This window comes from Rhinopithecus roxellana, chromosome 16, assembly GCF_007565055.1.
Source record: "Rhinopithecus roxellana isolate Shanxi Qingling chromosome 16, ASM756505v1, whole genome shotgun sequence".
NCBI classification, from domain to species: domain Eukaryota; kingdom Metazoa; phylum Chordata; class Mammalia; order Primates; family Cercopithecidae; genus Rhinopithecus; species Rhinopithecus roxellana.
In genome coordinates, this window is record NC_044564.1 from 112,755,856 (window position 1) to 112,819,256 (window position 63,401).

The 63,401-nt window shown below is 39.4% G+C and overlaps 1 protein-coding gene across 1 annotated transcript; it reads right to left on the bottom strand.

Annotated features, from left to right (window-relative positions):
* Positions 1-33,352: 33,352 nt before the first annotated feature.
* On the bottom strand, positions 33,353-37,314 carry LOC104671203 (olfactory receptor 2K2). Its single transcript, XM_010374639.2, has 2 exons — positions 37,185-37,314; positions 33,353-34,606 (listed from the first exon to the last, which is right to left on the bottom strand). The coding sequence occupies exon 2, from the start codon at positions 34,555-34,557 to the stop codon at positions 33,607-33,609; it is 951 nt and encodes a 316-aa protein (XP_010372941.1). The 5' UTR covers positions 34,558-34,606; positions 37,185-37,314; the 3' UTR covers positions 33,353-33,606.
* Positions 37,315-63,401: the final 26,087 nt, after the last annotated feature.

Below are 63,401 nucleotides of genomic sequence, written 5' to 3' on the forward strand. Positions count from 1 at the left end.
AAGTAGTTGAAAGAGGATTCAAGAAGTCAAAAGTCAAAATATGAAAGCACTAGTGTCAGTATAGACAAGATAACATGACAATAGAACACATAAAATAACTACAAAACCTGTTGCAAATAAAATTTTAAAATTTCACTCAAAGCAAACATAAGACTGCCATTTATGGTATCACAATGGACTAAAGACCATGATTGACCCTGCTGGTGAAAATGACTGAAAATGCTAGATTTAATATATGTATTTTTTCATTAACTCTTTTTCTTGAGACGAGGTGTCACTCTGTTGCCCAGGCTGGATTGCAGTGTGACTCAATCATGGCTCACTACAACCTCAGCCTGCCAGGCTCAAGTTACGTTCCCACCTCAGCCTCTGGGGTAGCTGGGACCAGGGATGCACCACCACACCCAGCTAATTTTTGTATTTTTTGTAGAGATGAGCTTTCGCTCATGTTACCCAGGATGGTCTTGAACTCTTGGACTCAAGTGATCCATCTGCCTTGGCCTCCTAAAGTGTTAGGATCAGAGGCATGAGCCACCATGCCTGGCCCTAAATAAATAAATATATATACATATAGTTTTTAAACTTCTTTTTAAATACTCAATAAGCTGATAAGAAAATAGACAACCTTTGGACAATAAAAACGGAAAAGAACCAAAAAATACCTAAAGGAATAAGTGGAGAACTAAACCTGGCTTTGTTTTGAGGCATTTTTTGAATCCAAGTGACCTTAGGCTTCTGTTTTCACAGGCTCATGGGTTGCAGAGGACAGAAGACAAAGCTCACCTATGATGTACAGTCTCATGGAAAACTGGCCAAATAACAAGTGGATTCCCAAAGAACTACTTGTACATCAGTGTAAGATGAATAGAATCAAACACCTCACACACCAAGGGCATAAGAGAGAAAATTGCCTGTTTGAAACCTTGGATGGGGTAAAGAAGGTATGCAAATTCATTCCACAGGCTAACCCCCTCGGGAATCTGAAATTTTCTCTATCTAGATGATCCAACAAACCTGAGAACTTAATTTAAAGTTATCCCCCTGGGTTTTCAGTGTCCCTAGGCTCATGGAAGAAGCAAATGTTAATATTTTTTCAATGAACCAACCCTCAACGAAAGCCTCAAAGAATTCCCACCAAAGATATTCCAAGGACCATGAGCAGCTTACAGTCAAAAATTACAAAACACACAAGGAAAGAAGCTACCATCTGAGAAAGCCTGCAATAATAATAGACAATAAAATCAGTCCTGCAAAGAGTTCAGATATTGGAATTACTGGTAATAGAATATTTTAAAAATATGTTGATTTAAAATATATTCAAAGAAATGAAGTGTTTTAAATATGATTAAAGAGCAAGGGATTGTAAGAGCAAGCAGATTTGAAAAAGAATCAAATTGTGCTGCCAGTATCAAAACATAAAATAAAATCATTGATATGAAACAAATTCCATGAAGGAGCTGAACCAGAAGATTAGACACAGATAAAAGTATTAGCAAAAGGTTAGACAGAATTAACTTAGTATGCTCCTTAGAGAGACAAAAAGATGGAAAACAATAAAAAGGAGGTTAAGAGCTAGCAGTTAAAGTGTAATATACATGTAAATGGAGTTTCATAAAAAGGGAGAAATGGAATGGGGAAGAGGTAACACCTAAAGAGATAATGATGAATAATTTCCTAGAATTTATAGAAGAAATCAATAGTGAATCCAAGCAGGATACATAATAATAAACATATAGCTAAATTCATCATAATAAAATATCAGGATATTACAAACCAGGAGAAGATTTTTCGAACGGGAACTAGAGTGGAAAGAAAAACTAATGCCAAAAGAGTAACAACATTAACTGACATCTTAACAGCAAAAATGGAAGGCAGACAGTAAAATAATATTCTCAATATAATAAGAGGAAATAACTCAACCTAGCACAGTAGATCCAGTGGAAAAAAATTTCAAGAGCAAGTACAAAATAGACATTTTCAGACAAAACAAAACTTCATAATTTGCCATCATTAAAGAACATTCTATAACAGAGTTGTCCAATAGAAATATAATGTGAGCAATATGTAAATTAAATGTTCTAGTAGCCACATTTTTAAAGCAAAAAAAAGGTAAATTTAATTTTAATGAGTCTGTTTAATCCAATATATCCAAAATATTATCATTTCAAAATGTAATTGATATAAGAATCATTAGTGAAATATTTTGGGTTTGGCACTTCCTCTGAAACACAGTGTGTAATTTACACTTATGGCAAATCTCAATTCAGACTAGTAATATCTCAAGTGCTCAGTATTCACATGACTAGTGATCACTATATCGGTCAGCACCATGTTAAAAGGTACACTTAAGATAGAAGGAAAGTGATTCCAGATGGAAGGGCTGATGTGCAAGAAGGGAGGTTGAGGAAAGCAAGTGGTAAATATGTGGGTAAATCCAATGTTCTAAAACAACATTGACTATATAAAACAATAATATATGGGCCAGGAGTGGTGGCTCACACCTGTAATCTCAGCACTTTGGAAAGCTGAAGCTGGCAGATCACTTGAGGTCAAGACCAGCCTGGCCAACATGGTGAAACCCCATTTCTACTAAAAATACAAAAATTAGCTGGGCATGTTGGTGCATGCCTGTAGTTTTGGCTACTTGGGAGGCTGAGGCACGAGAATCACTTGAACCCAGGAGGTGGAGGTGGCAGTGAGCCGAGATCATGCCACTGCACTCCAGGACGGGCTACAGAGACAGACTCTGTCCAATAAAACAAAATAAAATAAAACAATAATATTTGTATTCTGAACCAGAAGTTAGGGAAAGATCTGATCAGGTTCTGTTTTGGGCAAGAACGCTTCATGAACATGTATATTTCATATTGCCAGACATTAAGAGGTATACAACATCTAGTCAATGACAGCAGGACCGGATCAAGGTGAAACAGACCAATCACAAAGTTGTGTTTTTCCTGCTTTTTATCAAAAATCAATTTGTGGGGTGAAACCTTGGCAAAAGATACAAATAAGAAGTCCCTGAGACAGAGGCATGTGTGGTGTATTTGAGAAATAGTGAGGAGTAAGATTTTCTGTAGTGTAGTCCTTGACTAAATGAATATCTGATCAGAATCATTTATCTAACATTTTAAAAATATATTATGTATTATAATCACTAAATAAATTATTTTTAATTATTGAAAAGAATTTCTTCAGAATTATTACCCAAATACCTTTGCAGCAAACAACTATTGGTACTAGACCCAGATCCCCCTGAAGTCCTTCTGCCATTTGTTTGTATCCACTTCGACACACCCTGAGCTATTCTGTGCTTCTACTTCCATGGGCCTGCACCTATGACCATCTTCAGAAGACTGCCCTCAGCCACGGATGCCACTTGGCCTGCCTGTGCTGTGAGTTGGAAAGATCTGAGAGTTTAAGACTCCTAAGTGTACTTCAACAATGTCTGACTTATGAAGGTCCAGCCCCCTTGCCTGAAACTGGAACAAATTCTGAGCTATAACTTAATCTCCACTGTTCATCTGTACAGTATAACTGAGGCTACAACTTTGCCTGAAATTTTACGCTTGGCTGGATTCCTTCCATTCCCTGATCTGCTTCTCTTACTTCTGTACGAGTTTTTCCCAGGGAGCAATTTCCTAATATAATTTGCACATAAATCCTCGATTCAGTGTCTGCCCCTGGAGTAACTCCTACAAGACAATCCCTGATGTTGAGTACCACATTACATCCAGAATGTGTACGACAGTTATAATCAAATTCTATATGCTTATGTGCAAAACTAAATATCCACAAGAATTCGTTCTACTCTCATTTGAAGTCACTAGGTGAATTACTAGTAATTCACTGTGAAAAGTCCAAGGCTGATCCATGAGTGGCAGTTATATAACAGTCAGGATACAATACTGTACACTTCGCAGCATTAAATCATATTCCTACATGCAGTATTAGCATTATTGAAAACTCAGCTGTGAATCACTTTTCTAGATGTGTAAAATTTCTATGGTTCTTGAATACAAGCAAATTGGTCACCATTTCTAAAGACTGAATGTGGCACTTATTGTTTCAGAGACAATGGGTCCAGTGTTTGTTGCTCAGACTACATGTTTCAAAGGGAATCTTTGTCTGGTTAACATGAAAAAAATTAGAGTCTATATTTATTGGAAAAAGAGCAATTCAGCAGCCTTCACTCAAAGAAACAAGCCCTGACAGTCTTAAGTTACAGCTGTTGAGTAAAACCATGGGTAGCCATTTAGTAGGACAAACCAGAAACTTCTGAAAGGGGCTGAGGAGACCCAGTAAAGAGAACCAGCTTCTCACCTTTCTGTAACCATTTTTAATCACTGAGAAACTCTCCTCACAATTACACAAATGCTTTTTAAGCACATTTCTACAATAACTTTTCATAAGCCAAAATTTCTCCCAGTGACACTGTTTAAATATTTACAAATATAATACACGATGACTTGAAGTGCTACAAGTAGTGTTGAGAAATCTCATCAGATTGCACTCCACTGTTTTTTAAAAATATCTTGGAAATTATCTGCTGATATTCAGCATTATCCTTTATAGGAAAATTGTGTGTGTGTGTGTGTGTGTGTGTACACATACATACATATATCAAGAATGTAAACAAGGTCATTAATTAAACATTTCTCCAACCTTATGTTATGAGTGTAATGTTGTGCTGTTGGGCAGGGCAAAATGCACCTGTCATATACAACAGATATTCCCAGGAATGCTAAAAAGTAATTGGCCATACTAATGGGATATTTCTAAAGCCAGTGCCAGAATACCTCACAAATGTTCTTCTTAAACTAAAGTTGTCTTAAAAGAGCCAATCAAGAGAAGGACTAGTTTCAGGCTCATCAGAAGCATTCATTTACAGACATACAATCAACGTGCCAATTAAAATCACTTATCTCTATTCATCAGGCCTTACTCTACTCTTTGATATTGTGTGTTCTTTAATACAATCCATTTCTATAATTCAATTTGGTCTCTCCCAACCGTTTTAGAAATTTTTTATTATATTTTTAGAGTAAAAGATAGTAATTCCAGTAGAAAGGAAAAAAAAATTCTCTTAAAATGCAATGTCGTAAACACTAAACACATCAAAATACACATAGGGATTCAGCATGTGGCAAATTCTGTGTTTTTATAACCTTTGAATGGTTTGGTTACAAAACAATTGTATATGTCTGCATATTAAAACTTAAATAAATGGCCAAAAGATAAATAGAAAGCTGGAAAAATTGTAATTGAGATTACAAAGGTCTTATTTTCCTAACATATTTAAATATTAATAAGAAAAAGATGAAGTCCAATTAAGAATGGGTAAAGGATATGAAAAGACAATTCACAGAAAAAAAGTGAAAATGACTCTTAAAAGGTGTTTACAAGGCCAGGCACAGTGGCTCTTTCCTGTAATCCCAGCATTTTGGGAGGCTGAGGTGGAAGAATCGCTTGAGTCCAGGAGCACAAGACCAGCCTGGGCAACATGGCAAAATCCTGCCTCTACTGAAAATACAAAAACTAGCCGGGCATTGCGCCATGTGCCTGTAGTCCCACCACTCAGGAGGCTGAGGTGAAAGGATCACCTGAGCCCAGGAGATTGAGGCTGCAGTGAGCCATGATTGCACCATCGCACTCCAGCCTGGGTGACAGAGTGAGATCCTGTCTTAAAAAAAATAAAAGAGTGCTTTCTGTCACAAAACTACACTAAAATATTTTAACCTATAAAATAACAAATGACCAAAAAAATCAATGCTGCTGAAGAATATAGGTATTGCTGATAAGAACATATTCATGTGCATATGTGTGTATGGAATTATAGAGAGAAAGATATATATTTATATTTATAATAGTTATAATAGCTACATTGCCCTCTTATCCTCTACAGAGGGCAATGTAGCCATATAATCATTAAAAATGCACAAAGACTTTGATCAGCAATTTCTTCTAGTAATTTATCCTAAAGATATATCCCAAATGTGTGAAAAGATTATATTTACATCTATATCTATATCCATATTCATATCCATTGGTCTCGCTCCATAGAAAGACACCCAAAAATCTATCAGAGGCTGCCTCTGGGAAGGACAATGGATAGTGGAACACAAAGAAAAAAGAAAAACTATTTTCTCTACATCCATTTACTACATTCATCTGTACCCTTTGGATCTCAAGCCCTACTACCTTTTCAAAATTTATTTTTTATATTTTTTCATATTTTTTAAATTAAGAAAATGCATTTTTATTACAATGCCTTTCTTTAACTTTTCCTTCACATTAATCAATGTAATTAGAAATTTAAACTATCTTTTTTCCTGTCTTTATTGTATCTATTTATAGGGTATGATGTGATGTTTCAATACATGTATATATTGTTACACTGAACAGGCTATTTATCATATCCATCACTTCAAATATTTACCATTTTTGTGGCCAGAACATTTAAAGTCCTAAAGTATGCAGTGCATTATTATTAACTATAGTTATCATGCTGTGCAACAGATCACCAGAACGTATTCTTCCTGTCTAATCGAAATTTTGTATATTTTGACAATATCTCCTCTTTCCCTATCTACCTCCCCAGTTCCCAGCCTCTGGTAACTCTCATTCTACTCATTTCTGCAAGTTCAACTTTTTCAAAACTCCACATATAAGTGAGATCATGCGGTATTTGCCACCCTGGGCCTGGCTTATTTTACTTAGCATAATTCCCTCCAGTTTCATCCATGTTGTTGCAAATGACAGAATTTTCTGCTTTTTAAAGGCTAAATAGTATTCCATTGTATACACATACCACAGTTTTTTAATCCCTTCATCCACTGGTGGGCACTTTGGTTGTTTCCATACCTTAGCCATTGTGAATGATGCTGCAATGAACATGGGAAGGCAGCTATGTCTACAACAGGCTGATTTCATTCCCTTTGGATATATACTCAGAAGTGGAATTGCTGGATCACATGGCAATTCTATTTTTAGTTTTTTGAGGAACCTCCATAATGTTTTCCAAAAGGGCTGTACTTCATGTAAGTATGAAGTACTTAAATGTTCTAAATATGAATATGAAGCATTAAAGAAATACAGGCTGTACTTCTGTTGGTTATTTGATTCATTTCTTTGATCTAAAGTTATTCATAAAACTTTGATTAAAATATTCTGGAGTATAAATAGCTCAAATTTATTCTAGGTTTTAAACAGCATATATGTTTTTTCTTTGACATCATAATGCAAGAAATAAGCATTCCCCCTTTCTAATTTTTTTTTTTTTTTTTTTTTTGCCTTTGTGATATTTTTCTAGGATCATGTGGGAACACACAACAATGCAGCAGATTGGACTCATTGTTTCTGTATATTACATCATTGCTGCTCTTAAGTGAATGCAAAGAGGAGCACACTAGACCCCATTGAATACTCTGCCAACTTGGCTACTCTACATTAATGCATCATTTAATTCTTACAAAGCCACTATGATGAAGGTATTATTATCCTCATTAATGTGAGACTCAGAGAATCAAATACACCCGCTGGGCTGGGATGCAAACCCGAGTATATTTGATGCCTTAGTGGAGAGTGGGCATCGGGTCAACAAGAATCACAAAAAACGGGTTGTGCACAGCAACTACATAAACAGATGTGTGTTTTTAATAAATGGTTTTTAATGGAAGTCAATGAGGGCATATCATTTCTAAAATATTTGTAAAATGATAATAATTATATTAAGTGTAGATAATAAAACAGACTTAGATCTGACTCTATTAATACAAAAGGTCAAAAAATAATGTAAGAATCTTTTGAAGTACAGCTTAAATAATATTGCAAACAGTTTAGATGTTACGTCAGCTTTACTACTGAGAAAGCTCAATCATCCTGGCCAATTTTTGTAAATTTTTGCACTGGTATATCATGATAGTGGTCAAATATTTGTGGTTTATTTTATCCCAAATCTGCACATTTAATTCTCTGTTGAATGGATTTGGGTTTTTAGGTTTACTTTTCAGTATCTGGTTTAAAGGAAAAAGAACTCTTCATCACAGCAGGCACCAAACTTGAGAGAAATAGCAGGAAGGACTTAGAACGTAAATTCTTTCTCAGTCCCAAAAGAGACACTGTTCCAGCAAGACTCAGGTCAGAGGGCTGGGCACTGCTGGGGCAAGTCACGTGGCTGATCTGAGATGAACTTGTTTTGTAAAGAAACAGATGATTTCTAGCTATGAGGCTGTTGTTCCTGTAACTTTTTAGCAACAGCTAAATCCATTCCAAAATGACAAGCAACAGAAAAGAACATTCTGAATAAACTACAGATGAATGGAGTTTTCTCCTGCCTCCTTGGGAATATTATGAGCATCTTACAAAAGGGGTCACATCCTGTTTCTTTCTCTGGTTGCTACAACTGTGGTTTGTATATTGGCTGTATCACTAATGTGAATTTATAATCCAAAAATGCCAAAAGAAAAAAATTAGCACTCCTTCACAAATATGCATTTTTTCTTTCCCCACCTTCCAACAAGCACTGTTTTAAGTCATCATTATTTTTTTCTGTGCTGGAAGCAAATCCACACGTCTTTTTCATATCCTACTGTTAGCACAGAAGGTGAAATACTGACATAAATGAAAGGAGTTGCAAGTTCAACATTAATACAAAACAGGCAAACAGTGTTGAGAGCGTTTATAACTCAACAGTGCCCCCTAGTGTGGATCCAAAAGATATCAGACTGGAGAAAAGTACATTCGAAGACATTGACGAATTTCTCCTTTTAAACTATCAAGGAATTTGTCTGTTGGGGTAAACCTGTTTACTTTATCAAGATACATATATTATTTTCAACTAATAATAGGGCATTAAAAAATTCACATTCTGAAGCCATAAAAAAGAATGAGTTCATGTCCTTTGCAGTGACACGGATGAAGCTAGAAGCCATAATTCTCAGCAAACTAACACAGGAACAGACAACCAAACACAGCATGTCCTCACTCATAAGGGGGAGTTGAACAATGAGAACACATGGACACAGGGAGGGGAACATCACACACTGGGGCCTGTCAGGGGGTGTGGGGCGAGGGGAGGGAGACCATTAGGACAAATACCTAATGCATGTGGGGCTTAAAATCTAGATGACAGGTTGATAGGTGCAGCAAATCACCATGGCACATGTACACCTATGTAACAAACCTGCATGTTCTGCACATGTATCCCAGAACTTAAAGTAAAATTTTTAAAAATGAAAATAAACAAAAAAATCACATTCAAGTGGGAGGCAATGGCATCAAGGTGTATGGAGACAATGAAAAGTACCAATGCATGTTTTGAAAGAAAGAGAGACAGAAGGAGGAAGAGAATGGATTGCCACCAGAGCATACCAGCTAGAGGGAATAGCAAGAGCTTGGGTAATAGTAATATGGTATTATTCTCTGAGCCAATACCCAGGGCTGTTTGTTTCCTTGTAAGAGAGCTCATATCATCAAAGTTCTTCTTGACCACCTGCTAGCTCTGATGACCTCTGGCCACCAGTGCTCCTTGGTTTTCTATGCAATAATTTACGCTTTTGTTCCGCCAAAGCTTGGGAAGTTGGAAATTAGTCTTCTTTGCTTAAATAATCATAGCTCTTTCCAGAAGTTTCTGATCCCTGAGAATTACAATACTTTGGAATCATAAAAAGGAATACTATGAAGCCAGACAAGAAGGGACTCAGCCAAGCCAAAGACTCCGCCTAACAACCCTGGAGTGTGTCATGCTTTAAAGAATTTCTCCTTCCTGGACCCAATTGATGTCCCAAGATGGAACATCTATCGTGCATGTTGGCTCTCATAACTTCATTCTTCTCTTGTTTCACCAAGAATTTATGTAGACTACTTATCCCCTCATTGTTTGGATCCTCATGTTCTCAACACTCCCTTCACTATTTTAAAGAGGACTTTTTTCTCGGTACTCTGTTGCATTAAGTTTTATCACAACTCCTGTATGGAAGATCAGCAGAATCTACATTATGTGAAAAGAGAAATCTATGCCTGAGAGAATAAGGCAAACTCTCATAGTTACACACTAGTTGTAAATTAATATCAAAATCCCACTGGATATGATTTATAGTTTATTGCATATGATTCTGCTTATGTTGACTACTTAACAGATTGTGTATAGACCTCTTCTCATTTTTGTATCTTCAAAAAGATTAAAGACTCCTTCCATGTACTGCTTTGGAAATATATTTAGATGAAGTCAATCATGCTTGGGATATTGATTCAATATCCCATTTTCAAAACAGGAGGGGTGTACAGGTAGGCAGACTCATTCTGTCTTAATAGAATTAATTCTTACTTATGTGTGTGTATGTTCTACATCATAAAACCAGAAGACACAATAGTGAAAGACCTTCAGCAGTTTATAAGCCAGTATGAAAGTCATATAAAAGAGTGCATGTTTTAAGTAAATAAAGTGTATTAAAGCTGTTGAATTAAAGGCTTGTCTTTAGTAAAAGCAACATCACAAAGAATTAAGAATTTCTTTTTGTTCTAGCACAGTAAACAGATATGTGGCAATTCTAAACAGAAAAGACAAAGCTGATGAAGAACAGCAAATATCATCCAGACTGAATCCAGCCAATGTGGAAATAATGAGTAAGAGAACACTGGGACAAAATTTGCTCCTTGACCATTGGGCAAATTGAAATTACTCAAGAAAAGAAACAATGAGTATTCAGAGACAGACAAAGCAATATTAAAATTATGACCTACTCTCAGAATACCTTGCAGTAATTAAAAATGATATATATCTGTATTTATTTAACTGAGGAAAAGTCATGTGACATGAAAAGGCAAAAATATTTATATATGAAACATTTTTATATTATTTTGAGATACCATGTCCTGAACCCTGTCAAGGCAAACAAACTGGAAAAAGAGCCAAATCTGAGAAATTAGAAATTATACAGGGTGCTTTCACTTATTTGTGGGAGCTAAAAATTAAAACAATTGAACTCATGGAAATAGAGTAGAATGATGGTTACCAGAGGTTGGGAAGGGTAGCGTGGGGTGGGAGAGTAGAGATAGTTAACGGGTACAAAAAAATAGTTAGAAAAAGTGAATGAGATCTAGTATTTGATAGCACAACAGAGTGACAATACTTAATAATAATTTAATTGTACGTTTAAAAATAACTAAAAAGGTATGACTGAATTGTGTGTAACAAGAAGAAAGGATAAATGCTTGAGGTGACAGATACCCCATTTACCCCGATGTGGTCATTACACATTGTATGCCTGTAGCAAAATATCTCACATATGCCCCATAAATATATACACCTAATATGTACCCACAAAAATTTAAAATAATTTTTAAAATTATGCAGGGAAACAAGGTATTTTAAGAGAAGTAAAAGAAGATCTTGCATTCCTGAAACATGAAGTCCCATCTGGGACATTGTTAGAAATACATATTCCCACCTTCCACTCCAAACCTACTGAATAGGATTTCTAGGGTGGGCTGGGGGATCATGCTTTCCCAACATGATTATTAGTGTACTAGTTTGCTAGGGCTGCCAGAACAAAATTCCATAAACTGGGTGGTTTAAACAACAGAAATTTGTTTTCTCACAGTTTTGAGACTAGAAGCCCAGGATCAAGGTGTCAGCAGGCTCGGTTTCTTTTGTTTGTTTGTTTGTTTGTTTGTTTTGTTTTGTTTTGTTTTGAGATGGAGTCTCATTCTGTTGCTTAGACTGGAGTGCACTGGCATGGTCTCAGCTCACTGCAACCTCCACCCACTGCGTTCAAGCGATGCTCCTGCCTCAGACTCCCGAGTAACTGGGATTACAGGCACCTGCCAGAGTGCCCAGCTAATTTTTTTGTATTTTTAGTAGAGATGGGGATTCACCATCTTGGCCAGGCTGCTCTTGAACTCCTGACCTCATGATCCACCTGCCTTGGCTTCCCAAAGTGCTGGTATTACAGGCATGAGCCACGGCACCCTGCCAGGCTTGGTTTCTTATGAGGCCTCTTTCCTGAGCTTGCAGATGTCCACCTTCTCGCTGTGTCCTCACATGGCATTTTCTCTCTGTGTTTGAGCATCTCTGGTGTTTCTTTGTATGCCTAAATTTCTCCTTCCTATAAGGACCCTCAGCCTCCCAAAGTGCTGGGATTACAGGCATGAGCCACTGCGCCCGGCCCATTGCTTGTGCGAAATGGTTTTTTTCAAGGATGATGTACTCTGGAAATATTTGCATAAAACATGGTATAGCCCCCATTTTTTGTCATCGTGTCTTGTAAATTGGAATGCTAGTCTCTAGATGTAAATTTCATCCATTGCTAACTTTGGATGCTAGCTTTTTTCCAGTTTGTTTGCCTTGACAGGTTTCAGGACCCGCTATCTCTAAGTAATGTAAAAATGTTTCATATATAAATATTTTTGTCTTTTCATGTCACATGACTTTTCCCCAGTTGAATAAATGCAGATATACATCATTTTTAATTACAGCATGGTATTCTATTATGAGAGTACATCATAATTTTTAAATTGCTTTGTATGAATCAGAACCTCATTTTAACTCAATCACCCCTTTAAAAGCCCTATTTCCATATAGTTACATTCTGAGGTACTAAGGACAAGGGCTTCAACAGATAAATTCTGGGAAGACAAGATTTAGCCCATAACACCAGGTGATGCTCAAACACAGTAAAGTTTGAGAACTATTATAAGATGACTTAAGAAAGGTCCAGAGAGATACATGCCAAACTAATTAGAGAAATTAACTCTAGGAGTAGGGCTGGGATGGGGTGGCAATGGGGTCAAAGGAGAACTCTGGTAAAGCATATCGCTATAGTGGTTTTTACAAGAATATATTGGTTCATTGCTTATGCTAGCTATTTATTTACTTACTTACTTATTTATTTAGAGACACGGTCTTACTGGGTCGCCCAGGCTAAAGCGCAGTGGTGGTATCATGACTCACTGCAGCCTTGACCTCCTGTGCTCAGGCAATCTTCCCACCTCAGCCTCCCAAGCAGCTGGGACCACAGGTGCACATCACTATGCCCAGCTAACTTTGTAATTATTTGTAGAGACAGGGTCTCCCTATGTCACCCAGGCTGGTCTCAAACTCCTGGGCTCAAACGAACCTCCCCTCTCAGCCTCCCAAAGTGCTGGGATTACAGGTACGAGCCACTGCACCCGGCCCATCACTTGTGCTATTTAAAAATATACCCAAAGGATTATAAATCATGCTGCTAAAAAGACACATGCACACGTATGTTTATTGTGGCACTATTAACAACAGCAAAGACTTGGAACCAACCCAAATGTCCATCAATGATAGACTGGATTAAGAAAATGTGGCACATATACACCATGGAATACTATGCAGCCATAAAAAAGGATGAGTTCATGTCCTTTGTAGGGACATGGGTGAAGCTGGAAACCATTATTCTGAGCAAACTGTTGCAAGGACAGAAAACCAAACACTGCATGTTCTCACTCATAGATGGGAATTGAACAATGAGAACACTTGGACACAGGGTGGGGAACATCACACACCAGGGACTGTCGTGGGGTGGGGGCGGGGGGGATAGCGTTAGGAGATATACCTAATGTAAATGACGAGTTAATGGGTGCAGCACACCAACATGGCACATGTATACATATGTAACAAAACTGCACGTTGTGCACATATACCCTAGAACTTAAAGTATAATTTAGAAAATACAACAAAACCTGAAATAATTTTTTTCAAGGATAATGTACTCAGGAAATATTTGCATAAAATATGGCATAGTCCCCATTTTTTATCAATATGTCTCGTAAATAGGAATGCTAGTCTCTAGATATAAATTTCATCCACTGCTAACTTTGCCCTATGGCTGAAAGACAACCAATACTAGAAGGGAAGTTAAAATGGATTTTGATGCCATGCCTAAATTCGTTTCCTCTAAGCACAGCTGGCAGGCAATCTGGTACTAGGAGTAGCCTCCTATGGACCAGGACTGCTCAGAATAATTACTAAAGTAGGTACATTCCATCTCAACTTAGCAGACACAGTGGAAATAGTTCTGACCCATGCAGGGTGGAATGGAAGTAGCCCTTGACTTGTCCTGGGCACTGTGCTAATATTAATACAATGTTTAGGGATCATTCTTCCCTAACAATTGAACAATAGAGCATGAAGATAAAAGAAAATATTTTGGTTAATCTGCAGGTGCATTAGAGGCAGAGGAATGGAAGATGGGGAAAGGAGCTGGAGCCCTACTGGGAAGGGCTTCTTTGCTCGGGGAGCAGTAAAATGCACGCAGCGCACTCCACCTAGCCCTGTCTCTCACTCTCGGAAGACCTTCCTGTGGCCTTCTGGGAGAAGCAGCCACTTGGCTTCGCTCCGCAAATAGCCCAAGGGTATGCCTTTGTTGACAAAATATACCAAACCAACACAGTCATAATGCTTTTCTTTTTCTTTGGCACTTCAGTTCATTATGACAGTATTCCCACTACACCAAGTACGAGTCACAGACTACTCCTCACTGTACTGGAGGGACCTGAGTTTCAAGAGACTTCATTATGGGTTAGAACCAAGAGGCACTGCTGCCCTGGAATTGTGCACAGGTTAAATAAGATACCATGAGACTCAGACCCGGGGGTAGGCAATAGCGTAGGAGTGTGTACAAATACAATTGGGACTTATTAGTAAGAGAACTTTTCTTCTCAGAAAGTTTCCTAAGGGGAATTTGAAGTGGATTCAAGGTGAAATTGATTTCTTCTTTTGAGTAACAGTGAGATATTGAGACGTGAGAGCAGTTGAAAGCATTCATAAAAGGGCCCATAAAGAGTGGCATAAAAGTGTCACTCTCGGCTGGGCGTGGTGGCTCATGCCTGTAATCCCAGCACTTTGGGAGGCCAAGGCCGGCAGATCACTTGAGGTCAGGAGTTCGAGACCAGCCTGACCAACATGGAGGTTTCTCTACTAAACGTTTCTCTACTAAAAATACAAAATTAGCCAGGCGTAGTGGCACATGCCTGTAATCCCAGCTAATCGGGAGGCTGAGGCAGGAGAATCACTTGAATCCAGGAGGTGGAGGTTGCAGTGAACCGAGATCGCACCATTGCACGCCAGCCTCAGCAACAAGAATGAAACTCAGTCTCAAAAAAAAAAAAAAGTCACTCTCAAGTTTAAGAAATTTACTTCACTCTCAAAATGTCACTCTCAAGTTTACAAAATTGCAAATACTATGAAGTTTCATGGGGGATGAGAGTGAGTACAATAATATTTCTACTGGAAATGGTGGACTTTGCTCTAGAACTATGGTCCCTCGAAATGCGGCCTTTGAACTACATGCATGGTGTAATCACCTGGTGTGCTCATAAAGTGCAGTTTCCTAGGTTTCACCCCAGGTCTATTGAATCAGAATTACTGAGAATGAGGCCCAGAAGTCTTCATGTATAACAAGCTCCACAGGTGAATGTTATCCACGCTGAAGCAGAGAAAGGCAAGAAATAAATGTCTGGGCTTCCACCATCCACAAAGCAATCTATGCAATCCCTTCTACTTAGTGCTGATTTCTGCCAATCTCAAAGCAGAACTCTTATGCATTTGGAAGAAATTCACCTCCTTCCCACAGGCAGGGCTATATTTTCCTTCATTACTGACCTAGTCCCTAAATCAGCCCACTGTGCTCTGCTCCGCAGCTCCCCACGCCTTTCCTGGGGCAGGAGCAATTAATATAGGATAATGTAATTCAGGTTATTTGGGGCACATCCTTCAGGGTAAGCTCTGGCTGTTCCTCTTAGCAGAAGTGACCATTTTATTATCTCAGTTGGCATAATATCCATGTCCTGGATTGGAGCCTTCTCTAGGTAACAGAAACTGCCTCTATTTCTTAGCACCCAACAAAATAGAATACTACAATTACAGTAAACTAAAGCAGCCAGAAAGCATTAGGCTGTAGCATTCAGTTTAGCTCATGTCAGAACAGAGAGGATCATTACTAGGTCAAGTCATTTGAATGACTACTCCATATGCATATTGAATGTATCATGTGTAGTTCAGTTTATGGCTCGGTTATTAGCTCACCATCAGATCTGCTTTCACGCTGTTGTCTTCCCCAGAGTCATCCTTGTATCATCCCTATGCCCTTCCAGCTAACATAAGTGTCTAGAGCAAAGAGATGTGAGAGTCTAAAAAAGTTAATATCTCAATGGTGATTGACCATTCTCATGTATTATGAATGACAGCTCATAGGCATGTCCCATATTTCTGCAAACTGATCCATGCTCTTCCTTCTAGGTTTTATATCCACTATCTGGCTGTATAGCGCAAAGTCTGTCCTCATATCCTTGGGTGAGTTAGAAATGCACATTAATTTTTTATTAAATGCTAATAGCATTTGAACCAAGAATAAAATGGCTTTATTTCTCTAGGACTAGTGAGATTAAGCTGGCATTTTGTCTACATTTGTACTCACCCATATCTGGAACAAAGATGACATAAATATTTCAATAAACTGCAATAGAATTTATATTCGTCCAGTGACAATTTCAACACATTCTGCTTAAGAAGATAAACTCTTTAATAAGTAGTTTCCTATGAACCTACAAAGCTCTTCCAGGCATAGCTATAGTGCCCAAATACATTAGCGGTTCCCTATAATTAATTTCCCAGCACCATCTCCATGAACCACGCAAAGACATTATGGCTCCAGAGATGTCCATACCAAAATTGGAAAAACCTTAATGGGCAAATGAAAGCTATTTGCTTCTAGTTTTATTTCCCACAAGTATCTGATAACACCCACACCACTCCTTAAATCAAGCACTAAGAACCACCAGCTCCCAGAAAGCCAAAGCAAAACATCCTCAATTTGTTTTGTTGATAAATCTCAGATTATTTGTTCAGTGTGCTTTTTTTTTTTTTTTTTTTTTTTGAGGCGGAGTCTCGCTCTGTCGCCCGGTCTGGAGTGCAGTGGCCAGATTTCAGCTCACTGCAAGCTCCGCCTCCCGGGTTTACGCCATTCTCCTGCCTCCGCCTCCCGAGTAGCTGGGACTACAGGCGCCCGCCACCTCGCCCGGCTAGTTTTTTTGTATTTTTAGTAGAGACGGGGTTTCACCGTGTTAGCCAGGATGGTCTGGATCTCCTGACCTCGTGATCCGCCCGTCTCGGCCTCCCAAAGTGCTGGAACCTTAGTAAGATTCTTGAACCTTCCGTCTCTGATAAAGTCATAGTTCTACGAGGATTTCTAAGAGGTGGTGGGGTTCTTAACTCTATCTGGGGCTGCCTCTCTGTCACACAGCCCTCATTATAGTCCTAGGTAATACCTTTCACCTTCTTTACATTTCTTGGGCATCAGAGAATCACCAAAGTCGAAATGTTTCTATTTAACCTTCCTACCATATTCCTGCGGCCAATCTTCTGACCTAGCTGTGCTGGAATTCTATCATCTGATGATGCTACGGTTTCAACATTTTTCTCCCCATTCAAATGCATTTGTTGGAAGCTTAATCCCCAGTGCAAGTGTTGGAAGGTAGAACCTAATAGGAAGTGTTTCGGGTGGGGTCCTCGAGAATGGATTAATGCTGCTATAAAAATAACTTGCAAGAGAGGATTCACTCTCTTCTGTTCTTCCACCATGTGAGGAACACCATTCATCTCCTCCGGAGGATGCGGCATTGAAGGCACTATCTTGGAAGCAGACATCATGCCCTTACTAGACACCAAACACGTGAGTACCTTGATCTCAGACTTCCTAGTCTCCAGAATTGTGTGACATAAATTTCGGTGTTTACAAGTCTCAGGTATTGTGTTACAGCAGCACAACAGACTAAGATAGATAGTCTCCATCGGCACAGAGGACACATACAGGAAATGTGGTAAGATATTCTCTTATGTATCCTCATAACAGTGAGCTAATACCACAAGCAGAGAAATGCAATCAAGACCACAATATCAATTTATATTTATTCATATTGGCAAATATTTAAAAGTCTGACATACCAAGTATACATAGCATGTGTATTAACAGAATCTATAGATAGCATGTGTGTTAACAGAATCTATAGATAACATGTGTATTAACAGAAACATTAGTGGTTGGACTATAAACTGTTAATGGCCACTCTTGAAACCAGTTTGGGATTATCCTTTAAAACTGAACATTCACATTTCATACAAGCTAGTAATTCCATTCAGTAAAAACCAACAGGCACTCTTTCACATTTATACCAGGAGAAATGTTCAAGATTGTTTATAACGACACTGTTTGTGACAGCAAAAAACAAACAAACTGAAAAAATAGCCCCAATGCTCAAAACTGGAAAATGTATAAATTTTGGTATGTTCACACAGTGGAATATTATGCAGAAGTCAGAATGAATACCTACTCGCACAAAACATAATAGAGATGCCTCTTAGACAAAGAAGATCCTAAATACACCTCATTATATATGACAAACCATATAAAAATAAAGCAAAAGAATGATAAACACAAAATTCAGAACAGTGTTTACCTCAATAGGAAGGTCGAGGAATAGGCTGGAAATGAGCCTATAGGTAGACACAAGTTATTTTGTCAATATTCTAATTTATATGCAAATGAATGAGCTCATGACTCTTCATGCTGTTATCCAAAATAAATGAGATTTGAATAATGAAATTATTTAATGAACCAATTACTACAATTCTATTCACCCATGATCCATAAAGAAAAAGAAGAAAAAGAAAAACTCCAGTGAGTTCTACCAAATACTTGAGGAAATATAATTCCAATTTTTATACATACTCTTTCAGAGAATAGAGAAAAGGAAACACTTCCGAACTCATTTTATAGTGCTAGCATTCTTTTATATCCAGACCCAATAAATCTAGCCTGAGAAAGAAAAATTACAGACAAATATTGCATGTTCTCACCTATATGTAGTAGCTTAAAAAGTTAATCTCATGAGGGTAGAGAGTAGAATAATAGTTACCAGAAGCTTGGAAGTGGGGGGAGTCAGGGGATGAGACAGGTTGGTTAATGGGTACAAACATACAGGAACAGATAGGAGGAATAAGTTCTGCTGTTCGATAGCAGAGTAGGGTGACCATAGTTAACAATGTATTGTATATTTCAAAATAGCTAAAAGAGAGGCCTTGAAATGGCAGTGGCTCACACCTGTAATCCCAGCACTTTGGGAAGCCGAGGCAGGTGGATCACCTGAGGTTAGGAGTTCAAGACCAGCCTGACTAACATGGAGAAACCCCATCTCTACTAAAAATACAAAATTAGTCAGGCGTGGTGGCACTTGCCTGTAATCCGAGCTACTCAGGAGGCTGAGGCAGGATAATCGCTTGAACCCAAGAGGCAAAAGTTGTGGTGAGCCGAGATCGCGCCATTGCATTCCAGCCTGGGCAACAAGAGCGAAACTTCATCTCAAAAAAATGTTCCCAACACATAGCAATGATAAATGCTCGAGGCAATGTGTATCCTAAATACCCTGACTTGATCATTACACAGTCTATGCATGGAACAAAATATCACATGTACCCCATAAAATATACAAATATTATCTCAATTAAACAATTAAATTATTGTTTCATTTAATTTAATTTAATTAATCACAAAACTAAAAAAAAATGCTTTCAAAATTCACAATAAGTATATGGGGTTTTTTCCAAGTTAAGGAAGTTTGTGTCTATTTTAAGTTTGCTAGCAGTTTTGTAAAATCATGAAAGGATGTTAATTTTATCAAATGGGATTTTTTTCATCTATTGAGATGCCAGTATAACTTTTATCCTTTAATCTACTAATGTGGTAGTTGATGTTTTTATTAAAACAACTTTGCAGGACTGGGTGCAGTGGCACACACCTGTAATCCCAGCATTTTGGGAGGCTGAGGCAGGTGGATTGCTTGAGCCCATGAGTTCAAGACCAGCCTGGGAAAGAGGGTGAACCCTGTCTCTACAAGAAATACAAAAATCAACTGGGCATGGTGGCACCCACAAGTAGTCCCAGCTACTCGGAAGGCAGAGGTGGGAGGATCTCTTGAGCCTAAGAGGTCAAGGCTGCAGTGAGCTGAGATTGCACCACTGCACTCCAGCCTGAGCACCAGAGTGAGACCCCGTCTCAAAAACAAAACAAAACAAACAAACAAAAAATGCATATCTGGGATATGTTTTACATGTAACACAAGTTTTACATGCATTACCTTTTTTTATACATGATTAGATTTTGTTACTTGTTTAATTCTGATTTTAAAACTTTTTTTGTTGAGGTAAAATATACATATATAAGTTTTCACTTTTACCATTTTCAAATGTACAGTTCTGTGGTAATAGTAAATAAATACACGTATATTCTTTTTGTTTCCCTTCATTCCTCCCTCCTCCCCCTCTCAGCCTCTGGTAACCACCAGTCTATTGTCTATCTTCCCGAAATACTGAGAACATGCGATATTTGTCTTTCCATGCTTGGATTATATCACTTAATATTATGACCTCCAATTCCATCCATATTGTTGCAAATCATAGGATTTCCTTCATTTTTATGGCTGAATAATATTCCGTTGAATATAGGTACCACATTTTCTTTATCATTCATCCACTGACGGACACTTAGATTGATTCCATAGCTTGGCTATTGTGATTAGTGCTGCAATAAACATGGGAGTGCAGATATCTCTTTGATATACTGATTTCCTTTCTTTTGGATATATACCCAGCAGTGGGACTGCTGGATCACATGATAATTCTATTTGTGGTTTTTTGAGGAACCTCTATACTGTTCTCCATAGTGGCTGTACTCATTGACATTCCCACCAACAGTGTATGAGGGTTCTCCTCTCTCCACATTCTCACCAACATCTGTTACTGTCTTTTGTATATAAACCATTTTATCTGCCTGTTTATCACATTGTGGTTTTGATTTGCATTTCTCTGCTGATTAGTAATGTTGAACATCTTTTCATACACGTGTTGGACATTTCTACATCTTCTTTTGAGACATGTCTGTTTAGTTCCTTGGGCTATTTGTTAATCAGATTACTTGTTTTTTTGCTATTGAGTTTTTTGAGCTCCTTATATATTCTGGTTATTGATCCCTTGTGAGATGGGTAGTTTGTAAATATTTTCTCCCATTCTGTGGGTTGTCTCTTCACTTTGCTGATTGTTTCTTTTACTGTGCAGAACTTTCAAACTTGATATAATCAAGCTAACTTGTCTATTTTTGCTTTGGTTGCCTATGGTTTTGAGGTCTTACACACAAAAAATTTGCCCAGACCAATGTCCTGGAGAATTTCCCCAACATTTTCTTCTACTAGTTTCACAGTTTTAGGTCTTAGATTTACATCTTTAATCCATTGTTATTTCATCTTTGTGTATGGTGAGAGATAGGAGTCTACTTTAATTTATCTGCATATGGATATCCCGTTTTCCCATCCCCATTTATTGAAGAGACTATCCTTTCCCCATTGTATGTTCTTGGCCCCTTTGTCAAAAATAAGTGAACTGTAAATGTGTATGTTTGTTTCTGGGTTCTCAGTTCTGTTCCATTAGTCTGTATGTCTGTTTTCATGCTATTTTGGTTACTATAGCTTTATAGTAAATTTTGAAATCAGGTAGTGTGATACCTCCAGCCATGTTCTTTTTGCTCAGGATTGCTTTGGCTACTCGAGGTCTTTTGTGGTTCCACATAAATTTTAGGATTTTTTTTTTCGGTGAAGAATGTCATTGGTATTTTGATAGGGATTGCGTTGCATCCGTAAGTTGCTTTGGATAGTATTGTCATTTTAACAATATTCTTCCAATCCATGGACTTGGAATATCTTTCCTTTTTTGTGCATCCTCTTCAATTTCTTTCACCAGAGTTTTATCATTTTCCTTGCGTTCCTTTCACTTATTTGGTTAGATTGATTCCTAGATATTTTCTGGTTTTGTAGCTATTGTAAATGGGTTATCTCTGACACTTGCATTTATGTTCTTGAATAAAAGTGGCCTATGATTTTCATTTTTTATATTCTCTTCCTTATATTTTGGTATCAAGATTTTGATAGCTTCACAAAATGAGTTTGGAAGCATTCTCGCTTCTTCTATATCCTGGAATTATTTTTTCTAAGATTAGAGTTACTTATTCCCAAAATTTCTGGTAAAATTTACAAATATTTTAGTTAGAAAAGTTTTTAATTGCGACGTAAGAAACTCTCAAGTATTCTCTTTCATACTGAATTATGACAAGTTATATTTTTTTAACAACATGGTCTATTTCATCTAATTTTTCAAAACTTTTGACATTAGTGTTCATAGTATTTTCTTATTTTTTTATTGTAGTAAAATTCATATAGTCATTCTAAACACCTTAAAATGTACAATTTAGTGGCATTTACCACATACACAGTGTTGTACAACCATTACCACAATCTATTTCCAGAATATTTTTATCACCCTAAAAGAAAACCCCATAAGCAGGCAATCCCCACTTCTCACTCTTCCCAGCCCATTGCAACCACTAACCCGCTTTCTGTCTCTATGAATGTGCCTAACCTGCATATTTTGTAGAAATGGAATCACACAATATATGGCATTTTGTGTCTGGCTTATTTCATTTAACAGTGTTTTCAAGGTTCATACATGTTGTAGCATATCAGTACTTCATCCCTTCTATGGTTGAATAATATTTTCATTGTATGGATATACTACATTTGTTTATCCATTAATCCATTGATGGATGTTTGAGTTTTCTTCACATTTTTATGATTGTGAAGAGTGCTATGAGTTTTCAGGTACAAGTATTTTCTTAAACACATATTTTCAGTTCTATTAGGTATATATCTAGGTATGAAATTTCTGGGGCATATTATAACTCTAAGTTTAACTTTTTAAGAAACCACTAAATTGTTTTCCACAGCAGCTGCCCCCTTTTATGTTCTCATCAGCAATGTATGAAAGTTTCAATTTCTCCACATTCTCACTAGCACTTGTTATTTTCCATTTTTTAATTATAACCATACCAGTGGGAATCTTATTATGGTTTGCAACTGCATTCCTCTCATGACTAATAACTTGAGTACCTTTTCATGTGTTTATTGACCATATGTATATCTTCTTTAAAAATAGCTATACAAGTCCTTTACCTGCTTTTTTTTTTTTTTTTTTTTAATTTTTAATTTTTTCTTTGAGACAGAGTCTCACTCTGTTGCCTAGGCTGGAGTGCAGTGGCTCAATCTCAGCTCACTGCAACTTCTGCCTTCCAGGTTCAAGTGATTCTCTCACCTCAGCTTCGTGAGTAGCTGGGATTACAGGTGCATGGCACCATGCCCAGCTAATTTTTGTATTTTTAGTAGAGGTCTGCCTGATGGACAGCTGGTCTCGAACTCCCGACCTCCAGTGATCCACCCACCTCAGCCTCCTAAAGTGCTGGGATTACAGGCATGAGCCACCATGCACACCCTTTACCTGCTTTTTAATTGGATTGTTTCTCTTTTTGTTATAGGTCTTTTATATATTCTATATACTAGAATCTAATTTATGATTAGCATAAATCCAAGACCTGGATTTATGGTTAGCAAATATTTTCTCTCATTCTGTGAGTTTCCTTTTCACTTTCTCAATAGTGTCCTTTGATGCTACAAGTCTTTTATTTTGATCAAGTCCAATTTATCTATTTTCTCTTTTGCTGCTCGGGCTTTGACTGTTATATCTAAGAAACCATTGTTATAGCCAAAGTCATAAATATTTGCCCCTCTGTTTCTTCAAAGAGTTTTAGCTTTTACATTTGGGTCCTTGATCTATTTTTAGTTAATTATATATATATTATATATGTAATTATATTTACATACATAATATATAATTACATATAGTATATATTATTACTTTGTTATATATTATATAATATAATATTACATTATATAATTATATAATACTGTATATTGTGTGTTTTATTAACTTATATTTATTTTATTTTAAATATATTTTAATCTAAATATATACTTATAGGTTATATTATATAAATATATAATATATAATTCACTATATATAGTGAATTATAGCTATGTGAATTTTATAGACAATGTGAATTTTACATATAATGTGAATTATATATATATATATATAGTATGAGGTAAGCGTGCAACTTCATTCTTTTGCACATAGATATCCTGCATTTCTAACGTTATTTGTTGAAGAGACTATTCTTTCCCCCATTGAATGTTCTGGATGCCATTGTCAAAAACCAGTTGACAACAGATGTATGGATTTATTTCTAGACTCTGAATTCTATTTCATTGTCCTATATATTTATCTTTATGCTAGTACCACACTGTTTTAATTACTATAGCTCTATAGTACCTATTGAAATCAAGAAGTGGGAGTCTTCCAACTTTGTTCTTCTTTTCCAAGATTGTTTTGGCTATTTGGTGTCCTTTAGAATTTAACATGAAAAAATCCATTAGGATTTTGATATGGATTGCATAGAATCTGTAGATCACTTTGGGGGAGTATCACTTTGGGGGAGTATCTTAAGTCTTCCAGTACACGAACATGGACTATCTTTCCATTTAGTTAGGTCTTTAATTTCAAATTTTTTATAGTTTTTAGCATACAAGCCTTACAACTCCCAAGTCAAATTTATTCTTAAGTATTTTATTCTTTTTGATACTAAATAAATGAAATTGTTTTCCTTTTTCTATTCAGAATGTTCACTACTAATGTATAGGAACATCACTGGTTCTTATACATAGATCTTGGATTCTATAACTTTGCTGAATTAATGTATTACCTCTAATTGTTTTTCTTTTCTTTTTTTTTCTGGTCACTTGAAAAAAAAATGTAGAATTTTTTTACATAACATCATGTCATCTACCAAAAGAGATAATTTTTCTTCTTCCTTTTCAATTTGGAAACTACACAAACTACCAAATCTGACTCAAGAAGAAACAGAAAATCTATACCAACCTGTAAGTAACAAAGTTATTGAACTACAAATCAAAAACTTGTCAAAAAAGAAAATCCCAGGACCAAGTGGCTTCACTAGTGAATTCTACTAAACGTTTAAGAAAATTAACACCAACCCTCTTAAATTATTTCAAAAAACAGAAGAGGAAGCTCCGAGGAATTTTGAATGGCACTGACCTGTGATCACACCACTGCACTCCAGCCTGAACCACGGAGCAAGATACATATATTGCAGTATCATTCTGGGTCTCTGGGAATTGGAGTAAGCTGTGAATTAATGTTCAGAAATCCAAAAGTTCTGCGTGTTTTTTTTCTTACTGCAGTTATTTTGAAACCAAGTTGTGGCAAAAAGAATGATGGCCCCAAAAGATGTCCACGTCTTAATCCATGGAATCTGTGAATATTTTAGTTACATGGCAAAGGAGAAGAAAGGTTGAAGATAGAATTAAGTTTGCTAATCAGCTGACCATAAGACAGAAAGATGATCGAGCTTGGCCCAGTGCGATCACAAGAGGCCTTAAAAGTGGACAAAGAGGGGCATAAGAGGGAGTCAGAGAAAGAGAAGTGGTGACAGAAGCAGAGTCAGGGTGTTGCTATATGAGAAAGCTTAGAAGATGGAGGAAGGGGCCATGACCCAAGAAATGTGGGTGGCCACCAGAAACTGGAAAAGGTAAGGAAATAATTGCTACCCAGTACCTATTAGAAGGAATACATCTCTGCCCATACATTGGCTTTAGTCCACTGAGACTCATGTCAGATTTCTGACCTATATAAATGTAAGATAACAAACTTGTATGTTTAAACCACTAAGTTTGGGTAATTTGTTACAGCAGCAATAGAAAACTAACACAAATGGTATGCAGACCCCTGAAAGTCTTCAAGCCCTTTTCTGTGAGGTCAAAACAATATTTATAATTATACAAACAAGTTTACTTTTTTACCTTGATGATATTTTCAATGGTTGCAAATGTTGCAAAAGCAATGGTGAGTAAAACTGATGGCACTGTAGTAGAAATAAAAGCACTAGCACCTAACTCTAGTAGTAATTATTGTATTCTTTATCATAATGCACTCATAGAAAAAAGTTCTAGTTTCACTGAAGCACATATGATGAAGCAGTAAAAAAAAAAAAATTAGTAAATCTTGACCTTTGAGCACATGTGTTTTTAACAGTCACTGTGACAAAATGGGAAGGATGCAGCTCTGCTGCATCTGGAAGTTTCATGATTACCTTGAGGAAAAGCATTTGTTCAGTTGTTTTGTTTGAGTTGTGAGCATCACTTTGCCTCAGCCTCCCAAGTAGCTGGGATTACAGGCATGCACCACCACACCCAGCTAATTTATTTTGTGTTTTTAGTAGAGATAGTGTTTCTCCATGTTGGTCATGCTGGTCTTGAACTCCCAACCTCAGGTGGTCCACCCACCTTGGCCTCCCAAAGTGCTGGGATTACAGGCATAAGCCACCATGCCTGGCCATAGATTACTACTTTTTTCTTCAAAAAACAACTGGAAAATAAATGTTAGTTTTATTTTTTCAATCTTTTCCCTCTGTTGTTTAGTTTGGATGATTTCTGTTGATCTGTTTTCAAGTTCACAGACTCTTTCTTCTGTAATCTACATTCTATATTGAGCCCATTATGTACATTTTTTATTTCAGTTGTATTTTTTAACCCCAAGATTTCCACTTGTTTCTTTTCTTATCTTCCTTTTTTGTTTGTTTGTTTGTTTTTGTTTTTGTTTTTGTTTTTGCTGACGTTCTCTTTCTTTTAATTCATTTTAAGAATGTTTGCCCTTACGACTTGGAGCATGGTTATAACAGCTACTTTAAAGCCTTTATCTGACTACTTCAACATCTTTGTCATGTTGGGGTTGGCATTTGCTGCCTTTTCCCTTGCAAGATATTGAGATTTTCTTAATTCCTCATATGCTGAGCGATTCTGGATTACATCTTGGACATTTTGAATATTATGTCATGAGACTTTGACTCTTGTTTAAATCCAAAAGAAAATTATGATTTGTGTGTGTGTGTGTTTCAACAAGCCATTGACCTGGTTGAGCTCAGGCTATGTGCTTCTACCCATCTTCTTTAAGGTATGGTTCACTGTTACCTAAATTTTCAGAGACTTTGCAGTGTTATTTAAATCTGCCCTGTATGCATGCCATCCAGTGGCATATTTGGGACTTAAAAGTGGCCTACATTACAAAGCTTAGTTCTCAAAGCCTTTGTTACACTATTTAGGGTCAGACCAATTCATGTTCCACTTGAAGATGGCATAGGTGTTTATATACAACTTTATGGGATTGCTTTATTGACTCCCTCGTCTCCACAATCTTTCTGAAACTTTTCACTCCCTAAAAGTCCTCCTTCTCTAGCTAAAAAGCCAGGGCTTTTATTTCTCCACTCTGCTGTTCACATCTCACAACTGCATCTGTCTCAGGGGCCAAATGGTAAGAAGACAGAGGTGGGTAAGGGAACAATAGGGACTCCCCCATCTTCTTGGGGTCACAGTTCCTCTGGTCAAAAAGAAGAGTTCTTCTTCCCGAGAATTCTAGGTGCCTGTCCAATCACCACTGTTGATGCTGCCACTGCCACCACAGGATTTCCTGGGGATTTGGGCATAATAGAAAAAAAATCAGGGCATTTACTTCACTCTGATGCATAGGGACCCCATTTCCCTCTTTTTAGGGAACTTTCTCTTAGAGCTTCTTTTAGAGCTTTCTGTCTGTCCCCAGTGTGTAGGTTTGGGTTTCAGGTTGCACTGGAGTCACCCAGCCAAGATATATTGGGGGTGGGGGTGAAGGAGTCCTCAGCTGTCCCATGCATTCTGTCTAGGGTTTTAAATTGCTATCAGGGGGAGAGGCAAAGTGGAATGTGATTACTTCATCTCGACCAAAGCTGGAAGTGGTCTCCCAGTTTTTATCCTCCCCCTACTTCAGGGGTTGTTTCTTCTCAGTGCCCCTTGGTTAGCTTTTCCTAATTGGTTGGCTTTAAATATTAGCATTCTCCTAGGCTCATTTTAGGCAATGTTCTCACTCTACTTTCTCTCCCTAGTTAATGTTAACCATGTTCATTACTTAAATTATCATGTACATGCAAAATTTGCATCTCCAAACTGACCTTTCTCATTAATTCCAGACTAACATATCCAACTGACTCCTTGATATCTCCACCACATATCTCAAAATCATGGGAAAATTCAGCATGTCCAGAATACAAATCATGACCTACCTTTCAACCTCAAACTTGGTCCTCTTTCAGGATTCCCTATGTCAGTTAATGACACCATCGGTCTTCTGTTTTACAAACAAGAAACCAAGGAGTCATCTTTGATGTTTTTGCCTCTCTCTCTGCCTATGTCTAATCCTGCTGATGTTACCTCTCAAATTGTTGAGAGTTTACTTTTTAAACAGCTCTCAAATCTATCTACTTTCTCCACTGCCCCATGCTAATCCAAGCTTCCAGTAACATTCACCTGAACCACTACAATTTTCTCCAACTTGATCTCCCTGTGTCCACTTCTATTCTCCGTAATCAGTTCTCCACGTGGCGGCCAGAATGACTTTGCTATGAAAATACTTGCTAAACCCCTACTCAAACCATTTCAATGGCTGTTCAATGTGCTTATGAGATAGAGTCTTGCTCTGGTGCCCAGGCTGGAGTGCAATGGTATGATCTCGGCTCACTGCAACCTCTGCCTCCTGGGTTCAAGCGATTCTCCTGAGTCAGCCCCCAGAGTAGCTGGGATTACAGGCATGTGCCACCATGCCCAGCTAATTTTTGTATCTTTAGTAGAGACGGGGTTTCACCATGTTGGCCAGGCTGATCTTGAACTCCAGGCCTCAAGTGATCCACCCACCTAGGCCTCCCAAAATAACGAGATTACAGACCTGAGCCACCACACCCAGCCCCACTCCTCCCTTTTCTTTTTTTTTTTTTTTTTTTTTTTTTTTTTTTTTTTTTTTATTGAGACGGAGTCTCGCTCTGTCACCCAGGCTGGAGTGCAGTGGCCGGATCTCAGCTCACTGCAGCTCCGCCTCCCAGGTTTACACCATTCTCCTGCCTCAGCCTCCCGAGTAGCTGGGACTACAGGCGCCCGCCACCTCGCCCGGCTAGTTTTTTGTATTTTTAGTAGAGACGGGGTTTCACCATATTAGCCAGGATGGTCTCGATCTCCTGACCTCGTGATCCGCCCGTCTCGGCCTCCCAAAGTGCTGGGATTACAGGCTTGAGCCACCGCGCCCGGCCCACTCCTCCCTTTTCTTTACGTGCTTCTACTCATTTGTCTTCTTTCGGTTCTTCATGCCATGTTTTCTTTTGCTCCCTTGCCAGAGATACTCTCTACCCCACCTCACATCATCTAACTTTTTCTTCACATATCAGCCCAATATTTACTTCCTATTTCTGTGCCTTATCAAAAAAGAGAGGGTAAAACTTGTATAACCCAAGTCAGTCCAAGAGCTTCTGTTCACATCCAGGTCACTTTATCTACAAATGATACTTATCTTCTTTTCTTCTATCCAGTGAGACAAGTTCTAAGGTTAGATAGCTTAGATAGGTCTAAAAATTACAGCTATTTATATTGCTGAGAATGAAGGAATGCTAAAAGCCTATTATGTTATAATTACTAGTTTGCAAATGAGGAGTCAAGGCTGTAAGGGACATATGGCCCAATCATTCATGTGATACTTGAATCCCTTCTATGAACAGACCAAGTACTGATTCTATTGTGAGTACCCTTCCTGTGTTCATCAGATCCAACATTCTTCCAGTGTTCATCTTATTCCTCATAAAGAGAGAAAGAAGAACTAATCCTACTTTTCTGTTGGAATGATAGATTTTTTTTCTGCAAATAATGTCTCCCAATGTATGGTCATCTCACAATCTATATCAGAATTTCTTGATGCTCCACCCATAATGACAGATTATTGAGGACCCACCCTAGAGTCACTCAAATTATGAGTCATTCATAAATGTACATAGAATGTTCCATCTTGATCATAGAATTTGCAGCAAATACAGTACCAGAGGCCAAAGGCCTGAAACAATAATTTCTAGCATATTTACTTTTTTTAACAATGTGCCATTTCTATTGGAAAAGTAAAGATAGTTAATCAAATGCTTTAGTCTTAAAGATTCCATGCTTAGAACTAATGACATTTTTGTTCTTTAAATCTAGGTAGATATTCTCACCACCACCACCACCTAACCACCACTAGCAATCAAAGAGAGGCATTCAACACAGAAATGGTCAAGTACCTAATTGAATAGCTGTTAAAAGCTTATTACATGTATATTTTTATTCAAACAATGTTCAGTAAGCACTTAATTTTTTATACAAACTATGCACTGAATGTCTGTCTTCTCTATGCCAGACTTGTGCTAGGTCCTGGGTATACAGTGGTAAATAAATTGAAATTATTATTGAATTACAAAGTATGATAAATGCTATTAATTAAAAAAAGAAACAAGAGACTGGGTGCAGTGGCTCACACCTGTAATCTCAGTACTTTGGGAAGCCAAGGTGGGTGGATGACCTGAGGTCAGGAGTTCGACACCAGCCTGACCAATATGGTGAAACCCTGTCTCTACTAAAAATACAAAAATTAGCCAGGTGTGGTGGTGTGCAACCCATAGTCTCAGCTACTCTGGAGGCTGAGGCAGGAGAATCACTTGAACCAGGGAGGCAGAGGTTGCAGTTGGCTGAGATTGCGCCACTGCACTCCAGCCTGGGCGACAGAGTGAGACTCTGTCTCAAGAAAAAAAAGAAAGAAAGGAAGAAAGAAACAAGAGAGAGCATAACACATTCATGAAACAAAAGAATTTTGCTGTGCTTAAAGCAAAAGATGTGAATGGTGAGTAATCAGATTATGAAAGTTTTTGCATGTCATCTTAAGGACTTCAAATGTTAGGGCAGTGAAACAGTGCTAAGGGATTTAAGCAGAGAAGTGGCATAAATGGATTTTTCTAAAGCATAAATCTAGTCACATAATCCTTCATGCAAGAATTGGTTCTCCATCAGAGGTAGTTCTACCTTCTCTGTCAAATATATTCCTCTTTAACAGTACCTCAAAAGGATCCCTTACCTGAGGCTCTATAAAAGTAACAACTGAAATTAGTGTTGATTGCGATCCAAAGAAAAGAATGCACTGTTTTACCAATAATTAACTTTAGTATTGCATATTATATATAAAGCACATTTATTATGCATATATATATATATAGTTGTGCACAACAATGTTATGGAACATATGGCTTTAACTACTATTCTCTTAGCCAAGATCTGCTGCAAGGAGATACCCACCCAGGTTCTGTTCTGGGTCGTCTTCTGACATCTGGGTTATTTCTCATCTGTTTGTTGTCCCATTCTGGTCTATATCCCATTCTAAAACACGTGGTTCCATGCCAATCTGCTCAGTTCCTTGTGTCAAAGCTGACAGACTGACTACAGAGGGTATTCAGTCTCTGTCTCCAAGATCTCTCATAGTTCCCTCTTTGAAGTAAATCTTTCAACTATTTCTATAGCTCTAGCTATTTCTGTTTATATTTAGAACCACACATAACAAATTCCAGAAAGCAGACAATTCAGTTCTATTATAACAAAATTTAGCTCTACTCAAATAAAAGCCTACTATAAAATTACAACGCAACATAACACTAAAATTGCCGGGCAATGATTGTGCCCATTGCATTGGGAAGATTGAGGTATCTAGGAAAAAACATAGTTACTTCTAGGATAAATGATTCCCTGTCGGCTTTCCCTTACCATTCCAAAACCATTACTGGGGGCATAATTCCATTCTCTACTATCAAACGTCTCTTGGCAGCAATATCTGGCATCAAATTGTCCCATTGTTGGTCAGGCGCATTGGCTAACACCGTAATCCCAGCATTTTGGGAAGCCGAGATGGGCAGATCACTTGAGGTCAGGAGTTCGAGACCAGCCTGATCAACAGGGTGAAACCCCGCCTCTACAAAAAATACAAAAAATTAGCCAGGCATAGCGGCATATGTCTGTAATCCCAGCTACTTGGGAGGCTGAGGCAGGAGAATTGCTTGAACCTGGGAGGCAGAGGTTCCAGTGAACTGAGATTGTGCCACTGCACTCCAGCCTGGGTGACAGAGTGAGACCCTATCTCAAAAAAAAAAAAAAAAAATTTGTTTCATTGCCTCCTCTCCAGAATTTTGCTATGTGGTTATTTCGAGTTTCTTTATGTATGGGTTACACACCTAGGGACATGTAACAGAAGTCCTAAATGTATTTATTTTTATTTTTTTTATTATACTTTAAGTTCTGGGATACATGTGCAGAACATGCTGGTTTGTTACCCAGGTATACACGTGCCATGGTGGTTTGCTGCACCCATCAACCTGTCATCTACATTAGGTATTTCTCCTAATGCTAGAGTTAAATAATCCAAAAGTCAACTTCTAATACTAAAACTTTTAAAGTATTTTATATTTTTAATTTGTCCAGTGAGTTTACATTCCTCCAGTCAAAACCCTCTTTCCTTCTCTACTCTAGAAGTAGAGATAGACAAGTAAGAAGGTACACATGGAGGCAGAAAGAATGAAGGAAAAAATTAAATAAAAAAGGAAAAAGAGAGAAACAAGAACTAACCCTACTTTTCTTTTTGAAAGATAAATTTTTGCTGGAAATAACGTCTCCCAGTGTATGGTCACCACACAATCTATATCAGAATTTCTTGGGGCTCCACCTATAACTACAGATTATTGAGAAACCACCCTAGAGTCACTGACTCAGAATATCTGGTAGTGAAGGCATTGTTAACAAGCAATATTTGTATGCAAATAAAAGATTTAAAACAACTAATATAAATATTGTCTCTATAATGTTTAAGTATTTATAAAGTAATATACCTCATTGCCCTGTTTCTTCTTTGTAATTTCCCAAGTGGTACTTTCTTCTCAAAGTGACTGGTGTAAAGCTGATAAATGTGTTAATTTACTGAATGACTGCTCTAAACAGAAAAGGTACAAAATAACAGGAATACTTGTCCCTGTGAAGTCAATCATCCAATGAAGAAAAAAGAAAAACATGAATGAAAAAGACTTAATTAGTATATCGGTAGTATACTGGCATAAAAGCAGATACAATTTGCACAAGTATTTATGTGCTTAGAAAAGCAAGGCTGGCAAGCGGAAAAATCAAGTAGGCATCATTGAATGCCTTACTCAGGGAGATACGGAGTTTTAATGAGGAGTCTGGAATAATGAAGGGTAATTAGAGAGCCACCACCATGTGGTAAAACAAGCTCTGGCCAAGAAATCGGAAGGATGTCGTAGTCCCAGTTCTACAGTTGTGTGATGTTGAGCTAGTCTTTTATATTTTTAAATTCTGTTTTCTCACTTGCACAATCAAGGCCAGTCTTTATTTGTTTCTTTATGCTCCCACCTCATTTGAAAAAGGGTTAAAGCACAGAAGATACACAAGATTTCTTCTGGAGCAAATGTTTGATGACTCTATAACTCAAAACCTCACAACCGCAAAACACAAAAAGGAAATATTAACAAATGCAAACTGAAACCTACTATTGTTAATAGGCAATCACTCTGTGTACGCATCTCATAACTATGAAATTATATAGAGGTAAGATCCGATCAGAGTTCTAAGAGGTTGCATGTTGTCTAGAATTTCTCTGGTGAGCTCTGCCTGGGGCACATCTCTGGTAAAACCATAGGGACCCAATCAGAGATGTTCTTGTGTTTGATGCAATGGTATTTTGCCCAGCAGTTTCTTCATAGCATCTTTGACTTCCTTGTTTCTTAAACTGTAAATTATGGGGTTCAACATAGGGGTAAGCACTCCATAAAGCAATGAGATGATTTTGTCTGTTTTTTGTACCTTTGATGAAGAAGGCTTTAGGTACATACAGAGGGCAGCCCCATAATACAAGATCACCACAGTCAAATGGGCGCCACAGGTAGAAAAAGCCTTGTTTCTTCCCTCTGCTGAGCTGATTCTCAGAATAGTGGAAAGGATGAAGATGTAAGAGATGCAAATTAAGAGCATTGGAATTGGCAAGAGGAGAATGCTGACCACCAGCATGATCGTGTTCACGAGCAGTGAACTTGTGCAAGCCAACTTTAGCACCGCCAGAATTTCGCAGGTGAAGTGATCGATGAGATTCCCACAGAGGGGTATCTGCAAGGCTAAACTGGTTTCCAGCAGGGTGGTCAGGCAACTTGTCACCCAGGAGACCGTGGCCATCTGTGAACAGACGCACCTGTTCATGATGATGGAGTATCTCAGCGGGTTGCAAATGGCCACATAACGGTCATATGCCATCACGGCCAGGAGTACACACTCTGTTGAGCCCATGGCAAGGGACAGATACATCTGTACAGCACACCCAGAAAAGATAATGGTTTTCTGAGATGACATCAAGTTCACCAGCAAAGTAGGAATAGAGGCAGATGTGTAACAAATATCCATGAAAGAGAGATTTCCAAGGAATAAGTACATAGGAGTTTTAAGGCGTGAATCTAGGATAGTGATTAAAATAAGAGTGCTGTTGCCCAAGAGCGTTGCCAGATACATTACAAGGCTGAAGACGAAGAGAACCACCTCTAACCTTGGGTACTGGGAAAATCCCTCCAAGAAAAAAATGCTCCAAATGGTGAAGTTTTCTCTTTCCATTTTCTTTCTTTCATCTATATTTATTCCAGTATTATTCCCTTCATTTAACCTGAGGACATAAAGAAATAAATAAAGTGTGAATAAAGTAAGGAAATACTCTCAAACATTTTCACTATTATTATAAATGCAATTTTACTACAAGAAATCATAGGATAGTGTGTTTATTGATGTAAGGGGGGGGGAAAGCAGGTTTGATCTATATAAGTTGATTCTTCCACAACAAAATTTAGTTATGGAAAACAGTATGGCAATTCCTCAAGGATCTAGAACTAGATGTACCATATGACCCAGCCATCCCACTACTGGGTATATACCCAAAGGATTATAAATTAGTCTACTACAAAGACACATGTACACGTATGTTTATTGCGGCACTATTCACAATAGCAAAGACTTGGAATCAACCCAAATGTCCATCTGTGACAGACTGGATTAAGAAAATGTGGCACATATACACCATGGAATACTATGCAGCCATAAAAAAGGATGAGTTTGCGTCCTTTGTAGGGACATGGATGCAGCTGGAAACCATCATTCTTAGCAAACTATCACAAGAAGAGAAAACCAAACACCGCATGTTCTCACTCATAGGTGGGAACTGAACAATGAGATCACTTGGACTCGGGAAGGGGAACATCACACACTGGGGTCTATCATGGGGAGGGGGGAGGGGGGAGGAGGGAGGGATTGCATTGGGGAGTTATACATGATATAAATGATGAATTGATGGGTGCTGACGAGTTGATGGGTGCAGCACACCAACATGGCATAAGTATACATATGTAACAAACCTGCACGTTATGCACATGTACCCTAGAACTTAAAGTATAATAAAAATTAAAAAAAAAAAAAAAAAAAAAAAAAAAAAATTTAGAAAACAGCAAATTTGAAAAAAAGAATAGACATATTTAATGCTTGAATCTGAGCTCCTAAACCTATCCTTAGCACGCAGTAGGTCTTTAATAAAGATTTGAAAGTGACTGAATGAGGAAAAATATGAATGTACATTGAAAAAGTTATTGAGCTCAAATCAGAAAAGTAATGCAGATAAGTGAGAAAAGAAAGCTCAAATGTACAATAAAAAGCAATATTGATCTTCACTAAAAGAAGAGGAGGAACTTTGAAAGAAACAAATAAATTTTAGGCCGGGCACAGTGGCTCATGCCTGTAATCCCAGCACTTTGGGAGGCTGAGGTGGGTGGATTGCTTGAACTCAGGAGTTAGACCAGCCTGGGCAATATGATGGTGAAATCCTACGAAAAATACAAAAATTAGCCAGATGTGGTGGCACACATCTGTGGTCTCAGCTACTCAGGAGGCTGAGGCTGAGACAGGGAGGCAGAGGTTGCAGTAAGCTGAGATTGCGCCACTGCACTCCAGCCTGGGTGACAGTGAGACTCTGTCTCAAAAAAAAAAAGAAACAAAAATTAAACCAACTTCATATGTGGAGGCTCTGGGTCTAAATGAACTCTACCTTTTCCAGCTAATGGTTTGGGGGGCTGTACACTGGTTTCAAAAGGACTGCAATGCTTTGAGCACAGACTACAATGCTCGAAGCATTGTAGATACTAATTTGTGATTATATTTAAGAGCCAGCTTATGTCACACAATTTAATACTAACACATTTAATACTAATACATCCACTGTACAATTTCATTCATTATTGAGCCCCGTATCTTTGTGAGTGTGTGAAGAGTTCTGAAAATTATAGCCAGGCAATACATGAAAACCCATATATACGAGAAATGCAGAAACTAAACTCCCTTGGAAGATTATCATAAGATCTCTTTGAAAATAAGATTACAGGCCGGGCGCGGTGGCTCACGCCCGTAATGCCAGCACTTTGGGAGGATGAGGCGGGCAGATCACAAGGTCAGGAGATCAAGACCATCCTGGCTAACACGGTGAAACCCCCTCTCTACTAAAAATACAAAAAATTAGCTGGGCATGGTGGTGGGTGCTTGTAGTCCCAGCTACTTGAGAGGCTGAGGCAGGAGAATGGCATCAACCCAGGAGGCAGAGCTTGCAGTGAGCCGAGATCGCGCCACTGCACTCCAGCCTGGGTGACAGAGCGAGACTCTGTCTCAAAAAAAAAAAAGATTACAGAGCATATAGTTATAAATAAGAACACTGGAAGTGGCAAGAGAAGAATGTTGACCACCGTCATGATCATATCCATGAGCAGTGAACTTGTGCAAACTAACTTTAGCACCGCCAGAATTTCACTTGTGATCAGTGAGATTCCCACAGAGGGGTCGCTGCAGGGCAAAACTAGTTTCTAGCAGGGCAGCCAGAAACAAAGCGTTATTTTTTTCTTACATTTCACATTATTAACAAAAAATTACTACAGAAAACTTACCTTGCTTCTTCACTCATATTGCCTTTTAATAAACCTTCAACCGTTTTCTTTCTCCACTGAGTCTTTCGTATTTTCAAATACAAATGTCCTCAAACATTGCTTTCATCTTACAAATTTCTCTGCCAAGTTTTAGATTTAATAGATTTCTCTAATAATAAAAAATTATTAGATTATTATAAAGCATTACTTCAAAGAAGCTTAATTTTTGTGCCACTGTTAAGACTAACAAGCATAAAAGTTTTTAAATGAAAAAATTAGCCCAGTTACCTGAGATCTGATATTTTCTGTTATTTAAAAAGTATTTAGTAGTAGCCAAGAAGAATTGGCCCTCCCATCTGAATTCCCTGTCACCAACTTCAAATAAAATGTTGTTTTATGATGCACTTCATAAAGTTAACTATGTCCAAGAAATAATAAATTAATTCACTTTTTAAAATGTTAAATGTTATGTAGAAAACAATAGTGCAATTCATTTCTTTCAAAATTGTTAACTCTTACTACCATAACTAAAAATATCAAAGGATAGCAACTGAAATATTAGGCAAATTTAAATCATTTGTTGTTTTGGGGAGATACCTGTTGTCCCTGAACAATTTAGAGTTCGGCAGTTAAGATATACAGAGGCTTGAGACTTCATATCTTTCAGGGATATTGTCCCAAAGATCCAATTATATCAAACTTTTAAAAAGTCAAATAGAGAGTGAACCACACAGTTCTTCCAAAATACTTTGGAAAACTCAGAAAACAAAGTTTTCTATTTGCTTTTTTCTTGTCAATCCTTAGCTATGTCAAGATTTTTTTAATGAATGATTTCAGTGTAGAATACTTAACAGAATTCAGAGAAAAGATGTCCCTAAAATACATTTTGTGCAATTGTGAAATTAATTCCTGGTTTTCAGAAATTAGGGAAAGAACATTTACTTTTTAAAGCCGCAGAGAAATCACTGACTGCCCCAACAAGTGATCAGAAATGTTATTCCCATATTGAGAGGATTGCAAAGCAATGAAACCTCGGTAGTAATGGGCACATCCTAGATCTTTGTTTTGTTTTGTTTTGTTTTTGAGACAGGGTCTGGCTCTGTCGCCCAGGCTGGACTGCAGTAGCATGATCTTGGCTCACTGCAACCACCGCCTCCCAGGTTCAAGGGATTCTCCTGCCTCAGCCTCCTGAGTAGCTGGGACTACAGGCATGTGCCACCATGCTGGGCTAATTTTTGTGTTTTTGGTAGAGACGGGTCTCTACCATGTTGGCCAGACTGGTCTCAACCTCCTGAGCTCAAGCAATCCACCCACCTCAGCCTCCCAAAGTGCTGGGATTACAGGTGTGAGCCACCATCCCCGGCCCCAGATATTAGTTTCTAAACACCATTCTCAACTAGAAGGAAACATGACTCCTTGGAAAAATGACTAATATCAGAGCTAGGATATGGAAAGAACAAGATTAACTTAGTGTATCTTATCGAGCCAGAAAGTAAGAAATATAAAAAGAATGGTAGGGATATAGCAAAGGGTCATAGACACCCACTTGGTGAAGCTCCCATTGCTGAATTTAGGACAGATTATTTGAAGCATCAAAATAAAAATGATAATTGATCATAATTCATAGAATAATATAAAAATGTACATATTCATTATGATGTAAATAAATAGAAATAGAAAGCTCTTCCTCACAGTAGGATGCCAAAAATTATAAATATAGAGGAATGATGTTAGAAAATAATCAATCACAGTTAAGGGTTTTGTAGGCAATAGATTACCATAGGTAAAATGTTATATTAGGTTAATGTAGGCAGTGTCGTTGTTGAAGGTAAAAGTTGGGTGAACAGGATATTTACATGGTGTCAAAATATCTCACCACAAATTACTTAGTAAGTTTAAAGATAAAATAATAACTTTACGGTGGGGAGGCCTGAAGGATAATCATGTTAACATCACCAATATTGGGACAAATAGACTCCATGTGCATTCTGATATAAGGTACTGAGAACACATTATCACCTCTGCGGTATTCCCATCAAAATTAAATCACCAGAATCTAACCATGAATGTAAACCAGACAAACCTAAATTTAGGGATATCATGCAACATAATCAGCCTATACTTTCCAAAAGTACAGACAATTCTCAAAAAATTATATACAAATGGCCACAATAAATATGAAAAAATGTTCAACATCACTAATTATCAGGGAAATGCAAATCAAACCTACAGTGCAGTACCACCTTACTCTTGCAAGAAGGGCCTTAATCAAAAATTAATAGATGTTGGCATGGATGGGATGAAAAGGGAACACTTTTATACTGCAGGTTGGAATGTAAATTAGTACAACCACTATGGAAAAGAGTGTGAAGATTCCTTAAAGAACTAAAAGTAGATCTACCATTTGATCCAGCAATCCCACTTCTGGGTATCTACCCAGAGGAAAAGTCATCATACAAAAAAGATATTTGCACACATATGTTTATAGCAGCACAATTCACAATTGCAAAAATATGGAACCAGCCCAAATGCTCAACAATCAATGAGTAAAGAAAATGTGATATATATATATATACACACACACACACCATGGAATACTACTCAGCCACAAAAAGAAATGAAATAATGGCATTTGCAGCAACTCAGATGGAATTAGAGATCAGTATTCTAAGTGAAGTAACTCAGGAATGGAAAATCAAACATCCTATGTTCTCACTCATAAGGGGGAGCTAGGCTATGAGGATGCAAAGGCAAAAGAATGACACAAGGGACTCTGGGGACTCGGGGGAAAGGATGGGGGACTGGGGGACAAAAAACAACATATTGGGGATAGTGTACACTGATGGGTATACCAAAATCTCAGAAATCACCACTAAAGAACTTATCCATGTAGCCAAACACTACCTGTTCCCCCAAGACCTACTGAAATAAAAAAGAAGAAATAATAAAATCAAAAAACTCCTAATTAAAAAAAAAAGTGTCACAATCAGGAAACAAAAAGAAAAACCAAGAAAGTGTTCCATACCTGAAAGGGACAGGACAACTAAATACGATGCATGCCCCAGCATTGAATCTTTTTCTTTTTTTTTTTTTTTTTTTTTTGAGACAGAGTCTCACTCAGTCACCCAGGCTGGAGTTCAGTGGCGCAATCTCAGCTCACTGCAAGCTCCGCCTCCTGGGTTCACGCCATTCTCCTGCCTCAGCCTCCCAAGTAGCTGGGACTACAGGCACCTGCCACCACGCCCGGCTAATTTTTTGTATTTTTAGTAGAGACAGGGTTTCACCGTGTTAGCCAGGATGGTCTTGATCTTCTGACCTCATGATCTGCCCGTCTCAGCCTCCCAAAGTGCTGGGATTACAGGCGTGAGCCACCGTGCCCGGCCAGCATTGAATCTTAAATCAGGAAAAAATGGGCTATAAAGGACATTATTAGGACCATCGACAACATTTGAATATGGCCTGGGGATTAGATATTCATGTTCTATGAATATCAAATTTCCTATCTTGATCACTGTACTATGGTTATATAAGATAATGCTCTTGTTCTTAGGAAATACAGACTGAAGCATTTAGTGTTAAAAGGGCAAAATGTCTCCAATTTACCCTCAAATCATTGGTAAAAATTTGGTTTTTAAAAATTATGTGTGGAGAGAAGATGCACTTATTGCCACATTTTTTTTGCAAGTCATGCAGCCTCCATATTTTCTGTGTTCTTATGACAGCTCATTTACTCTGGATCACTGATGGCAAATGTCCAGAAAGAAGACCCTCAGAAGAACTTGGTCCTACCATATGAATAAGCAAATTGTTTCCTTCCTAGGAAAAGAAGGAACAACAACTATATTGAATAATATAAAAATATAAAATAGAGCTAATTAAGTGGTAGGATTATATTTTGGGGATAATGGGCTACAGTAGCCCATAATAGCATGACCTTGGAATAGTGAAACTGGCTAAATCCAATAGGCTTGTTTGATTGCAAAACATAGGAAACATGATAGCTAATGACTTGAAGTTTTAATAATATTAATCTTGAAACTTTATTTTTCTAAAAGTCAGCACTCATGACAAATCCCTCCCACCACCATACAACAAGACAACAAGAATTTTAGAAGAAAATTGACAATGAGATGACCGTCTATGGAGAAAATCTGAAAGAATCAACAAAAAACTGCTGGAACTAACAATAAGCAATTCCAGTAAGGTTTCAGGACACAGGGTTAATGAACAAAAGTCAATTGCTGTCCTGTATACAAGCAAAAAAGAAATAGAATTTGCAATTAAAAACACAACATTGTTTACACTAGCATCCCTCCCCCACAGTGATATACTTGGGCATAAATCTAACAAAATATGTGTATGATCTACATAAGGAAAACTATAAAACTCTGATAAATAAAATCAAAATAGATCGTCAAGAAATCAGCTCTTTCCAAACGGGCCTGGCAAGATGGCCAGATAGGAACAGCTCTGGTCTGCAGCAACCAGCGACATCAACCCAGAAGGCAGGTGATTTCTGTATTTCCAACTGAGGTACCCGGCTCATCTCACTGGGACTGGTTAGACAGTGGGTACAGCCCAGGGAGGGGAGCTGGAACAGGGTGGGGCGTTGCCTCACCTGTGAAGCACAAGGGCTTGGGAAACTCCCTCTGCTAGCCAAAGGAAGCTGTGAGGGATCATACTGTGAGGAATGGTGCACTCCAGCCTGGATACTGCACTATTCCCAGTCTTTGCAACCTGCAGACCAGGAGATTCCCTCGGGTGCCTACGCCACCAGGGCCCTGGGTTTCAAGTACAAAACTGGGCGGCTGTTTGGGCAGACACCAACCTAGCTGCAGGAGTTTTTTTTCAGACCCCAGGAACCTGGAACCTGGCACCTGGAACACCAGTGAGACAGAACTGTTCACTCCCCTGGAAAAGGGGCTGAAGCCAGGGAGCCAAGTGGTCTAGCTCAGCAGATCTCACCCCCACGGAGCCCAGCAAGCTAAGAACCACTGGCTTGAAATTCTCACTGCCAGCACAGTAGTCTTAAGCCAACCTGAGACGCTCAAGCTTGATGGGGGGAGGGGCGTCCACCATTACTGAGGCTTGAGTAGGTGGTTTTCCCCTCACAGTGTAAACAAAGCCGCCAGGAAGTTCAGACTGGGCGGAGCCCACCACAGCTCATAAAGCTGCTGTAGCCAGACTGCCTCTCTAGATTCCTCCTTTCTCAGCAGGCCATCTCTGAAAGAAAGGCAGCAGCCCCGGTCAGGGTCTTATAGAGAAAACTCCCATCTCCCTGGGATGGAGCACCTGGGGGAAGGGGTGACTGTGGGTGCAGCTTCAGCTGACTTAAACATTCCTGCCTGCCAGCTCTGAATGAGCAGCATATTTCCCAGCACAGCACTGGAGCTTTGCTAAGGGACAGACTTCCTCCTCAAGTGGGTCCCTGATCCCCATGCCCCCTGACTGGGAGACACCTCCCAGCAAGGATCAACAGACACCTCATACAGGAGAGCTCTGGACATCTGGTGGGTGCCCCTCTGGGACAAAGCTTCCAGAGGAAGGAACAGGCAGCAACCTTTGCTGTTCTGCAGTCTCTGCTGGTGATACCCAGGCAAACAGGGTCTGGAGTGGACCTCCGGCAAACTCCAGCAGACTTGCAGCAGAGGGGCCTGACTGTTAGAAGGAAAACTAACAAACAGAAAGGAACAGCATCAACAACAACAAAAAGGATGTCCTCACAGAAACCCCATCAGTAGGTCACCAACATCAAAGACCAAAGGTAGATAAATCCACAAAGATGAGGAAAAACCAGTGCAAAAAGGCTGAAAATTCCAAAAACCAGAATGCCTCTTCTCCTCCAAAGGATCACAACTCCTTGCCAGCAATGGAACAAAGCTGGATGGAGAATGACTTTGACGAGCTGACAGAAGTAGGCTTCAGAAGGTCAGTAATAACAAACTTCTCTGAGCTAAAGGAAGATGTTCTAAACCAATGCAAGGAAGCTAAGAACCTTCAAAAAAAGTTAGAGGAATTGCTAACTAGAATAACCAATTTACAGAAGAACATAAATGACCTGATGAAGCTAAAAAATACAGCATGAGAACTTCATGAATTGTACATAAGTATCAATAGCCAAATCGATCAAGCAGAAGAAAGGATATCAGAGATTAAAGATCAACTTAATGAAATAAAGCATGAAGAGAAGATTAGAGAAAAAAGAATGAAAAGGAACAAACAGAGCTTCCAAGAAATATGGGACTATGTGAAAATATCAAACCTATGTTTGATTGGTGTACCTGAAAGTAACAGGGAGAATGGAACCAAATTGGAAAACACTCTTCAGGATATTATCCAGGAACTTCCTCAACTTAGCAAGATAGGCCAACATTCAAATTCAGGAAATACAGAGAACACCACAAAGATACTCCTCAAGAAGAGCAAACCCAAGACACATAATCATCAGATCCACTAAGGTTGAAATGAAGGAAAAACTGTTCAGCACAGCCAGAGACAAAGGTCAGGTTACCCACAAAGGGAACCCCATCAGACTAACAGTAGATCTCTCTGCAGAAACCCTACAAGCCAGAAGAGAGTGGGGGCCAATATTCAACATTCTTAAAGAAAAGAATTTTCAACCCAGAAATTCATATGCAGCCAAACTAAGCTTCATAAGCGAAGGAGAAATAAAATCCTTTACAGACAAACAAATGCTGAGAGATTTTGTCACCACCAGGCCTACCTTACAAGAGCTCCTGAAGGAAGTACTAAACATGGAAAGGAACAAACAGTAGCAGCCACTGCAAAAACATACCAAATTGTAAAGACCTTCGACACTACAAAGAAACAGCATCAACTAATAAGCAAAACAACCAGCTAGCATCATAATGACAGAATCAAATTCACACATAACAATATTAACCTTAACTGTAAATGGGTTAAATGGTGCAATTAAAAGACACAGCCTAGCAAATTGGATAGAGTCAAGACCCATCAGTGTGCTGTATTCAGGAGACCCATCTCATGTCCAAAGACATACATAGGCTCAAAATAAAGGGAAGGAGTAAGATTTACCAAGCAAATGGAAAGCAAAAAAAAAAAGGAAGGGTTGCAATCCTAGTCTCTGATAAAACAGACTTTAAACCAACAAACATTAAAAAAGATAAACAAAGGCATTACATAATGGTAATAGGATCAATGCAACAAGAAGAACTAATTATCCTAAATATACATGCACCCAATGCAGGTGCACCCAGATTCATAAAGCAAGTTCTTAAAGACCTACAAAGAGACTTAGACTCCCATACAATAATAATAAAGTGGGAGACTTTAACACCCCACTGTCAATGTTAGACAGATTAACGAGACAGAAAGTTAACAAGGATATTCAGGACTTGAACTCAACTCTGGACCAAGCGGACCTAATAGACATCTACAGAACTCTCCACCCCAAATCAACAGAATATACATTTTTCTCAGCACCACATTGCACTTATTCTAAAATTGACCACATAATTGGAAGTAAAACACTCCTCAGCAAATGGAAAAGAACAGAAATTATAACAGTCTCTCAGACCACAGTGCAATGAAATTAGAACTCAGGATAAAGAAACTCACTCAAAGCTGCACAACTACACAGGAACTGAACAACCTGCTTCTGATTGGCTACTGGGTAAAAAACAAAATTAAGGCAAAAATAAATAAGTTCTAGGAAACCAATGAGAACAAAGACACAACATATCAGAATCTCTAAGACACAAAGCAGTGTGTAGAGGGAAATTTATAGCACTAAATGCCCACAAGAGAAAGCAGAAAAGATCTAAAATTGACACCCTAACATCACAATTAAAAGAACTAGAGAAGCAAGAGCAAATATATTCAAAAGCTAGCAGAAGACAAGAAATAACTAAGATCAGAGCAGAACTGAAAGAGATAGAGACACAAAAAACCCTTCAAAAAAATCAATAAATCCAGGAGTAGCTTTTTTGAAAAGATCAACAAAATAGATAGACCAGTAGCCAGACTAATAAACAAGAAAGAGAGAAGAATCAAATAGACACAATAAAAAATGATAAAGGGGATATCACCACCAATCCCACAGAAATACAAACTATCATCAGAGAATACTATAAACACCTCTACACAAATAAACTAGAAAATCTAGAAGAAATGGATAAATTCCTGGACACAACCCTCCCAAGACTAAACCAGGAAGAAGTCAAATATCTGAAGAGACCAATAACAAGTTCTGAAAATGAGGCAGTAATTAATAGCCTACCAACCCAAAACAACCCAGGACCAGACATATTCACAGCAGAATTCTACCAGAGGTACAAAGAGGAGCTGGTACCATTCCTTCTGAAACTATTCCAAACAATAGAAAAAGAAGGAATCCTCCCTAACTCATTTTATGTAGGCATACCAGCAGCATCCTGATACGAAAGCCTGGCAGAGACATGACAAAAAAGAAAATTTCAAGCCAATATCCCTAATGAACATCGATGTGAAAATCCTCAATAAAATACTGGCAAAGCGAATCCAGCAGCACATCAAAAAGCTCATCCACCACGATCAAGTGGGCTTCATCCCTGGGATGCAAGGCTGGTTTAACATATGCAAATCAATAAACATAATCCAGCATATAAACAGAACCGATGACAAAAACCACATGATCATCTCAATAGATGCAGAAAAGGCCTTCAACAAAATTCAACAGCCCTTCATGCTAAAAACTCTCAATAAATTCGGTATTGATGGAACGTATCTCAAAATAATAAGAGCTAGTTATGACAAACCCACAGCCAATATCATACTGAATGGGCAAAAACTAGAAGCATTCCCTTTGAAAACTGGCACAAGACAGGGATGCCCTCTCTCACCACTCCTATTCAACATAGTGTTGGAAGTTCTGGCTAGGGAAATCAGGCAAGAGAAAGAAATAAAGAGTATTCAAACAGGAAGAGAGGAATTCAAATTGTCTCTGTTTGCAGACGACATGATCCTATATTAAGAAAACCCCATCATCTCAGCCCCAAATCTCCTTAAGCTGATGAACAACTTTGGCAAAGTCTCAGGATACAAAATCAATGTGCAGAAATCACAAGCATTCCTACACACCAATAACACACAAACAGAGAGCCAAATCATGAATGAACCCCCATTCACAATTGCTATAGAGAAAAAAATACCTAGGAATACAACTTACAAGGGATGTGTAGGACCTCTTCAAGGAGAACTACAAACCACTGCTCAAGAAAATAAGAGAGGGCACAAACAAATGGAAAAATATTCCCTGCTCATGGATAGGAAGAATCAATAACATGAAAATGGCCATATGGCCCAAAGTAATTTATAGATTAAATGCTATCCCCATCAAGCTACCATTGACTTTTTTCAGAGAATTATAAAAAACTACTTTAAATTTCATATGGAACCAAAAAAAGCCTGCATAGCCAAGACAATCCTAAGCAAAAATAACAAAGCTGGAGGCATCACGCTACCTGACTTCAAACTATACTACAAGGCTACAGTAATCAAAACAGCACAGTACTGATACCAAAATAGATATATAGACCAATGAAACAGAACAGAGGCCTCAGAAATAACATCACACATCTACAACCATCTGATCTTTGACAAATCTGACACACACAACAATGGGGAAAGGATTCCCTATCTAATAAATGGTGTTGGGAAAACTGGCTAGCCATATGCAGAAAACTGAAACTGGACCCCTTCCTTACACCTTATACAAAAATTAACTCAAAATGCATTAAAGACTTTAACATAAGACCTAAAACCATAAAAACCCTAGACAAAAAACCTAGGCAACACCATTCAGGACATAGGCATGGGCAAAGACTTCATGACTAAAACACCAAAAGCAAGGGCAACAAAAGCCAAAATTGACAAATGAGGTCTAATTAAACTAAAGAGCTTCTGCACAGCAAAATAAACTATCCAGAGTGAACAGGTAACCTATAGAATGGGAGAAGATTTTTGCAATTTATCCATCTGACAAAGGCAAATATCCAGAATCTACAAAGAACTTAAACAAATTTACAAGAAAAATAAACAAACAACCCCATCAAAAAGTCGGCAAAGGACATGAACAGACACTTCACAAAAGAAGAAATTTATGCAGTCAACAGACATATGAAAAAATGCTCATCACCACTGGTCATCAGAGAAATGCAAATGCAAATCAAAACCACAATGAGATACCATCTCACGCCAGTTAGAATGGCAATCATTAAAAAGTCAGGAAACAACAGATGCTGGAGAGGATGTGGAGAAATAGAAACGCGTTTACTCTGTTGATGCAAGTGTAAATTAGCTCAACCATTGTGGAAGACAGGGTGGTGATTCCTCAAGGATCTAGAACCAGAAATACCACTTGACTCAGCAATCCCATTACTGGGTATATACTCAAAGGATTATAAATCATTCTATTATAAAGACACATGCACCCATAAGTTTATTGCAGCACTGTTCACAATAGCAAAAAACTTGGAACCAACTCAAATGCCCACCAATGATAGACTGGATAAAGAATATGTGGCACATATACACCACGGAATACTATGCAGCCATAAATAAGGATGAGTTCATGTCCTTTGCAGGGACATGGATGAAGCTGGAAATCATCATTCTCAGCAAACTAACACAGGAACAGAAAACCAAACACCTCATGTTCTCATTCATAAGTGGGAGTTGAACAATGAGAACACATGGACACAGGGAGGGGACCATCACACACCGGTGCCTGTTGTGGAGGGATAGCATTAGCAGAAATACCTAATGTAGATAACAAGTTGATGGGTGCAGCAAACCACCATGGCACATGTATACCTATGTAACAAACCTGCATGTCCTGCACATGTATTCCAAAAAATTACAGTATAACTAAAAAAAAAAAAAACAAATCAGCTCTTTCCAACATGAGCTATAGATTTGATACAATCCCAATCAAAATCATGGGAAGTTCTTTTGTAGATAACAATAAACTGACTCTAAAACTTTTATCCAAATGGGACAGCCACTTTGGAAGACAGGTTGGCAGTTTGTTTTTTACAAAGTCAAACATACTCTTACCACATGATCCAGCAATTGTGCCCATTGGTGTTTACCCAAAGGAGTTGAATACATGTCCATACAAAAAAACATGCACAAGGATGTTAATAGCAGCTTTTTTCTTAATTCCCAAAACTTTGAAACAACCAAGATGTCCTTTAGTAGGTGAATGGATAAACGATGGTATGTGCAGCCAGTGGAACATTATTCAGCACTCAGAAGAAATTAGCTATTAAGTCCTGAGAAAAGGCAAGGGGGATGAGTTTCAAGTCAAGGTTAAACAAACAAACAAACAAACAAAAAAGACATGAGGGAAACTTAAATGCATATTACTCAGTGAAAGAAGCCAATCTGAAAAGGCTACATACTGTATGATTCCAACTATATGATATTCTAGAAGGGGCAAAATATGGCGACAGTAAAAAGATCAGTGGATGACAGGAGTTGGGGGTAAGAAGAGGGATGAATAGGAGGAGCACAGAAGAATTTTAAGACAGTGAAAATACTCCATATCATACTATAATAATGGGTATAAGTCATTATAAATTTTCTAAAATCCATAGACTGTACACCACCAAGAGTGAACCCTACGGCAAACTATGGACCTTGGGCGATTATGGTGTGACAATATTGGTTCATCGATTGTAACAAATGTGCCAATGTGGAGGGGGATGTTGATAACTGGGGAGGCTATGGATGTCTAAGGGCATGGGGTATATGAGAACTCTCAATTTTGTTGTGAACCTAAAACTGCCTTAAAAATAAAATCTTAAAAAAATAATAATTACAAGAATATGTTGGTGAACATTAAGTTAACTTTAAGATAATAGAAGTAATAATTTTCATATCAACAACTATCATTTATTGAATGCTCACCACATGCCAAAGTATTATGCAAAGCATTTTACAGATTCTCTCTGTAAAAGTATACGATGTAGGAAAAATCAACATCTCGATATTATGAAAAGTGAACAAGCTCTGCAAAGGATGCATTGTATCAAGGCCACAGAACTAGCAAGTTTAAGTTAGAATTTGAAACCAAGTCTGTACACCTCTAAACCTGGCCTCGTCACCACCTAAGGTTGCTTTGGTTGCTTGCTTGGTTGGTTGGTTTGGTTTTCTCTTTAAAGACAGGGTCAGGCTGGAGTGCAGTGGCGCAATCACTGCTCACTGTAACCTCAAACTCCTGGGCTCAAGTGATCCCCCTGCCTTGGCCTCCTGAGTAGCTAGGACTACCGGTGAGTGCCATCGTGCCCAGATAATTTGTTTTTTTTTTTTTTTTTTCTGGTAAGTCACTTATTATTCTACATGTTATGTCCAGTTATAAGATTTTGCTCCTAACTTGAATTTAGAGATAAAATTGGAAATCAGAGAACTGTTGGAGTTGCTGAACCCAGCTCTCAGTTGTAAAGGAAGGTGTATTGATTACTCCCTTGGATACACACAGAAAATTATTCAGAGTACATCCTTTTTTTTCTAGTATCATAAATTTCTTTTATTATTATTATTATTATTATTATTCTTTAAGTTCTAGGGTACATGTGCATAACGTGCAGGTTTGTTACATATGTATACTTGTGCCATGTTGGTGTGCTGCACCCATCAACTCGTCAGCACCCATCAACTCGTCATTTACATCAGGTAAAACTCAGAATGCAATCCCTACCCTGACCCCCCTCCCCATAATAGGCTCCGGTACGTGATGTTCCCCTTCCCGAGTCCAGGTGATCTCATTGTTCAGTTCCCACCTGTAAGTGAGAACATGCGGTGTTTGGTTTTCTGTTCTTGGCGATAGTTTGCTGAGAATGATGGTTGCCAGCTGCATCCATGTCCTTACAAAGGACACAAACTCATCCTTTTTTATGGCTGCATAGTATTCCATGGTGTATATGTGCCACATTTTCTTAATCCAGTCTGTCACTGGTGGACATTTGGGTTGATTCCAAGTCTTTGCTATTGTGAATAGTGCCGCAATGAACATACGTCTGCATGTATCTTTATAGCAGCATGATTTATAATCCTTTGGGTATATACCCAGTAATGGGATGGCTGGGTCATATGTTACTTCTAGTTCTAGATCCTTGAGGAATCGCCATACTGTTTTCCATAATGGTTGAACTAGTTTACAATCCCATCAACAGTGTAAAAGTGTTCCTATTTCTCCACATCCTCTTCAGCACCTGTTGTTTCCTGATGTTTTAATGATTGCCATTCTAACTGGTGTGAGATGGTATCTCATTGTGGTTTTGATTTGCATTTCTCTGATGGCCAGAGATGATGAGCATTTTTTCATGTGTCTGTTGGCTGTATGAATGTCTTCTTTTGAGAAATGTCTGTTCATATACCTTGCCCACTTTTTGATGGGGTTGTTTGTTTTTTTCTTGTGAATTTGTTTGAGTTCTTTGTAGGTTCTGGATACTAGCCCTTTGTCAGATGAGTAGATTGCAAAAATTTTCTCCCATTCTGTAGGTTGCCTGTTCACTATGATGGTAGTTTCTTTTGCTGTGCAGAAGCTCTTTAGTTTAATTAGTTCCCATTTGTCAATCTTGGCTTTTGTTGCCATTGCTTTTGGTGTTTTAGACATGAAGTCCTTGCCCATGCCTATGTCCTGAATGGTATTACCTAGGTTTTTTCTTCTAGGGTTTTTATGGTATTAGGTCTAACATGTAAGTCTCTAATCCATCTTGAATTAATTTTCATATAAGGAGTAAGGAAAGGATCCAGTTTCAGCTTTCTACTTATGGCTAGCCAATTTTCCCAGCACCATTTATTAAATAGGGAATCTTTTCCCCATTTCTTGTTTTTCTCAGGTTTGTCAAAGATCAGATGGCTGTAGATGTGTGGTATTATTTCTGAGGACTCTGTTCTGTTCCATCAGTCTGTATCTCTGTTTTGGTACCAGTACCATGATGTTTTGGTTACTGTAGCCTTGTAGTATAGTTTGAAGTCAGGTAGCGTGATGCCTCCAGCTTTGTTCTTTTGACTTAGGATTGTCTTGGCAATGTGGGCTCTTTTTTGGTTCCATATAAACTTTAAAGCCGTTTTTTCCAATTCTGTGAAGAAAGTCATTGGTAGCTTGATGGGGATGGCATTGAATCTATAAATTACCTTGGGCATTATGGCCATTTTCACGATATTGATTCTTCCTATCCATGAGCATGGTATGTTCTTCCATTTGTTTGTGTCCTCTTTTACTTCATTGAGCAGTGGTTTGTAGTTCTCCTTGAAGAGGTCCTTTACATCCCTTGTAAATTGGATTCCTAGGTATTTTATTCTCTTTGAAGCAATTGTGAATGGAAGTTCATTCATGATTTGGCTGTTTGTCTGTTACTGGTGTATAAGAATGCTTGTGATTTCTGCACATTGATTTTGTATCCTGAGACTTTGCTGAAGTTGCTTATCAGCTGAAGGAGATTTTGGGCTGAGACAATGGGGTTTTCTAAATATACAATCATGTCATCTGCAAACAGGGACAATTTGACTTCTTCTTTTCCTAACTGAATAACCTTTGTTTCTTTCTCTTGCCTGATTGCCCTAGCCAGAACTTCCAACACTATGTTGAATAGGAGTGGTGAGAGAGGGCATCCCTGTCTTGTGCCAGTTTTCAAAGGGAACGCTTCCAGTTTTTGCCCATTCAATATGATATTGGCTGTGGGTTTGTCATAACTAGCTCTTATTTTTTTGAGATACGTTCCATCAATACCGAATTTATTGAGAGTTTTTAGCATGAAGGGCTGTTGAATTTTGTTGAAGGCCTTTTCTGCATCTATTATCTCTTTTCTGCATCTATTGAGATAATCATGTGGTTTTTGTCTTTGGTTCTGCTTATATGCTGGATTACGTTTATTGATTTGCGTATGTTAAACCAGCCTTGCATCCCAGGAATGAAGCCCATTTGATTATGGTGGATAAGCTTTTTGATGTGCTGCTGGATTCACTTTGCCAGTATTTTATTGAGGATTTTTGCATCGATGTTCATCAGGGATATTGGTCTAAAATTCTCTTTTTTGTTGTGTCTCTGCCAGACTTTGGTATCAGGATGATGTTGGCCTCATAAAATGAGTTAGGGAGGATTCCCTCTTTTTCTATTGATTGGAATAGTTTCAGAAGGAATGGTACCAGCTCCTCCTTGTACCTCTGGTAGAATTCAGCTGTTAATCCATCTGGTCCCGGACTTTTTTTGGTTGGTAGGCTATTAATTATTGCCTCAATTTCAGAGCCTGCTATTGGTCTATTCAGGGATTCAACTTCTTCCTGGTTTAGTCTTGGGAGAGTGTAAGTGTCCAGGAAATTATCCATTACTTCTAGATTTTCTAGTTTATTTGTGTAGAGGTGTTTATAGTATTCGCTGATGGTAGTTTGTGTTTCTGTGGGGTCGGTGGTGATATTCCCTTTATCATTTTTTTATTGCATCTATTTGATTCTTCTCTCTTTTCTTCTTTATTAGTCTTGCTAGCAGTCTGTCCATTTTGTTGATCTTCTCAAAAAACCAACTCCTGGATTCATTGATTTTTTGGAGGGTTTTTTTGTGTCTCTATCTCCTTCAATTCTGCTCTGATCTTAGTTATTTCTTGCCTTCTGCTAGCTTTTGAATGTGTTTGCTCTTGCTTCTCTAGTTGTTTTAATTGTGATGTTAGGGTGTCAATTTTAGATCTTTCCAGCTTTCTCTTGTGGGCATTTAGTGCTATAAATTTCCCTCTACACACTGCTTTAAATGTGTCCCAGAGATTCTGGTTTGTTGTGTTGTTGTTCTCATTGGTTTCAAAGAACATCTTTATTTCTACCTTCATTTTGTTATGTACCCAGAGGTCATTCAGGAGCAGGTTGTTCAGTTTCCATGTAGTTGAGTGGTTTTGATTGAGTTTCTTAGTCCTGAGTTCTAGTTTGATTGCACTGTGGTCTGAGAGACAGTTTGTTATGATTTCTGTTCTTGTACATTTGCTGAGGAGTGTTTTACTTCCAATTATGTGGTCAATTTTGGAATAAGTGCGATGTGGTGCTGAGAAGAATGTATATTCTGTTGATTTGGGGTGGAGAGTTCTGTAGATGTTTATTAGGTCTGCTTGCTGCAGAGATGAGTTCAATTACTGGATATCCTTGTTAACTTTCTGTCTTGTTGATCTGTCTAATGTTGACACTGGGGTGTTGAAGTCTCCCATTATTATTGTATGGGAGTCTAAGTCTCTTTGCAAGTCTCTAAGGACTTGCTTTATGAATCTGGGTGCTCCTGTATTGGGTGCATATAGATTTAGGATAGTTAGCTCTTCCTGTTGCATTGATCCCTTTACCATTATGTAATGGCCTTCTTTGTCTCTTTTGATCTTTGATGGTTTAAAGTCTGTTTTATCAGAGACTAGGATTGCAACCCCTGCTTTTTTTTGCTCTCCATTTGCTTGGTAGATCTTCCTCCATCCCTTTATTTTGAGCCTATATGTGTCTCTGCATGTGAGATGGATCTCCTGAATACAGCAAACTGATGGATCTTGACTCTTTATCCAGTTTGCCAGTCTGTGCCTTTTAACTGGACCATTTAGTCCATTAACATTTAAGGTTAATATTGTTTTGTGTGAACTTGATCCTGTCATTTTGATATTAGCTGGTTATTTTGCTCATTAGTTGATGCAGTTTCTTCCTAGCATCGATGGTCTTTACATTTTGGCATATTTTTTCAATGGCAGTACCGGTTGTTCCTTTCCATGTTTAGGGCTTCCTTCAGGGTCTCTTGTAAGGCAGGCCTGGTGGTGACAAAATCTCTCAGCATTTGCTTATCTGTAAAGGATTTTATTTCTCCTTCGCTTATGAAGCTTAGTTTGGCTGGATAAGAAATTCTGGGTTGAAAATTCTTTTCTTTAAGAATGTTGAATATTGGCCCCCACTCTCTTCTGGCTTGCAGAGTTTCTGCCGAGAGATCTACTGTCAGTCTGATGGGCTTCCCTTTGTGGGTAACCCGTCCTTTCTCTCTGGCTGCCCTTAACAGTTTTTCCTTCATTTCACCTTTGGTGAATCTGACAATTATGTGTCTTGGAGTTGCACTTCTCGAGGAGTATCTGCCTTAATTTAATTTAATGTAACTTAATTTAGCAGAGCTAAGTAATTAAACATGAGGCCAAAGTACATAAGGAAGCAGCAGCCCTTTATTGCAAATATGCACACACTCTCAGGCGAGGTTCTCTGGTCCTCAGGTGTAGGGGGGCCAGGGAAGTCATGCCGGCACTCTCGGGTGAGGTTCCCCAGTCCACGAATGCGGGGGCCGAAGAAGTCATGCTGGCTCTTGCCGGCAGTGGACTTTTATGCATTGGTACTGGAAGGGGGAGGGCAGTGGGCGGGATAAGGGTGTGATAGGGGCGTCTCCATAGGCATGGCCGGGTAAGTTTTGATCTCTTCGGATTGATGTCACCTGGCACATGCTCGGTTGATCTGCATCTTCCCAGGCGCGGGCTGCATTTTCTTGTGTGCGGGAAAGTTGGTGAGGAAGAACCCCGAAACAACAGGGGCGGTGCCTTCTTGTTTACCTTCCTCCATCTCGTCCCTTCCCCCTCACCCAAACAGTCCAATCTCTTATTGGTTATAAGAATTTGGGGCGCTGTTGTCTGTCTGGCTGCTTCCTGCTGTTAGCAGGCATAGTTAGGGTCTGAGGTTGGCAGTTGGGTGTAGGGATGCAGGAGCATTTGGTTGAAGGTGACTCAGGTGATCTCTTGGACCTTGGCTCGGAGAAATTTTATTAGAATAGGAGCAAGACATAACATAAGACAGAGGATTAGTATGGGAATTAGGAATGGAAGTAGCTGCTGTACTTCCAGCAGCAGCCATACCAGTGGTCTGGGGTTAAGGGGGCGTTAAATTGTTGAAGTTCCTTTTTGATTTTGTTTAATGTTTGGACGTTGGTGTCAACCAGGCCTGACTTGTTTATATAATAGCAACACTCTTCTCCTAGGAAGAGGCATGTTCTTCCTTTTTCGGCAGTAAGAAGATCTAATGCTCGCCTATTTTGTGCTGCTACTTGGGCCACTGAGGTAATCCGATGCTGTAAAGAGGCCAGGCTTTCAGCTGAAGCCTCTATGGCTTCCTGGACCTGAGTGGAGAGAGCCCATGTGGACTGAATTGAGTGGGCAAGTGCCCCTGTCCTAAGTCCTGAGGCTATTAGGGATGATGCTAGGGAAACCCCGATGACTAAGGGAAGAAAAACGGCCTATTTTGGATTTTATTGCTGGGAGTGGTAAGCTGGGAAGCTAGTTCGGACAATTCTCCTTCGCTATATAGGGTTAAGCTAGGCACTAGAGACACTGGAACGCAAAGGGATTGGGTGATGGAGGTGGGGTTAAGAGTTTTAGATAAAGTTTGGTTAAACCAGAAGTAGCTGCCAACGGGGGCCATCTGGATTCCCTTGGGAGCTTGGGTGTGATTACACCATGAAGAGTTGGGAGTAGAGTAGCAAAAAGGAAGAGTTTGACTCTGTGGATTACGGTATAGTAGGACTTGAGGCAAGGATGTTGCTTGAGAGGAGCTGGTAGAGTCGGTGGTGATATTGAAAGCGGCTGGTAGAGGGACTGCCACTAAGGGAGCTTTTCCGAGTGCAGCACAAAGGAAGCATTGGGAGAGGTTTCTTACTCCGGCAGCCTGGATTAAGTCCCTGGTGAATAAGTGTTAGCCATGAGAATGGGTCCTCATTGTTAGGAGGGGTTTGGGAGGCTTAACAGCTTCTGTATTTTTTTGTTCATGAGATTTTACGGCTGAGGTTAAATTTCGTAGGGTCTGTACACCGTTAGGGAGTTGTACTTGCTGAACATATATTCTCTTTACCTGGATGGTTGCAGTGGGATATGAGGAAGAAGATGATGCATATAGTCCACCTTTTACTCCCTGGGCCTACTGAGGGTCCCAGGGATCATTAATAATAAGACTATATGTTCCTGGCGAAGGGCTTTGAAACATATTTTTATGTTTGGATTGTGCAAAGAAGTCATACAAAGGATGGATTTTGCAGTAATTGTATGGACACCCGAGGTTGGTTTTTGCCAGTAGTTCTTACAATTATATTCTGTTTGGTCATATAAGAAACATATGGCTGGGAGGCCTCCAGTGATGAAACTTAGGAAAAAGTTTAGGGAGAGGGCAGATTGACAGCCCTGGGGGGGACATTCTGCAGTGCCCTGCATGACTGAGTGTACCTGGTTTTCTGTAGACCAGGTTTCAATTATAGAAAATTTTGATACAAAGTTAGGATTAGTAGGAATAACTAGGGGGATTAGCGTGAACTATAATAATGGTGGCAAAAGTGTAGAGAGTAAGTTCAACATTGCTGAAATCAAAGGGCACCCTGCCAAGCTAGGTCTTCTATGAGAGTAAAAAGTCGGGAGACCCACTGGTTGGGGGATGGGTCAGGGAGGAGGGTATCTATGGGGTTTGTGAGGGAAAAGTCAGTTAAGATGAAGAATAGTGAGGAAACAGGAAAATTTGAGGAGGGTGTGGCTCATCTAGCCTGTTTCTATCTTGGTTATTTTTAGACGGGTGGGCAACAGTTGGGTGGACTGCCACTTAGCCTGAGGGGACTAGGCTCTCTTCAACTGGGTAAAATGGACCCAGGAACTGTGACCTAAAAGCTTGGCTGCTGTAGAAGTGGTAAGAATTACTGTATATGGGCTCTTCCACTTAGGAATAAGGCCCTTTGCATGTAGATCCTTGAGTAGAACCTGGTCACCTGGAGAAAGGGCCGAGGGGGTGTCTGGATTTCCTTATGTAGGTGGGGGAAGTGACTTTTCGGCGTGTTCTCTAAGTAATTGTCTTAAGAGAGAGAGATAGGGCAAGTAGGGTGTCAACAGTGTGGGAAGAATAGGAAGTTCTCATAATGCAAGAGGGCGCCCATAAACCAGTTCAAATGGGCTAAGGCCTGTAGGGCTTCTAGGTGTCGCCCGTAGTCTGGTAAGGGCAAGGGGAAGTAGGGTTACCCAGGATTGACGTGTCTCTATGGAAAGTTTGGTTAAGATGTCTCATCCTAAGGGGGGGGGGGGGACATGAGGGCATGATGAGGAAAGAGTGGGCAAAACATGCATAGTCCAGGCAACAGTTTAACATTGAGTCTAGGCAACAGTGTAACATTGAGGTCTGGTGAGGGTTAGATGGCTTACTGTCCACTTCTACTACTGAAATAGTGGAGAGTTGGCTAGGTCCACTATAGGATGGCAAAACTGAGTAGGTAGCCTCCGTAATGAGGAGAAAATAAATTGGCTTACCTGCTACCTGTAGCGTTACCCTGGGCTTGGCGAGGGTGACTGGGGTCTCCGAGTGTGGGCACCGTCAGTTGTTGTCCAGGTGTAGGAGCTGGAAGGAGCCTTCTGGCCTTTGAGGAGAGGCACCAAGTTGAGGCGCAATGCCTGCCTTGCTGGCGGGGCAATCAGACTTCCAGTGTCCTTCCTGTTGGCAGGCTGGGCATGGCGTGGTAGGCAGGTAAGGATTTGGACACCTTTTTGCCTAATGCCCGGTTGTGCTACACTTAAAGCATGGACGAGATGGAGTGGCCAGCTTGGCCTGGGGACACTGGTTTGCCTAGTATCCTGGGTCTCCGCATTTATAGCAGGAGCCCTTAGGAGACTTGCCCTGTGTCTTCCCTGCCGGCAGAGTGGGCAACGCTGGTTGGAGGGCAGCCACTAAAGCTTGCGCCTGAAGCGCAGCCCTTCTTTTCTTCTTGTCTAGCTCTGTGGCCTCAGCTGCTGCTTCTCTGGAGTTAAAAACTTTGAAGGCTAATTTTTACTAGGTCCTGTATGGGAGCCTGAGGCCCATCTTCAACCTTTTTTTGCTTTTTTCGAATATCTGAGGCTGACTGGGAGATAAAATAGGAGGCTAGCACAGCTGCCCCGGCTGGGGAAGTGGGGTCTAGTCGAGTAAATTGGGCCAGTGCCTCTGTAAGGCAATTTAGGAAGGAAGCCGGGTTCTCATCTGGGTGTTGGATAATTTCCCTTAATTTATCAAAATTTACCACTTTGTTAGAGGCTGCCTGCATACCGGCCAAGAGACATTGAATCAAAATGTCCTTCCTACGGCGGCCAGGCTGCTGCGGTTGGTAGTCCTAATCTGGTTCTATGGACGGGACAGCCATCTCTCCTAACGGGACAGTGGCGTCGGTTAAATGCCATTGATCTGCATGTTGCCTGGCGGCTGCGAGAATACGCTCTCTTTCCTCTTGGTTAAGGGAGGAGGACAAAATGACCTATAAGTCATGCCAGGTTAGATCATATGCCTGACATAGGTATCGAAACTCCTTGGAATATAGGGTGGGGTTAGCAGAGAAATCGCCGAGCCATTTTTCAATCTTGGAAAGATCTGCCAAGGAAAAAGGGACATGGACTCTAACTAGTCCTTTGGCTCTGGCGACCTCTCGGCAGGGGGCCAGTAGTTTGGTAGGGGAGGCAGGGTTAGGTTGGTTAGTGGAAGGCTGATTTGTAAGGTTTGGTATAGTAGTCTTTGAACGGGTATGGGCTGCAATGGGAGAGGTAAGAGGAGTGGCTGCTGAGGGAGGAGTGTGGAGAGGGGCGGTGGGAAGTGCATAGGGAGGGGTAAGGGGAGTGGCTGAGGGAGGGGTGTCAGGAGGGGCGGTGGGAGGTCCATAGGGAGGGGGGTGGTTGGAAGGTCGGGAGGGAGGTCGCCCGCCGTCGGCCCCATCTGAAATGGAGGTGGAGTCCTCCTCAGTTGCTGAGGTGGGGGCCGAGGGCCGAGTTTTTGCTAACAAGACCTGGGCCATTGAACATTGGGCGCACAGGTCTGGGTGAGAGCGCAAGTCCTAAAAGCCTTGGACATAATTGATTTCTGACCACTTTCCTAGTCTTTGGCAGAAATCAGACAAATCAAGTAAAATATTATAGTCAAGGTTTCCTTCTGGTGGCCATTGAGACTGATTATCTAACTTGTATTGCGGCCATGCCACTGTGGAGAGGAAATTTAGTCGCTTTCGTTTAAGATCTTGTTCTAATTGTAAAGTTTTGACATTGGCCAGAAGACACCCTAAAGGGGTGTCTCTTGGTATTTTGGATTGGGGATTTCCCATTGCCTCTCTCTCGCGGTAGGCGGAAACCGGACTCTATCTGGCTACAAAGCGTCCTTTGGAGCCACTAGAGACCGGATGGCTCCTGGAGCCGGAATGGAGATTACCTCCAGGCGGACGTCTCCGTCCTGGACGGGTCTCACGCAGACTGGAATGGAGTTCCTTTGGGCAGACGTCTCTACCTTTGGGAACTCTCCTGTGGGTCACCTGGTGACCAAAAGCCTTGGGCCTGTGCAGGACTTCTGGCCAAGAAGTGTGAGAGGGAGGCAAGAGGTACTCACCCCTAGGAGACTTGGAGGTGTGGAAAGCAGCGTCTGGGTCCTGGTCCGGCCATGGCGTGGAAGGAGGAGGAGGCTCCCCGGACCTTGGGGGGCCCTGAGGAGGGGTCTCCTCCCGTGTTCGGCACCACCTGTCTTAATTTAATTTAATGTAACTTAGTTTAGGAGAACTAAGTAATTAAACATGAGGCCAAAGTACATAAGAAAGCAGCAGCCCTTTATTGCAAATATGCACACACTCTCAGGCGAGGTTCTCTGGTCCTCAGGTGTAGGGGGGCCAGGGAAGTCGTGCTGGCACTCTCGGGTGAGGTTCCCCAGTCCACGAATGTGGGGGCCAAAGAAGTCACGCCGGCTCCTGCGGCAGCGGACTTTTATGCATTGGTACTGGAAGGGGGAGGGCGGTGGGCGGGATAAGGGCGTGATAGGGGCGTCTCCATAGGCGTGGCCAGGTAAGTTTCGATCTCTTCGGATTGACATCACCTGGTGCATGCTCGGTTGATCTGCATCTTCCCAGGCGTGGGCTGCATTTTCCTGCGCGCGGGAAAGTTGGTGAGGAAGAACCCAGAAGCAACAGGGGCGGTGCCTTCTTGTTTACCTTCCTCCATCTTGTCCCTTCCCCCTCACCCAAACAGTATCTTTGTGGCATTCTCTGTATTTCCCGAATTTGAATGCTGGCCTGCCTTACTAGGTTGGGGAAGTTCTCCTGGATGATATCCTGAAGAGTGTTTTCCAACTTGCTTCCATTTTCCCCCTCACTTTCAGGCACCCCAATCAGATGTAGATTTGGTCTTGTCACATAATCCCATACTTCTTGAAGGCTTTGTTCATTTCTTTTTCCTCTTTTTTCTTAAGACTTCTCTTCTTGCTTCATTTCATTCATTTGATCCTCAATCGCTGATACTCTTTCTTCCAGTTGATCGAGTCAGTTACTGAAGCTTGTGCATTTGTCACGTATTTCTCGTGTCATGGTTTTCATCTCTGTCAGTTCGTTTATGGCCTTCTCTGCATTGATTATTCTAGTTATCCATTTTTCCATTCTTTTTTCAAGATTTTTAGTTTCTTTGCGCTGGGTATGTAATTCCTCCTTTAGCTCTGAGAAGTTTGATGGACTGAAGCCTTCTTCTCTCAACTCGTCAAAGTCATTCTCCGTCCCACTTTGATCCATTGCTGGCCATGAGCTGTGTTCCTTTGGAGGAGGAGATGCGCTCTTACTTTTTGAATTTCCAGCTTTTCTGTCCTGCTTTTTGTTGTTGTTGTTTAGCTGTGCCCTGTCCCCAGAGGTGGAGTCTACAGAGACAGGCAGGCCTCCTTGAGCTGCTGTGAGCTCCACCCAGTTCCAGCTTTCCAGTGGCTTTGTTTACCTACTTAAGCCTCAGCAATGGCGGGCGCCCCTCCCCCAGCCTCACTGCTGCCTTGCCATTAGATCACAGACTGCTGTGCTAGCAATGAGGGAGGCTCCGCGGGCGTGGGACCCTCCGGGCCAGGTGTGGGATATAATCTCCTGGTGTGCCTTTTGCTAAGACCTTTGGTAAAGCGCAGTATTGGGGCGGGAGTTACCCGATTTTCCAGGTGTTGTGTGTCTTAGTTCCCCTGGCTAGGAAAAGGGATTCCGTTCCCCCTTGCACTTCCCAGGTGAGGTGATGCCTCGCCCTGCTTCAGCTCTCGCTGGTCTGGCTGCAGCAGCTGACCAGCACCGATTGTCCGGCACTCCCTAGCGAGATAAACCCGGTACCTCAGTTGAAAACACAGAAATCACCCACCTTCTGTGTCGCTGGCACTGGGAGCTGGAGACTGGAGCTGTTCCTATTCAGCCATCTTGCTCCGCCCCCCGTGCCCTGATAATTTGTTAAAAACGTTTTAGAGATGAGGTCTTGCTGTGTTGCCTGGGGTGGTCTTAAACTCTTGGTCTCAAGCAGGGTTGGTTGTGTTTAATGGAAATAAAAGAGTTATTATGTATAAAGTTCTCAGAGCAGTGTCTGGCCCTGTATGACCACGAGCAGTTATTTATTCAGCTCTTGGCTAAGAACGTGGACTCTTCACTCCATGCCCCACTGCTTGGTTACTTAGCATTTTCTTAAAAGCTCTGTGCCTTAGTTTACTCATCTATGAATGAGTATAATAATTAGAGGACTAAAATAACTAATAGAGAGACAAGTACTTAAAATGGTATCGGGAACAGGGGAAGGGTTGTGTCAATAAGCGCTACTACTAATTGTTGTGTCTATTTCCCATAATCAAAGAGTGAAAATGGGAAGCAACATAAATGTCCAACAAAGGAGAATGATGTATTTTAAAAATTATAACCAAATATTGGGATATTATTTGATCATTAAAAAGCATGGTTTGCAAGAGTATGTAAAGACAAAAGATAATTCTCACAATACAATGTAAAATAAAAAGATTCGAAAATGTCAGGGTTTTTTTGGTGTTTTTTTTGTTGTTTTGTTTTTAAACCAAAGATGGTCACTTTCAGTAGAATGTTTTTAATATTGTTTTTTAATATATAGTAGTTGTGTGGTTGTACATACAAACATATACACATACAATGATAATGTGCAGAAAACAGATAATGAAACAAACACTTATAATGGTAAAAAAAATTGACAATCAGATGTTAAATAGGAATAATAGTCACAAATATTGAAGAAAAGCATGTAAAATTATCACTAGCAAACTATATGATTTTGTATCTAAAAAAGAACAAGAGAATCAACTAAAATGTTTCCCAGAAGTGAAGAGTTTAGTAAAATAGCCTAATAAAAGAAATAAATAAAAACCAATCATTTTCTTGCAGCCAGTTGGAAGATATGGTAACTGGAAAAAGATTCCATTATCAGTTGCATTAAAAATGTGAGCTATATTAGAATGACTCAAATGAAAACAGTGCAGAACTTACAAAAAAGGAACAATAAAATTTTAATAACAGGAGTGCCCTAGCCAATAAACTGGATGGATACCAACGCAAAATCTAGAGTCTGCCTCTCTAAACATGCATTATTTTTATCAATAAATAAAAATAATTCTTTTCTGATGAAACAAAAAAATGTTATATTAAAATGAAACCTTCAAGTGAGCAATCACTAAGCAGGTGTTTCCCTAAAAGATTATAGATATAAATGAGTCTTTTGAGCATTTCTCACAAAACCAAATAACTTAAAATGGAATAACAAAACATATACTTCAGCCACTTCACCTTTCAGAAGAGTGGCACGAGGATCTCCCCTCTGGGTTACGTGGCTCTTTTATTTAGGAAAACACCTCAAGGGATCTGTTTTCTTATGAAAGCAGGCCCTGGGCTAGTTCAAATGGGGAAATGTGTTGATAAAGATAACTAAATTATTCTATTTAATAATGATCTTATAGGATTTTAGCATTCATTCCTGACTTCTTGAGGAGAAGCTTGGGGCACTGGGAGAGAAAGCAGAGAGGGAATTAGAAGCAGCAGCCCAGAAACCTTGCAGGAATAGGGAATCCAAAGACACTAACAAGAGGAAGGGAAAGCTAAGGTCTATAAAAACAGTAAGGACTCAGATTGAAGATTAGGTTGCTGACTGCTTTCAACTATTCTCGATTCCCCTGTCGGTCACTCCCAAACCTTCAGGTCAAGTCATGCAAATACAATGGTCTTGGATAATGGAGCTTTGATTATGGAAGAACAGGACTAGCTACCAGAATGGAGGACTTCTAGGTGCAAGGCACTTAAGGACATCTCTGTCCAGTCATCAGCTGACCACCCAGCTAACTGAGCAGAGACTTCCAAAGTCACATATAAAAAAGAATTGAAGACTTCGCAGAATTAGTTTAGGAAGTCACTTAAAAAAAAATAGCAACAACAACAAACCCTGGAATGGGAGGGAAATCTGGTTTTCATTTAATATTTAAATATTTAATATGTTTTATTTCCCTTTAAAATAGTATGTAATTATATAATCGCATATTATTTTAAATATCTGATTTTCAACAAAAGATTGTAAGACATGTGAAGAGACAGGAAAGTATGGTCCATATTTTTATAATGATAAAAGTGTCCCTGCCTGCCCAACATGGTGAAACCCCATGTCTACATTTAAATATACAAAAAAAAAAAAAAAAAAAATTAGCCAGGCACGGTGGCGTACGCCTGTAATCCCAGTTACT

Coding starts and splice junctions, on each gene's coding strand:
- LOC104671203 (XM_010374639.2), bottom strand. CDS start 34,557: ATGGAAAGAGAAAACTTCACCATTTGGAGCATTTTTTTCTTGGAGGGA.